The sequence below is a fragment of the Ictalurus furcatus genome, chromosome 15, assembly GCF_023375685.1.
Source record: "Ictalurus furcatus strain D&B chromosome 15, Billie_1.0, whole genome shotgun sequence".
Taxonomy (NCBI): Eukaryota; Metazoa; Chordata; class Actinopteri; order Siluriformes; family Ictaluridae; genus Ictalurus; species Ictalurus furcatus.
Window position 1 is genome coordinate 458,025 of NC_071269.1, and position 72,089 is coordinate 530,113.

Below are 72,089 nucleotides of genomic sequence, written 5' to 3' on the forward strand. Positions count from 1 at the left end.
TGGTTTTTTTTTTACCATCATGTCCATTATTCTCAGAATAGATTTAAAACCTTGCCCATTGATTGCTGTATTTGGGATTCCTGATGTCTCAGTTCCACTGAGCTCGATACAAAAGGATGTTATCGCTTTCACATCCCTTATAGCAAGACGTTCCCTACTGTTGCATTGGAAGTTTGCTAAATATCCATCTATCTCCCAGTGACTAAAGGACGTGATGTTTTTTTTAAAACTCGAGAAAATAAGGTATACGATGAGGGGTTGTACTGACAAGTTTATATATATATATATATATATATATATATATATATATATATATATATATGGCAACCCTGTATTGCATATTTTATGGAGTTACAGACACGTCCCACTTAAATTTTTGTGCCTGTTGTTGGGTTTTACAATTTCTATATAACCAGCGATAGTTATTGGTTAGCCATGATGAGCCGGTGATTTTATCGCTGCATATGGGAAGCCAAACAACTCAAAAGCTGGTCCAAAGGGAGCTACTCAGAAGAACTGCGCAGCGCAGACCAAATACCTGCGTGACTCACCGGGTAGCCTGGCACACACCACTGAAGAACGTAACACGTCCCAATTCACCTAATTGATCCCAGCGTGATCCATGAGACCTGTGCGACCCTCTGATCAGTGTGCCGCAAAATAAACTGGGAGAGACATAGATTTTCATTTGATTACTTAAAGCCAAGCAAATAGGCTTACAGTTATGTGTTCTTGCTCTCTAAAGATAAACATTTATTTTACATTTGTGGCATTTGGCAGACACCCTTATCCAGAGCAACTTACATTTATATATCTGAGCAGTTGAAGGTTAAGGGCCTTACTCAAGGGCCCAAAAGTGACATCTTGGCAGCATTGGGGTTTGAATTCATAACCTTCCACTCAGTAGGCTAACATCTTAACCACTGAGCTACTACTGCCCAAGCTGATGATGAATACACTGCAGTGAGACCTCTGATATCTGAAGAGTTTTCTTATGTTTGCAAACCGTTTTCTGACGTGTGTCTAAATATTTTTTCTTTCAAGGGCTTCATCAATTCCATTAAGAATTTTAGAATTGTAGCTTTTTTAATTAGTTTAAAAGCTACTGCTACTGGTTGCCATAGTAACATGGGTGGTGCAACATGGGTGGCGATGGCATTAGTTAAGGGAAAAGCCAACCCTATAGTTTTCGGAAGAGCTCCGCTAAGAATAAAAGATGTTTAAAGGTTTGAAAAAGGTGTTTTCAAAGTGCTAAGCACCCCCCGGATAGGCATAAGGTCTGTTTATTTAAGTTTACTGGTTGGTCAAATGACTATTGTGTATGGTTAAAGATATGTTAATGTAAGAGAAAAGGGTAATGAAAAAGAGCATAATGCACAATTGTATTTTGTTTTACCATTCAGCTCTCACGGTGATTTGCTGGACGGAGATATTTTAAGGAAGATGTGTTATGCAATAAATCCTAGGGCTGAGCGGTACAGCTAAAAAAAAATGATACAATATAATGTTTCATGTCATTCTGTATCGATAATTATTGATAAATTTATATATTTTTTAAACAAAGACCAGTAGAAAAAAAGGGTTTGAATTTAACCACTGTATTTTTAGTTTACCCACTTTATTAAGGCAAACAACAAATAATTGTAGTTTTAACAGTCAAAAACAAAATAGAATTTAAACAAATATCTCCTTGTCACGATCCGTAGGCGGAGACGGAAGCAGTTGCAGGTATACAGAATCAAAGCAATATAATCCAAAGGGAAAGGCAAAGTTCACTGTCGTGAAACAGGCAGGGGTGTCATGCATCAGGAAACTCTGGAATCCAGTTCCCATCAGCCACTGCACTGCACTACATGTCACATGACCACCTGCACCTGATTCAATTCTGTTAATGAACACACTTGTGTATATATAGTCATTGTCTGCACTGTTTCTCTGTCTTTCGTTGTCTTAGACTTCTGTCTTCTATGTCACGGTGTTTTGTTTCATGCCACGGTGTTATGCCAAGTTGTCTTCGTGTCTTTGTTTTGTTGTTTAATTGTATAATAAACGTTAATATATCTGCGATTGCTTCTGCCTCAACCTCGGTACGTGACAAGGGGTCAGGTGATCAGGCAAACAAACAAAACTGGGCAAGGCAGAAATCGAGGTCGGGGACGGAAACACTGGTCAAAGTCAAGAAGAAAAGAAACCAAAAAAACTGCCACACTGGCCAGCTGACAAGACCTTTTTTATTCACAATCTCCACGGCAGGCACAGCACTCATTTTTGCATGTGTTCTGATGTTACATGGTGATGGCGCAACCGAACCCCACAGATACGCAACTTGTTATTGGCTGTTTGTTTGTCACTCATAGCACACTCTTTTATCAAGGCATATGATTTTATGATCCAGGGACAGTGCACGCTTGAGGGTTGTTCATGCACCCAAACTTCATGTCTGTTTACTGCGGCAACAGACCGGCAGCTGATGCACAAAAAGGAGAGTGCTCCTGCCGCGACTGCTGCTGGGGTGCTGAAGAGACAGCTCCGCTTCAGCACCCCCAATGTTTAAGCAGCGCGTCCACGCTCCACCATCCAGCAGAAGAAGGGATAGTATAAAAGGGCAATCCTGTGCTAGCATAGGGAGAGAGGACTCTCCCGGTGCACTGACTAATGTGTTATGTTTTTTGCACAGAGCGCAAACACGACCGAAGGCTCCGCCCCATGGCTGTATCCGACCGTCTGAAGGACCGTCTGAAGGACCGACCGAAGGACCGTCTGAAGGACCGACCGAAGGACCGTCTGAAGGACCGAACCCAACTCCAGACTCTCGGAAAACCTCCAGCGCGGTACTTACCGTCCCACGGACGACCCCGTACACGAGCACTTTCCCTAGGGACCACTCCTGCACACACACGCTATCACAAACAGTAAATAAATTCACTTGTTTAATACTTAAACAGCCTTGTGTCTGTCTGTGCTCCATCCACTGCTGGCTAAACTCGCTACGTTACATTTTATCAAGTGTTATATGAGCATTTTTTCTCTCGTTACTGATAAAGGTGTACCGTTGATAAATACCGATACTGTTTTATTGCCCAGCCCCAATAAAAACTCTTTAAAATCGTCAGTAAAGTTTTGGCCATCATTCAGATGGGGTCAGATCCCTGCTGCACGCGCTCGCTCAAGGTTTCAGCTCGATGATGATAAACGGACAGCAGGAAGTGAGAGTCAGCCTGATGGTCAGCGGAGATGGGGAGGCATAAAAAGTGAGATGACCATGGAAAGGGACACTGAAACTCAGGGGTATGAAGGCTTGCCTCAAACAGAAACAGAAGGCATAAATTAAAAGGATATTAATGTAGCTGAACTCCTTCGTCGTTCAGAACGTCCACGTAGAAAATGCTTGCTTACCAGAAAGATGAATGCAGTCTATTGTCACACCTCCAGCCCCACAAAGAGGTATGCTGAGTTTTCTGGGACTTACAGACTATTGTCATTAGTTAATTCCTGACTGCTCACAACATGACAAAATTCTCAGACACTGTTGTCTCAAGGACTCTCCACAGAACATTGAATGGACTAAGGAGATGATGAACTCTTTCTGTTATCTAAGAAAGGCATTAAGCTCAGCTCCAGCTCTGGGAATCCTGGACTCATCCCCATTCCACCTTGGTCGCTGGTTAGGCGGCGCTGTCCCTGAGAGATATGGAAACCCAGATACTGGGCCAGTGTCTGACAGAGCTGAAGTTTAGTTAGCGAGGCCTTGAAACCACATTGAGCCAGGTGGGTCAAGAGTTTTAGAGAGCCCTCGGTGCAGAGCTCATGTGCTTCAGCTGATAAAAGAATGTTGTACGTGTACTGAGTAGATAAGGCCTGATGTACCATGGACAAGAACACAGCGGGGGAGCTGTATGGTGCTGTGTGCTGTAGGGAGATACTGTATGAATGACCATGCCCTGCGCGAGTAAAGAATCAATCACCAAATGTATGCCTAAGTCCTTTTCTGCTGATAGCGGATACTGTTTGCAGTAAATGGGCCAAGTAGTTTTGAGCATAAGGGGTTACCTGAATGAGTCCTACTTCATTAGTATGCTTTGCCCATAAAGTTTTAGGCACGGCCGCTAATGCTTCAGGCAGTGGATACTCAGTCAGACTCGTGCTCGTCACGTGTGTGGAGAAGCTCTCCTCATTTACTAATAGATGTGCCATCAGCACAGCGACAGCAGTGCCATCAAAGAGACAATCTCCCAGATGAAAATTGATGGAGAACTTTTGCCAACCCTTTTTTTTGGCAACTTTTGCCAATAGCCAGGAATGTCAGGAATTTGTTAGCCAGTATTTGTTTGACTATAAAGTTTGACTTGTTAAAAGCTATAGCTGCTCAGCTGTATGCATGGAAATGCGTATTCTGATTTGACATTATACTTCAAAAATTAATGTTATAACGTTTTGCTGGTATGTAACATTAAAAAAAACAACTTTGCAACTGTTTGCATTAATATGATTTCTGTTTTTTTCATTACTTTATTAAAACCATTATTGTTCAGTAGTTACATTTACAGATAAACAATTTTAAAGCCATTTATAATGCATAATTAGCACATTTTCATGATTTATTAGCATTTACATTATGGAAACTGCATCTTATGCTTTCACTTTACTATCAACAGCAATATAAAATAATTCACTTATTGGAACTAGAAATAAATCTGCATTACTAATAAGTAATTATAACTATAATATAATAACATTATAAAAATGCAGGCTGCATTTAATAAATGGAACCATAAGACTGCCTAATTAATACTTATAAATTGGTGTATAATGCATTATGAGCATGGGCACTGAAAAAGCAAGTGTATTACTTATAAGTAATTATAACAATAATATAAATGTAGCTGTAACTGTTATTATAATGAAGTATAGGTCTTTATGCACTTTCTTATCCCAATAAAAAAGAGAACTCTCAAACTTGAATTGTTCTGCATGCACATTATACTTACCTAGGTACCCCCTAAAAGAAAATTAAGACTGAGACCTGAACCCTTCCCATTATAAATTGACCCTAAAAATGTAACTGTGACCGATCTTGAGTAAGTCTAAGGAACAAAGATGTGCAAAATGTTTATATATATCCATGTACCTTGTAATGTACTCTAGAGATGAGCCAAGATTTCCGAGGTTTCCGTAAATAGCTGTGTAACCAGAATTTCTTGTGTCAATGCCAATACATAGATGTAATCACAAAAAAAAAAAAAAATAGGGAAATTAAAATTGGTAGAGCACCCTGCATTGGATCACTTGAGATAGAATGACCCAAAATTGTTTTGTACGGTCTTTCACAGTGATGTTTGTTGGTAAATGAAACCTTTTAGCTGTACTCATGTTCGATACAAGTAAATTGAAGGGGGCTTTGGCTAAATGTGCATTGTAATGATGTCACATGGGATGTTGTGATGACATCACATGACATGTCTTGGCCCAAATCAGCAGAAAATCTGAGGTAATTTTGAAAAATTGCAAGCTACTGCAAATATTGCAGCGTTACCTTGAGTTTGCATTCATTTCTGTGGTCATAAAATTGCAAAACCTGATTGGACTGATTGGCTAATAGTGTTTGCCTGATTAGCTTATGATTATTGTAAAGATTTTTTTTAAATATGCAAAAAATTTACAAAATGTCTAAAATCACTATTGTAATCACACACACAAAATTGACCAGTTTTTACTCAGTTCCAATCCAGAGACTGATTAAAGCATAGTTTGTTCTTCACATTGGTCTGGGATAGTGCAAGAACTCAAATCAAACCAAAAGCAAGAAACTTGAGAACTTCTAACAAACAAATTCAGTTTAAATTGACATAATTAACACATCACACGATAATCTTTCATATAATAATGGTTCCAGCTTGGTCATAACAGCTGTTGGTTGCATTGTAGATGGCTTTTGCCATCTGTAGTTGCTTGGCTAATCATGTTAGCACTGCTAACAACAAAAACACTATACTCCCAATCACTTTGACTGATTTCAATGGGTTCTTTGCTCTTAAAGAAGTTGGATATTTGGAACATTTTGTAGAACAGCAACTTCTAACAAGTAATACCTTATTTTTTATGGCTAGATTTTTAGACTGACTGACTACTAGAGTTAATATAAATATACACTGAAGACATTTGTGTTTGAGATCAAAAGATGAATCTGAATATCTACTCTTCGTTTGAGCCCTGGATTTTGCCTCTGAAGATTACATTTGTTGTTAAAAAGGATAAAACACCATGAAGACCAGAGAGCTGTCTATGGCAGAAAAGAAAGCCAATTTGAAGCTGAGAAAAGAGGGAAAATCTATCAGAGCCACTGTGCATTGGGCATAGCCAATACAACAATTTGGAATGTCCTGAAAAAGGATGAAACCACTCAACAAGCAGTCATCACTAACAAGCAGACATCAAAAAGGTCAGCCAAGGGAAACAACAACAGTTGATGACAGAAACATTGTGAGAGTTGTGAAGAAAACCCCAAAAACAACAGTCAGTGACATCACCAACAACCTCCACAGGGCAGGGGTGAAGGTATCACAGTCCACCATTTGAAGAAGACTTTGAGAGCAGAAATATAGAGACCATACCACAAGATGCAAACCACTCATCAGCAGTAAAAATTGGAAGTTGAGAGTGGAATTCACAAAGAAATACAGAGCTGAGCCACAAAAGTTCACTTTCTAACATTTGTTCGGTATCTCACTATGGGAACGCCTCAGGCGTGACCGATTGCGGACGCACCAATGACACCATGTCTGGTGATATGACAGACCAATCGGTGCAGCGATCAGGGAGTCCCACCTCCCTGAATATAAGTCGCCGCTGCCTTCCGCTCTCTTCCCTGTGGAAGATACCGGAAGCTGCTCTCAGCAGTCTCATTGGAAATTATTGCTCAACAGTTTGCAGATGGAGCCTCATGGTAAAGTCCAAATTCAATATATTTCTTCCTTTGGGTCTGTTGGGAGTCTTTGTTTCGAGTGGGATAACTAATGCATTAAGGCAAGTTTTCCTTCTCCAAGTGTTTTTTTCACTAAATTTGGGGGTGATTACCACACAATAAAAAAAGGCACAGCTCCACACTAGTTTTCATGTTGTGGTGGACTTAACGTACAAAGAGGGCGCCGGCTCAATCATATAGCCAGAATAGCCAGAGAGCCCGGGGGAAAAGGCCATACTCCTCACCCATGTACTTATGGCACGTGGATCTCTGCAAAGACTTCGCACAGACTCTACATTTCTGGCTTGGATGCTAAACATGCAAAAGCCTCACTGTCTAACCCTGACAGTTACCCTGTGCTTCTTTCTCAACTAAAAACCAGGAAAGAAGACTCTGAGTGGCAGTCGCAGGAAAGAAGGACCCATGCCTCTCTTCTCAACCCAGAAAGGAACTCATGGAGTGTCCTCAGGCTCCAAACACATGGGGAGAAATGATTGACAATGTGTCACCTATCCTTCCCCCACTGTTTGAAGCAGGAGAGGAAGACAATGAAGATAATGAGGTCCTGTCAACCATCCTTGAGGATGAGGAGGAAGATGACAAGGATGCTATCCTTCCCCCCAAATCAGTCCCAGCCACCGAGTGCGCAGGACATGCAGATGGACATGGACCTGCTCAATAGAAGATTTAGGGATGGTGGTCCCTCCCCCTGTGGAAACATCGGTTGCAAACCATTTGTACCTGAGCCATAGAGCAGCTTTCTCTTCAGCCGGAGCCTCACTGTCAGGGAAAACAAAGCACATTGCATCCTCTGTTTTCCAGAAAATGTATAAATTGTCAGCTTTGGCGGTTTAAGGCAGATTGACAGATTTAAACCTGCCCACCTCTCGTGGAGCAGTTCAGAGTATGGGCTTGACAGTTGTGAGAGGTCACTGTGGCTGAGCTTATCAGGACTCCCTGAAAAGAAGAATGTAGAGTTTTTGGATGCCCCCATTGATCCAAAGGCCATGTTTGGCACAACTGTAACAGCAATGCGTCAGGACTGTGACTTGTGGAAGAAGGAGGGAGAGGCATTCAAGGCTTGGTTCCCCAGAAAGCTGTCTGCTCTGCCATATCATCCAAACCAGCCGTCTGACTTCTCGGCCCCCTCTGACACAGCAGCTGGGAAATACACCCCCACAGCCAAAGCCTGGTTACATGAGGCCGAAACTTTTGCAAAACAAAAAATAATAAAACAAACTGCAATGAATATGACTCCTTGGATGGAGCTGCAGTACACCTCCCCCCACCCCCATTCGCCACTAGAGGGGGCAGCAGCACCACTAGTGAGCTGATCAGACGGAGAATTGGCGTGCATGCGCATTCCATCCCTGGGTTTTAACCACAATAATCAGGGGATACAGGCTTCAGTTCACTGTTAAACCCCATGTTTTCAGTGGAATGATAATGTCAGCAGCCCAAGGGGAATCAGCTCGAGAGGAAGAAATATCCTCCTTGCTTATGAAAGGAGTGATGAGAATAATCCTGGTAGAGGAAAGCTGTCAGGGCTTTTATTTCAGGTATTTTGTGATTTGCAAAAGAGGGGGGTCTCCGTCTCATCCTGGATGTATGGGTCCTCAACAAACACCATAGAAAATACAGGTTCAAAATGTTCATGCTCAGAACATTGTCTCACTCTATTTGTTAAGGAGACTGGTTTACGTCAGTAGATCTCCAAGACGCATACTTTCACATAGATATTTTTTCCTGCTTACAGGAAATATCTCAAATTTGCATATCAGGGTGTGGCCTACAAGCATGTGAAGATTCCCTTCGGCCTTTTGCTAACTTGAAGGGTATTCAGCAAATGTATAGAGGGAGCTCTAACCCTGTTAAGATATCAGAGTCTTATCTTATCTAGATGATCTGCTTGTCTCCACACCATGTCAACAGCAAGCGGAAAGAGATACGAACATGTTGGTGACACATGTGGTAAGATTGGGTTTCAATATAAACCAAAAGAAGAGCTGTCTGATTCCTTTGCAGGAAATCATTTACCTGGGTCTCAGATTAAACTCTGTGGTGTTTCATGATTTTCTATCAGAGGAGTGCATCGGAACGTTTCACAGTTGCATCACCCTCTTTCAACGAGGGAGATCATTCTCTGTCCACATGGGTCTTTGGCTACTAGGCTTAATGGCCTGAACAGTAGCAGTAGTTCCCTAGGATTACTGAGAATGAGGAATTTCAGGACTGGGTGGCATCGCAGGGCCAAAAGCCAAGAACTGTCTCAGCCACAGAGTGCTTGTCTTGCCAGAATGCATGAGGGCTCTCTGTCATTGGAGAACCCCATCTTTTCTCAGAACAGGATGTTCACCATCAATTGAAGCATATCAATTGGTTGAAGCTATTAACAGTGTTTTTTCAGTGTTTGAAACATTTTGTGCACTTTCTCAAAAATCACTATGGATTATCTCATCTCGTTTAGATTGCGTATTGATCATAATATTTGCACCTCGCCTCGCTACCGTGTAAAATGTACATTCACATCAGCTACTGCACCAAGTTTCATCAATAACCTCCTAGAGACATCAATTAGATTTGGATCACCGTCTGATCCCATAGAACTCGATCAGGCGACTGAATGCTTAGAGTCAACATTCTAACTCTAACTCTACACGCTAGATAGAGTGGTTCCACTCAAAAGAAAATTAGAGAGAAAAAACTAGCACCCTGGTATAACGATCAAACACGTACCTTAAAACAGACCACTCGACAATTAGAATGTAAATGGCGTCAAACCAAATTGGTAATATTTCAAACAGCATGGAAGGTTTACTGAAATATAGAAAATCTCTTAGTGATGCTAGAAAAGTCTATCTCTCCACCTTAACAGGAGATGACAAAAACAATTCTAGATTTCTATTCAACACGGTAGCAAAATTAACCGGGAATAAAACCACTACAGAAAGAAACACTCAATCACTACACAGTAGCGAAGATTTCATGGATTTTTTCATTGGTAAAGTTGAAAATATTAGATGTGAAATTCAGGCTATTAAATTAAAACCAGGCAGTTTTAAAACTAACCCTGTAGATGATAATATAGCAATATCAGATCAATGTTTAGAATGTTTTACTCCCCTTAGAGAGACCCAACTAGCTTCATTAATCTGTTATGTTTTACTCCCCTTAGAGAGTTCATTAGCTTCATTAATCTCTTCAGCAAATTCATCAACTTGTATACTAGATCCTGCACCTACATGTTTCTAAACAGATTTGTCCTGGAGTAATTGAACCACTTTTAAATATAATCAATTCTTCCCTTAGCACTGGCTATGTACCTAAATCACTTAAATTAGCAGTTATTAAACCCTTGATTAAAAAACCTGACCTTGACCCCTCTCAACTGTCCAGCTGTAGACCGATATCAAATCTCCCCCTTTATCTCTAAGATATTAGAAAAGGTTGTAGCACAGCAGCTATGCTCGTACTTACATAGGAATAACATTCATGAAATGTATCGGTCAGGATTTAGACCTCATCATAGCACAGAGACAGCGTTAGTTAAAGTAATAAACGACCTTTTACTGACCTCTGATAAGGGTTGTGTCTCGCTGCTTGTGTTACTTGACCTTAGTGCAGCTTTGATACTATAGATCACACTATTCTCCTTGATAGATTAGAAAATGTTGTTGGCATTAAGGGAACAGTAATCTCCTGGCTCAGGTCCTATTTGACCGATTGTTATCAGTTTGTAGATGTAAATGGAGACTTCTCCACGCATACCGAAGTTAAATTTGGTGTTCCACAAGGTTCTGTTTTAGGCCCACTGCTTTTTACTTTATATATGCTACCTCTAGGTCAAATTATTCCTAAACATGGAATTAGCTTCCACTGTTGTGCTGATGATACACAGTTGTATGTTTCAGCGAAGCCAGACGACAGACAGCAGCTTAATAAAGTTGAGGAATGTGTAATGGACATTAGACGCTGGATGCTTATTAACTTCCTCTTACTTAATTCTGATGAGACAGAAATACTTGTACTAGGACCACATGTAGCTAGAAGTAATCTTTCTGATCTCACAGTAACTCTGGATGGACTTTCTGTTTCATCATGTACAGCAGTTAAAGACCTTGGAGTGATTATTGACTCCAGCCTATCATTTGATGCTCATGTAGATAATATTACTAGGATAGCCTTCTTTCATCTCAGAAATATTTCTAAGATAAGAAATATATTGTCACTACATGATGCAGAAATATTAGTTCATGCTTTCGTCACCTCTAGATTAGATTACTGTAATGCCTTACTATCTGGACGTTCCAGTAGGAACATAAACAAACTCCAGTTAGACCAGAATGCAGCTGCTAGAGTCCTAACTAGAACCAAAAGATACAACCACATCACCCCGATCTTATCCACACTGCATTGGCTCCCAGTAAAATTTCACATTGATTATAAAATACTATTATTAACCTATAAAGCACTAAACGGTCTCATGCCACAGTACCTAAGCTAACTTTTGGTCGTCTATGATCCGCCACGCCTACTTAGATCAAAAAGTGCAGTCGATTTGTTGGTACCTCAAATAGTGAAGGCTACAGCATAGGGAAGAGCTTTCTCTTATAAAGCCCCACAGTTATGGAACAGCCTTCCAATTAGTGTTCAGGACTCAGACACAGTCTCAGTGTTTAAGTCTAGGCTGAAAACACATTTGTTTACTCAAGCTTACCATGAATAGACTTTCTGTTATTCTAAGCACAGTCCTAATAATCTCTTCTCTCCCTCTCTCCTTCTGTCGAGCCACACACGATTTTATGGAGATACTAGAGATCCTGATCCTTTCTGCTCTCCGGACCTGCCTGACCCGTTTCGGATGTCCTACCTCTGGATGGAGCTCTATCTACTCCAATTCCAGATTGCTGGGACTACGGCTGCTTCTAAGGCCAAACAGACTTCATATAAAACCATAATGAACTTTTTCACACTATCTGTTGTTACCCAGATGAGGATGGGTTCCCTTCTGAGTCTGGTTCCTCTCAAGGTTTCTTCCTCTTAACATCTTAGGGAGTTTTTCCTTGCCACCATCGCCACTCAGTGGCTTGCTCAGTTGGGATAAATTCGCACCTTTAATATCTATATACCGTGTTGATATTTCTGTAAAGCTGCTTTGAGACAATGTTTATTGTAAAAAGTGCTATACAAATAAAAAAATTGAATGCACATTCTAGGAACAATGAACAGGGGAGCGGACTTGCTGTCCATATGGAATTCTTCTTCCTGGGGAATGAGATATTCACCCTCAGGTGGTTGTCCTGGTGTGGCAGAGATTTGGGCAGGCTGTCATAAATCTCTTCGCATCACACGAAAACGTGCAGTGTCCGCTGTTCTTTCCCTGGCAAGCGACAATGCACCATTGGGTGTGGATGCGCTGGCCCACAAATGACCAGACGCATTACTGTACACATTCCCTCCGCTAAGCCTAATTTGGCCGACACTGCGGAGAGTATGGGATGCGGCCATATGATGATTCCGATTGCCCGGTATTGACAAGGGTTATTATGGGTGCCGGAGTTAGTCTAGTATCGTATGGCCACATTCCCATACTCTCCGCAGTGTCGGACAAATTAGGCTTAGCGGAGGTGTACAGTGTACAGTAATGCGTCCGGCCATTTGTTGGCCAGCGCATCCACACCCAATGGCCATTCAGGAGTGTCAAACTCATTTTCACCGAGGGCCACATCAGCATAATGGTTGCGCTCAATGGGCCACATTAACAGTATGAATGTAACAAAATGCAAAGTAATTTAAAATAAATTAAAATACACCTTATTATATTGTTAAACAACTGTTATTGTATTTATTATGTATTCCACTTACAAATATTACATATGCATTTGCACAGATGTAAAAATAAATGTTCAGTTTGAAACCCACATTACTTGAATCAGTGTTCAAACTATTTAAGCAAAGAAAAATATTGTAAACAAGTTATGATATTAACTCTTAACTTCATTCAGAACTTTTTTCAACACAGTCAAGGCGGGACAGAACTATGGCACAACCAACATGTATTACAGAAGTAGCAGTTTGCAAAAAGAACAACAGTGAGGTGATGCTGCCTGTCCTTGAACATATCAAGTAGATCCGTCCTCACCCTGAGACACCATCTCACACACATCCTCATTCATACATCATGTTCTGGAAATAACAAACACAAAACAAAATGTATGCACAATCATTAAATTGTACACATTCTACTGTTCTTAGTCTTGATTTAAATTCATTCTGTTATTGAAAACATCTGTTCGCACAGATAGGTGCTCCCAAACATGGACAGAATATGAGCAGCATGAAGTCGGAGCTGTGGCATCAAACCAGGGGGCAGTAGACGGTAAAAGTCCTCGATTGCAGCATCCTGGAACTTTGCTCTCAGGCCATAAACGGTTTGAAGCTCAATTAACTCTATCTGAAGGTTATGGGGCGCACTGCAGACGTCGGCGGTGAAAAGATTGGGAAAGATGTCAAAACCAGAGTGCTGCGCTTTAAAGTCAGAGAAGCGCCTATCAAACTCATTTATTAACCGGTTCAGTTTGGTAGTCAACCGAGCACATGAAAAAGCACTGGGAACTGAGGCTGAGATGATCTGACAAACAGGAAAGTGGGTGAGATTGTCCTGCTCCACCTGACCCTGCCAGAGGTTGAGTTTACGCTGGAATGCTGTGATCATGTCGGACATCTGTGTGATGACTTGTTTACATCCCTGCAGTTTCTGATTCAGCTGAGCCAGATGCTCGGTTATGTCACATAACATAGCAAAGTCACACAGCCAGTTTGGATCTGATAGTTCAGACAAGGGTTTTCCTTTGCTCTGCATGAAAAGAGCAATTTCTTCTCTCAGCTCAAAAAAATCATTTGAGGACTTTGCTCCTACTCAGCCACCTTACTTCTGTATGGTATAGCATATCTCCATGCTCTGAGCCCCCCTCCTGCAAGAACAGCTGGAACTGGCGGTGATTCAGGCCACGCGCCCAAATAAAGTTCACTGTTTTCATGACCGTGGTCATAATATCAACCAGCTCCAGAACCTTTCCACACAGAGCTTCTTGATGGATAATGCAGTGATGCGTTATCAGGGGCGTGTGACAGTTACTTTTTTGCAATTTCTCCTTCATTAGTCCAACCAAGCCTGTTTTTCCTCCACACACCGCAGGTGCACCATCTGTAGTTAGTCCCACCAACTTTTCCCACGGCAATTTATTTTTGCTTATGGACTTCACTGCATCAAAAATGTTCCGGCTCGTTGTGGTCCCATGCATGGCAGCTACATCCAAGAGCTTCTCAGTGACAGAGAGGTCCGGCTTCACGCCTCTAATAAAAATGGATAGATGCGCTGTATCCATGTTGTCTGTGCTTTCATCCACAGCTGATGAAAAAGCTAGACAGCTGCGTGTCTCTTTGGCCAGCTGTGTTGCTAAATTTCCTGCAAATTCCTTAACTCGGTCCGTGATGGTGTTTCTTGACAAACTGATATTTTGAAAAGTCTGTATCTGGTCGGGACACACCTGCTCACACACCTTTAGCATGCACTGCTTCAAAAATACACCCTCTGAAAAAGACTTTGAAGCTTGGGTGATTTCTTCAGCCTCAATAAAACTTGCTTTCACTGCTGCATCATTTTTGGCTGTAGCTTTTGTGAGCACATTCTGCTGCGACTGCAGTTTGCCTTTTAATTCTGCTGCAATTCTTTGTGCATCAATTTTTCTCTTCTTGGACATGTTGAGGTTAATTTGTGGAGATTTCTCAATTCCAAATCGCCTTGACGTGACTTTGCTGCAGATGTAGTTTATGTGGCCCTCAGTATGATTTTTTTCTCCTTCGATTCTGAGAAATAAAGTTTTATTCGTATGTTTTGGATAGCGGAAAGGCCTACACTACCCATAATCCTCGACCACCGACGATTTGTCACGCCCCTAGGTGTCTGATACTGACGCAAAAGGGACCTTTCTGCGTCTGTTTGAAACGCTCTGGGTTCTCAATTGACTCCAATGTAAACCCGTCGGCGACAGTAAGAGACTCTTAAAGCAGATGCTACAGCCGTCCATTCACTCCAATAATAACTGAGGACCCTCTGCCAATCAGATTGATTTATTATTATTTATTGATTTGATTGATTGATGCTCACAGCGTCATATATCACCCTGATCGGGTTATTATTGGAGTGAATGGATGGCTGGAGCGTCTACTCTGAGCGTCTCTTACCGTTGCGGACGGGTTTACATTGGAGTCAAGTGAGAAACCAGAGCGTTTCATACAGACGTGGAAGGTCCCTTTTGCGTCAGTATGTGACGCCTAGGGGCGTGACAAATCGTCGGTATTTTACGAGTTGGGAATGAGAACAGCAAAAACATATGTTAAGACAATCATGCACCTATCACGTCATATTGGACTTGACTCAGGTTCTATAGGCCAGCACCCTCTCATCTGCTGATTTATGAGAGGAGCATGGCGGTTACACCCATTATCTAAACCACTGGTCCCACCTTGGGATCTGTCCGTGGTCCTGGAGGAACTCTCAAAGCCACCTTACGAACCCATCATTATCATTTCTTTAAAGACACATTTGTTACATGCTCTCACAGCAGCAAAAATCTGTACACTCCTCGTGTATGCTGTTCACCTTAACTCAAGAACCAAATATACATTTAACTTAGGCAGGAACACTCCTCTAAACTAAGACATGAACACACCTAACTGTGGCCTGAACACATCATTTAACTAGAGCATAAGCTCCAGGTTCCCCGTGACCCTGAAAAGGAGTAAGCGGTAGAAGATGGATGGATGGATGGATGAATGCTTCATTTAACTAGAGCATGAACACATCTTTTAACTAGAGCATGAACACATCTTTTAACTAGAGCATGAACACATCTTTTAACTATGACAGGGCATCAACAGTCTCAACTAGGCATAGCATAAACTCTCTTAACTATGGCATGGCATAAACTCTCTTAACTACAACAGGACACAAACACTCAACTATGACAGGGTATAAACTAAGGAACAGGAAAACAGACAGAGCATGGCAACATCATAACCTGGCACCATTAATCATTCCGTCATCTTCTCTGTTAGTCCTTACACCATTAGTCCTTTCTCCGCTTTACTTTACTTGATGTTACATTAATGCCGCGCGATGTGCGCAGCAACGCGAGGGGTTTAAGTAACCAGTCTCTTGATTGCCGACAGCTGGCAACACTTGACACAGCTTTAGCGTCCATGCTCACTTCAATCACGTGCGTGCTCTCAAGCCGCTCGTGCACGTTGTCGCCACAGCGCCATCTGCCGGCGGTACTGTAACAAAAAGCCTGTAACAAATTTATGGAAAAGCCAAAGTGTGGAGAAATAAATTCTCTGCTCAAGATCCCAAACATACAAGCTCATTGGTTAAGTACAGTGGAGGTAGTGTAATGGCTTTGGCTTGCATGCCTGCTTCTGGAACAGGCCAATTTACAGAGTAATGCATCCAGTCTAATTGAGAGGAACATCATCCATCAAGACAATGACCAAACACACTGCCAACACAACAAAGGAGTTCATCAGGGCAAAAAAATGGAAGGTTTAGGCCAAGTCTAAATTAACACATCTTAACCCAATTGAGCATGCATTTCACCTCCTGAAGAGGAGACAGAAGGGAGAAAACCCCCTAAACAAACAACAACAAAGAAACTGCGGTACAAGCCTGGAAAAGCATCACAAATTAAGAATGCAATGGTTTGATGAGGGCGGTGAGTAGCCAGTTTGATTCAGTTATTGCAAGCAAGGGATATGCAACCAAATATTGTTTATTGTCAGGCGTCATCTATTTTAATTTACTATAAGACTATCTGTTCCAATACTTTGTTCACATAAAAATCTAAATGTTAATATCAAGAAATGAAAGCTGAAATACTGATCCATCATCTGATATTTATCTTTTGATCCCAAACTCGAACGTCTTTACTATATAGCACAAACGAAAGAATTGGCCTTGCCATTCCTATACTTTCAGAGCAGACTGTATAGACAACACACAAGTCTTTTACATTTGTAAAGTTAAATAATTCATACATTTAAAATGTATACACTGTCTAGTGCCAGGTCACCAATATGATAAATCTGGCCATATACACATTGGAGTCCTGGGTTGTGGGTGGTAGTTCCAGCCCTACACAAAAGTGACCATGCCATTTTGCATTGAGATGCAGAACTATTTATTTTCTTAATATTTGGACACCATATATTCTCATTGGGAGCTCAGAGCCCATAAGGGTTTAACTCAAGAGTGGTGATGGGTACTATTATGCACTGTCTATTGCATTTTTCACCAAAGAGCCATTTTTTACATTTTGGTTAATGCATTTTTTCGAAAGAGCCATTGCAAAAACTGATATTTTACTATTATAAAAACACACGGTTTTTCAATAATAAATTTCAATAACAGTTACTTTATTTAGGTCCATAGACAACTCAAAAACAAACAAATATGCAACAAACAATAGCTAACATTGAAATATGGAATTAATTTTACAGGCCTTTCACATTGAGGTCTTTTTTTTTGTCTACAAGTCATAGGATCACAACCACTGGTTTACTGGGTCTTATTTAATATATAAAATGAGAGAGAAGAGATATTTCTGTCTTTTATCTCTATATATTACAATGAAAAAATACACAGTTTGCACTGTAAGCATTGTTTGTAGCCAGGTAACATCAAATAACATCAGGTAACACTGAACACAATCCACCATGTGAGTTTTTAAAATAAAGGGGGTTCGATTCCCACCGTGGCCCTGTGTGTGTGGAGTTTGCATGTTCTCCCCGTGCTGCGGGGGTTTCCTCCAGGTACTCCGGTTTCCTCCCCCAGTCCAAAGACATGCACGGTAGGCTGATTGGCGTGTCTAAAGTGTCCGTAGTGTATGAATGGGTGTGTGAGTGTGTATGTGATTGTGCCCTGCGATGTATTGGCACCCTGTCCAGGGTGTACCCCGCCTTGTGCCCCATGCTCCCTGGGATAGACTCCAGGTTTCCCCATGACCCTGAAAAAGGATAAGCAGTATAGAAGATGGATGGATGGTTAGCACTGATTTGAATTCAACAAACCGTCAGGAATGAACCTTTTTAATGTATGATTTTTTTTTTTTTTTTAGATTACAGTATTGCTCAATTTGAATTGCTCAATTTAAGCTAAAATGTAAACTTTTTTTTTCGAAGAAGTAACTGTGTCGTTTCATAAAAATGAATGTTTTACATTGTAAAGGGACTTCAGTTCCCAGCATGCTCCACGGCAGCGTACACGTGATGTCACTCTAAGTATAAATGGATCTCGTGCAGCGTTTCATCCCCTATTGTTAGGTTGTAAGGAACTGGAGGAGCGCGGATGATCCCCGGTGCTCTGGCAAAGAAGAAATCATTATTGTTCTAAAACAACACCTTCCGCGCTGGCTAACGATATTAACATTTGATTTTACTTGAGGACATCGGTGTTTAAGACCACCATTAAAAAAAAAAAAAAGGAAAAAAAGAAAAGAAAATGGACTCGAACTGGCCTGCTCTCGGTTTGGTCTATTTGAATACAGCTAGCTCTTTGCTAAAGCCAGCTTCTTCATCGTTTGTTGGCTGCATGTTCTCGTGAAAGTGTTACCTTTTTAGTTTAGCTGACCAAGATTATTGTCCTTCGTTCTATTTCCGTTTTTAAAGAACTCCACCGATTGTCAGCACCATTTAAGTCATCGCCTCATATACCCGTATCACAAAATAAGTGAAATACCACCTCAACAGCGCACAGTCATGCATTTTAATCGCTTTGTTATAGCCTAATATGTCTAAATGTTGCTGCTTAGAGAACCGGCGTCTCTTTTCTGACGAGACCGCTTTCTCTGGGCTGAAGTCGCCTTTGTCTCTCATCTGCTAACCTTGTGGACCACCGGTGAATTTTGCTAACAATATTCCAGAAGGAGGAAATAACGACGACCCGAGCAGCTCACTGTCTGAAAGGCTTTCTGTTTGTATCCAAGGTAAGGACTCGGATTAGGTTTGGGTTTCACCCTGTCTTGGCTTCTATAACCCAGGAAAAGAATCACGGATACGATGGCCATCAGCCTGAATGTTCTGCACGCAAATAAATATCTGCCTTGTCATAGCCCGCTGCGCTCATATCCTGCGACTGATGCCACTAGCTACAGTTTGGGGTTAAAGCAGAATTCAGCTGGAGACTCGTTTCTTTTCTCGCATCTTCACTGGCTTTCTCAGCTATTGTGTAGCCCTTGCTGCTTGCCACCATGTTGGACCGCGTTCAGTTCTCAGCTGTAGGGGTTTTAAAAACACATTTCCACAAATGCGCCCTATTGTGAAATGTGGATGAATTCTGCGAAGTTGTTCGGCGTGACGTCATCAGCGTGTCTGGTTGGCTGGAGGAAAGCGTGACGTGTTCATGCAATAAACACACGCACACTAAAGTCATAATTACCAGTCTAATTCTTCTCTTCACTTGGTCTGGGATGTGTTCAAAGAATTTGGATATATTGCAGCATCTCAGGCTAGTTTCCACGTAAACCCAGTTTGGGGTAGATGTATATTTTTCAGGGTGGACATATTTGGCATTTACTGTAACGGTGCTTTTAGTCAGTAGCAGAAATTGGGAATGAAGTCTAGGAAGAAGGTTTAAGACTTTGATGCATCACCTGTTCCTGTGACAGACTGTCATCGTATTTGCCTTGTAAATTATTACACACCTGAATATACACGTATAGAGGGGGATGCTATAAGAGTTTGAACGTTATTTGATTTTGACAATGATCAGATCATTAAAGTTGTCATGTAAACTGTATGGTACCCTAGATTAGACTTGCCACGGTATATGGTCATACTGGTTATTCTGGTTAAGAGGGATGATACCGGTGTGAAATTTTATACTGGGTCAAAGGGGGTAACATTATGAACGAAACTTATTGATATAGGAACTGTTAAGTATCGTAACAAATAGAACTGCCTTAAACAATGTATAGTCACCTGATGAAGTTTGCGACTCAGGCTAAATTAAATGAACACATTTAAAGTTATTTACAACATCGCACGCACACTGCAAGGAGACTTTGTTTAACTGACAGGAATAATTGTGTGAAGTCAGAGGGGCAACACAAATGTGTGTAAAATAAACAGAATTCTGCAAGGCTATCTATCTAGCCATGTTTAGAAGACAAAACATAGACTATTATTGAAATGATAAAAATACTTAATTCCTAAACAAGGAGCCCTACTGTACATGGGCTATATTTGTTGTTTGGTGTGTTCGTTTTATACAAAGGCTATGTTTGCTGTTTGTGAAGTTCCCTGATGTGGGGACAGGCAAACCTAGATTATGTGGGGGCCTCAGGCAAAAATAGGCCTAAATTGTTACGTAAGCGCATATATTTTGCACAGAATGTGTGTGTGTGTGTATGTATATGTGTGTGTGTGTGTATATATATATATATATATATATATATATATATATATATATATATATATATATATATATATATATATATATATAAATATAAAATATAATATAAAATATAAAATTATATATATACTCTTTTGTCAACTCACTTCATTTAAATCTTTCAATGGTGTACTGGCGCTTTAATTCAGCGGGAGCAACGCCTCAAAAAAAAAAACTCACTCGACGCAGAAACTCCTGCTTCACTGCTACAGCGTCCGGTGTAAAATTTTATCAGTGCAGAGATTACAGACTGCAGTTTTGTCATCATTTCACACAAGAAACATCATCTTTACACACAGCATGAAATCCATGTGTTTTCCCGCCCTTTTTTGATTAACAGGATATAATCGCCCTGATCATTGGATGTTTTTAAACTATTGGCCGATAGCGTGATAAATTGCCTTTATCGGCCGATACCGATTATTGGCCGATACATCAGTGGATCATGTGCGTGTGTATGTATGTGTACATGTATTCTTTTCAGTCTTATATAATTGGACAAACAGTTGTGTAAAGTTTTAGTCTGAAGTTTATATTTGTAACACTCAGTCTGTGGATTTTATTTTAAATAAATGAAAAAAATGGTACTGAAAATTTGCCCCTATCCGATTAATCGAAGAAAAAAAAAAAAATCTGCCAGCTAATCGATTATGAAAATAATCATTAGTTGCAGCCCTAATACAAATACAATAAACCTCAATGTTCAGTGTTTGAAGTCTGCTCCTCTTAAATATATTTAAAGCTACAATATAAGACATTTTCCACTGTCATGGTTCTGGGCTGGAGTCAGTTCTCGAACCGCTCTGTGTATTGTGTATATATCTGAATAATCTCATATAGGATGTGATTGGGTGAGTTCATTTACCCGTCAGATGCAAAGCGCTTTAGTTTAATGGTGTTCATTACTGATGCTCCGATCAGGATTTTTACAGCCAACGCTGATCCAGATGCCAATCTTTTTTTATTTAAACTTTAATCAGGAAGACTGTCATAAACAGTTAAATGTAAGCTCTGCTCATGGTCACTGTTAATTGAATTAAAATAATAGCAGTGAGAAATACTGTTGGTTAATTGCTAAATAAACAGCATAAAATATTTATTTTTAAATATCTAAAACAAAGAAAGAGTCCTAATTAAAAGTAGACTAACACAAACATTAACCATCTTAGGAAAAAGGCTAATAGCCTTCTAAAGAAATTGCGAACTAAGCTATGGTATTAAATGCAACCCAAAGTAATGAAACATTATTTCAATTGTCATTGTATTTATATTTTATGAATTTATTGTATCTTTTTTATATTAAGTTAGTTATTTATAAATAAGCACATTTTCTGTCTTTTCTTTTTATTTGCATGATCAAAACATGAAAACTGTAATTGACTTTTCTAGTGATATCTGGCAACCGTGAGTTTAAGTGAAGTGAATGCCCTGTCTATTAGAGTTAGTAAATGGAGAGCAGCAGTGTACTGTATGTTTACAGACTGAACAGTTGCTACTCTTGATTATGATTGGTGAGGAATTTATTTAATAAAGACATTTGCATTAAAACCCACATCGTAGCATTAGCATTATTATTAATTTACTCGCACCCAACACCGCTGTGTCTACATGAGTATGTCCTAGTCGCAGGTTCAGGTCATTTTGCGGTTCTTGGCTTCTCTGCAGTATTTACACACTTGTTTGGTTGACTGACATGATGAAAAGCAGTGTGAAAGTAACTGCTGCGCGGTGTAGCTGTATTTTGGACTTCCTGTAGTTTTTATTCCGATTGTATTATACAACTCCGAACAGGTCACTCGCACCAGTGCGCCTAAATATTTATTCAGTCGCACAAAGTACTTTTCAGTTGCAAATGCGAGTGAAATGGTCGCACTGTAGAGCCCTGATTGATAATGATCGTTTTTCACACGTGGCAATAAGAAAAGATAACTGGGGGTAGGGGCTTGGGGACCAGAGTACAAATTAGCCAGGGGGCCCAGAAACCCTAGCAGCGCCCCTGAGTTGAGCAGTGTAAGTTCTTTTGGCATGTGGTATTCATGTTGCACAATGATGAATAATTCGCTACATATTTCTTTTTAAATGCTGCCTATTTCCATTTATGTATAATTAGCCAGATTTGATGGTAATATTTGCCTACCGGCAGTCCCGCACAAACATGCACTTATTTTCGAACACTTTTGTAATGTCTTTAATTTTTATTACATGTGTCGTGTGTTATTGGGGTCCTTCGCATTAGAATAAGATGGTGAATTGTTAATGTTGAATTTGGATTTGCAAGGATTACATATGCCTGGATCAGGCAGCGTTGTATGTTATGTAATGGTTTCTTGTACTGTTGATATAACATGTTGTACTGATATAAGGTGTCCTTACAGTGACATGTTTGTTAGTTTAGTTCAATTACAGTCTCTTTGCAACAGTGTGGTTTGAGTGAGTTATTTCTTTTCTGAACTGTGGACTGTTGAATAGAATAAATTAGTGTGTCGATATACAAGTGTATATACTATATACTGTGTGCTATGTACAGTATATGCACTATATACCCACACCATCATACTGAGGGTATGGCCTGTTCAAACGGAGGTGGACCAGAAAGCCTGCAACACTACTGACTGGAAAGCAGATGTAGGCACTTTATGAATATAATTCAGCCTAGGATACAGGAAGGCCTTGGCTAATCCAGGAGTAAAGTCAAGGCAGGAATGGGCAACAGAGAGAGCTTGTAGATCTCCTAATCGCTTGAGAGAAGTCATGGTCAGCAGAAGAGCTACCTTTAGAGTCAGAAGCTTCTCAGAGGCTGACTCTAAGGGCTCAATTGGGGCACCTGACAGACTTTCAGGACCACAGAAAGGTCCCAGGAAGGTATGCGTGGTCTGCAGATGGGCCTCGGCCGCCTGACACCACACATGAACCTTGAAGTTAGAGGATGTTGCCCCACAGAGGCTCCATCAATAGGGGTGTGGCTGACCGAAATGGCGGCCATGCAGACCCTGATTGGTGGAGGAGCCAACCCCACTGAGAAACGTCCTTGTAAGAACTCCAGGACTGTAGCTATTGCACAGTTCACTGGATTTAGCTGACATTCCTCACACCACAAGACAAAAATTGCCACTTGAGCACATACAATTTCCAGGTGGATTGTGCTCTAGCGTTCAACATGAATCTATGGTCTGGTGCCCTACAGTTTTCATAGTACCGGCCGCTGGTGATGAATCACCCTTCCAGCTTGAGACAGTAGATCCTTGCTGATGGAAATCTCCCAAGGAGTGACTTCTAGCAGGGATATTATCTCTGAGGACCGTATTCGAGCTGGCCAATAAGGTGCTACTAGCAGCAGACGTAGATGGTCTTGGCAAACTCTTGCTAGAACTTGTGGGAGCAGAGCGATTGAGGGGAAAAGCATATAGATGTGACCTCGGCCACGTGTACCATGGCGTCCGGCCCTAATGGTGCGGGAGGTGTGAGGGCGAACCACAGCGGGCAGTGTGTTGTCTCCTCGGAGGTGAACACATTCGGCCTTGGCCGAACCTCCACCATATGGACTCCACCACTTCTGGATGGAGCCACCAATCCCTGGGCCTCAGCCCCTGCCTCAACAGGATGTCTGCCCCCACATTCCAGTTGCCCAGAATGTGCATTGCACTCTGTGACAAAAACTTTGCCTCTGCCCAGAGAAGAATTGGTTGCGCCTGCCTGAACAGGAGGCGCGAACATAATCCTCCCTGGTGGTTGATGTATGAGACCACTGCTGTGTTCAAGCTCTGGACTGGACCCGGTAACCCTTTCTATGGTAGACAGAACCCATAGAGACACATTTGGCAGTAGTTTCCACGCTGTCAGATGGTCTTTTAGTGACGTTAACTATTCCACATTCTATTGGAGGGAAAGCATGAGATTTTCGTTGCCCTGTGACAGCTCGCTGACCAGAGAACACTGAAAGCTTGGGACAGCCTTGGTTAGGGGAGGCCCTACAGTAGTATTGAGGGCTAACTGCCTTAACAACCTCATGTCCCCTGATGTGTCCCTCCACATCCCCACAGGACTGCTCCTCCTTTGTCTGCTTGGCCATTATGACCATTCTCAGATCAGGTCTAGTAGCAGGCTGCGACTGTGGCTGCCTAGTTTCCCTGGCTGTCTGCGGGGGCTGGTGGGCTGCCACACTCTCCTTCTGTGCCTCCCTCGCACTAGCGCTGGCCCAGGCTCCACTTGTGGATGCCCGGTTGAACTCGACACAACAGGGAAGGAACTGGCTGAATGCCGCTGTATGTTGAGCTCATTCAGCAGTTCTGCTAGGTAGGCCTGCAACACTGCCATTGTCTGCAGTGACCCACAAGCAAGACCCACTACTGCATACGCCTTGCCCACCAATGCCGCGGTGGCCTTACATGGCTTGGTTGGCAAAGTCGGCCCCCCTAAAACACCTGCCTTTGATGGAGACGTGGCTCGCAAGCGCCTCCTCCACCTTCAGCGTAACTAAAGTCATTCCCCAAGATAGCCGAATAATCCGACATCATGGGGTTATAAATATAGCTTATGCATGGTTTTCCCTCAGAAGCCTGATATTTTGTCATGCACTTCTGGGGAAAAATGGGAGTTTTCTGAAGTGTGAGGGAGATTTTTCACTAGGAACAAAAGCTCATCCAGCCTTAGTAATTACTTCAAGCAGCTTTTTATATGCTTGAGAGCTGCTCAGATTTTAGCACACCCTTCTGGCTCCTCGGAGTCAGAGAGGAATTTTTTTTTTCCTTTTCTTTCAACCCCACCCCCCCACTGGAGTAAGGCATAACATCCTTCCTGAATTCTCTCGCACTCATACTTTTCTCCTTTATTTATATATATATATATATATATATATATATATATATATATATATATATATATATATATATATATATATATATACAGTGAGGGAAAAAAGTATTTGATCCCCTGCTGATTTTGTACGTTTGCCCACTGACAAAGAAATGATCAGTCTATAATTTTAATGGTAGTTGTATTTGAACAGTGAGAGACAGAATAACAACAAAAAAATCCAGAAAAACGCATGTCAAAAATTTTATAAATTAATTTGCATTTTAATGAGGGAAAAAAGTATTTGACCCCCTCTCAATCAGAAAGATTTCTGGCTCCCAGGTGTCTTTTATACAGGTAACGAGCTGAGATTAGGAGCACACTCTTAAAGGGAGTGCTCCTAATATCAGTTTGTTACCTGTATAAAAGACACCTGTCCACAGAAGCAATCAATCAGTCATATTCCAAACTCTCCACCATGGCCAAGACCAAAGAGCTCTCCAAGGATGTCAGGGACAAGACTGTAGACCTACACAAGTCTGGAATGGGCTACAAGACCATTGCCAAGCAGCTTGGTGAGAAGGGGACAACAGTTGGTGCGATTATTCGCAAATGGAAGAAGCACAAAAGAACTGTCAATCTCCCTCGGCCTGGGGTTCCATGCAAGATCTCACCTCGTGGAGTTGCATTGATCATGAGAACAGTGAGGAATCAGCCCAGAACTACACGGGAGGATCTTGTCAATGATCTCAAGGCAGCTGGGACCATAGTCACCAAGAAAACAATTGGTAACACACTACGCCGTGAAGGACTGAAATCCTGCAGCGCGCGCAAGGTCCGCTGCTCAAGAAAACACATATACATGCCCGTCTGAAGTTTGCCAATGAACATCTGAATGATTCTGAGGACAACTGGGTGAAAGCGTTGAGGTCAGATGAGACCAAAATGGAGCTCTTTGGCATCAACTCAACTCGCCGTGTTTGGAGGAGGAGGAATGCTGCCTATGACCCCTGGAACACCATCCCCACCGTCAAACATGGAGGTGGAAACATTATGCTTTGGGGTTTTTTTTCTGCTAAGGGGACAGGACAACTTCACCGCATCAAAGGGACGATGGACGGGGCCATGTACCGTCAAATCTTGGGTGAAAACCTCCTTCCCTCAGACAGGGCATTGAAAATGGGTCGTGGATGGATATTCCAGCATGACAATGACCCAAAACACATGGCCAAGGCAACAAAGGAGTGGCTCAAGAAGAAGCACATTAAGGTCCTGGAGTGACCTAGGCAGTCTCCAGACCTTAATCCCATAGAAAATCTGTGGAGGGAGCTGAAGGTTCGAGTTGCCAAACGTCAGCCTCGAAACCTTAATGATTTGGAGAAGATCTGCAAAGAGGAGTGGGACAAAATCCCTCCTGAGATGTGTGCAAACCTGGTGGCCAACTACAAGAAACGTCTGACCTCTGTGATTGCCAACAAGGGTTTTTAAACCAAGTACTAAGTCATGTTTTGCAGAGGGGTCAAATACTTATTTCCCTCATTAAAATGCAAATCAATTTATAACATTTTTGATGTGCGTTTTTCTGGATTTTTTTGTTGTTATTCTGTCTCTCACTGTTCAAATAAATCTACCATTAAAGTTATAGACTGATCATTTCTTTGTCAGTGGGTAAACATACAAAATCAGCAGGGGATCAAATACTTTTTTCCCTCACTGTATATATATATATATATATATATATTAATAGACAACAGTAGAGATTTTTCTTTCTTTTTTTGAAAGTCATTTTGCGAGTGTTACACTCACGACCGACATGCAGTCTGGAATGGAATGAACATGTAAGGTAAGCGGTAATCTACCACGGCCAGTGCCAACTGCTTTTCATCATGGACAGATGGATTTCTATTACTGTGAGAACAAATTAAGACATAAGACTTGTTTTATTTGTGACGTGAAACATGTTCAATTTTCAAAAAGCTCAGGGCCTTAAACCCTCAAAGACCCCCTCGCAACGCCACTGGTTTTGTGTAAGACATGCTGTTAGCCATTTCTGGTTATAGTTTGGTTCTAAACTCGGCAAAAAAAGAAACATCCCTTTTTCAGGAGACTTTTAAAGATATATTTTTCAAATCCAAATAAGCTTTACAGATCTTTATTGGAAAGGGTTTAAACAATGTTTTTCATGCTCATTCAACGAACCATAAACAACTATTGCACATGCACCTGTGGAACAGTCCTTAAGACACTAACAGTTTACATGTGGGAGGCAATTAAGGTCACGGTTACGATAACTTGGGACACGAAAGAGACCTTTCTACTGACTCTAAAAACTGAAGAAACATAAGAAAGATGCCTAGGTTGCCTGCTTACCTGCATGAGTATGCCATAGGCCTGCTACAGGGAGGCATGAGTACTGCAGATGTGGTTAGAGAAATAGACTGCAATGTTTGTAATGTAAGGCCTAAGACAGTTCTACAGGGAGACTGGAGGGACAACTGATTGATCTTGCAGTGGCAAACCACATGTAACCATGCGTCCCCCTAGATGTGATCGAGAACTTGAGAATGCCTTGGTGGAAGAGTGGGGTAACATCTCACAGCAAGAACTGAACAAATCTGGTACAGTTCATTAAGATGAGATGCACTGTAGTATTTACAGCAGCTGGAGGCCACACCAGATACTGACTGTTACTTTTGATATTGATACCCCCCCCCCCCCCCCCAAATAAATAAATAATTCACAGCATCTTTCAACAATGCCATTAACATCTCATATTTAATGTTAATAGTTATGGATTTGCAGAAAACTGGTATTGTGTGTGCAGTTAAGGGCTGCCTTAACTGCCACAAACGAAAAATTTTCTTAGACTATGTACGTTTTAACCATAAACCACACACCAGAGCCAAATGTGGATATGGGATGTCGTACAATCTCCAGCTGTCTCCTAAACATTAAGAAGCGCTTCAGCTTTGGTTAAAAGTTTTGAAAAAGCAACCACTGAAGTGACCGTACATTTGCTCTTTTCACTTTCGTCTACAGAAACCCAACAGAGGAGCTCTGATGCTCCAGTGAAAACTCTGGTGGCCTCTTGTTAGGAGAATACACAAATGTAAGTTAAACTGTGTGTGAACAAAGGTAAATATTATGGAGATTAGATAGTTGTTAATAGCCAAGTGATGTCTAGTGTCCCTAAACAGCAGCTGATTCACACAAGGATAAAGTTATTTCAGGAGTTCTTTGTTTTCTGATATAACCATGTGACTGGCTAACTAACAAACTAGCAAACTAACATTAGCTGTGTTTGTTTGTAACAGTAGCTTATAGATTCAAAGAGCTATGCTCATAGTTCATAATTAGCAGCCAACAAATGTGAATAAAAGTAGATGTTTTCTGTGTATATTTCTGCTTGAGTTAAACTACAAAAATACTTTGAAATCAAAGCAGTTAATGCAGCTAATGAACAATTTCTAATAAAGAAACCCTAGTGACTGCAGACAGGAATTAGCTGCTCATGTCTTTCCCCCACACATGTCTCTTTAACATAAAAAAAACAACTATTATTACAGCTAATGGATAGTCTCAACATTAACAAGAGCAATTTTGGAGTCTCGATCTCAAACCCTCTAGTGCCACCAACTTTTTATAGTTGCACTCACTTTTATGCTAATAACTTTTGAACCGTAAGGGCTGGAAACAAGATTCTTTTTTCTATAATTCCTTGGCTCCAGATGATTTTCTGCCATTTAGAATTTTCCGAAAAACCTACTTTTTCGAACTCCTAGGCGGATCGTTCGATTTTCATAAAAATTTATTCATATCATCTTCAAAAGCTTTTTGAGACTGTTCTCGTATAGCACGTCAACGAATTCCATGAAGAGCATGCCAAAATGGATGTGAGGCTGTATCTCTGAAACAGTTTGGCGTATTAAGACAAAACTTGGTATCTGTCATCACAAGCATGGTCTGAGGGTACCTGCACAGTTTGAGTGCAGTGACACCTAGTGGTCATGAGATATGAAAAATGGATAATTTTGCTTATACCTTCCGAGATTTGACTCATTGCATTCGGTATGGCATACAAAGTCGAACGGTACCGATTTTTCCATGTTGGCCACTTTGAGTGTCAGCCATTTCAAATTTTGTAGTAAAATGTTATATTTTACGAACGCATTGGTCATTACAAAACTCTGTATGTGTAATCGGCACCATGCTCTGAAGGTACTCAAGAAGTTTCAAGACAGCGCCACTTTGTGGTCAAAAAGTATAATGAAATTTTTAAAAAGTCTAATAACTTTTGAATAATTTTGCCTATTGTAATGATTGTGGTCAGTGATACAGTGATACCAATTATGCCATAGTTGGTCAAACTTGGTGTCTGCCATGCATCCGTTTGTTCACACAAAACTTCTGAGGTCATATGCCAGTGGTTGGGAACCTATGGCTTGTGAGCCACACGTGGCTCTTTGACAAAAATCATGTGGCTCACCAGGTGTCTCACCCTTTACCAACAAATGATCATTAAAACACATCACTAGAGATCAGTTTCCTGCAGAAAATGCAAAGTCAATTACAATTCCTTTCTTGTACAGCCTACTGAGGTTAATGAGAAGTCAGTTTACAATAGTATATTTGAAGTTGTTCCAGCCATTGTGTGTATGCAGTGCTGTGCGCGAGTGTCACGACGCCAATCAATGGTAAACCACTTATGTTTCTATGGTAACCTCTCACGCTCAGATTCAAGCAGCTACCTAGCTAGTTTGTGGAGATGGCGAAAAGAAAGTATTCAAAGGAGCATAGAAAATTTAAATGTGACTGGACTTAAACATATGCTTTTATTGAAAGCTCTGGTGCTCTGCTGTGTCTGATTTGCACAGAACGTGTTGCCTCATTTAAAAAATCACATGTTAAGAGACATTTTGAAATCCACAATGCAGGTTTTGTAGCAAAGTACCCAGTGGGCAAAAGCTGAAGGAACGTAAACTGCAAGCGTGGACAGGGGCAACTGGAAGCCTGAATGCTGCCAGCCTTGCTGGCTCATTGGAGATTGTAAGACAAGGAAAACCTTTTACTGACTGAGGATATGTAAAGTCATGCATGTTGAGTATGGTAACTGAACTGTCTGTGGATTTCCCAAACAAGGAGAAAATCATTCAATGTGCCTGTCATCTCGAACAGTGCATGACCTTGCTGTCATGATTGCATGAGATAGAGAGGGAAAAGCTATCGTCATGAAAATAGGTTTGGTAGGGACCTACTACTATCAGATGCAATTTAAAATGTGCTACTGGGGTCATTATTCATGTTTTTGCGTACATAAACAAGCATATATCTTTGAAAATAAAAGGCATAGTGAAAGTTCTTGCTTGTGCTGAGTCCCTGGCTCAAACTGTTTAAATTGGCTATTTTAAACATTTAGTCCCGGCCACTCCAATTTACCATAATTTGCATAATATGCTAAACCTACTTTTCCAAACTACTCCAAGGTTGAGAGTGTGAACCTCAATAATTGTCAAAAACATTGGTTTCTGAACAGTATGACTACTACATGCCAATCAATCCAAGTGGGGTGGATTCTGAGGTGATCTGCAGAGTTTGGGGCATGGCTTTTGAAAAGGGGTAGAGTTGAAATAGCTATTTCTCAGCAACCAAAAGTCAATTTGATCTGAAATTTGGTGTGCTGAGTCAATCTGATATCTGTAACTAAATATTTAATCGCCACTGAAGTACTTCAAAAACTTTTTACACATTTTACACAACTAGCATTGAGGTATTGTTACAAAACTTGATAAGTATGTTCATCTATGGTCTCTTTTTGTTCTATGTCAAGAACTGGCCACTAGGAGACAAATTGGCTAAGACCCCAAAGAGAACGTGTCTGTTTATTATTTGTGGCTATATTTATTATTTGGGGGCCAAGCACCAAAGGTGCGTAGGCACCTTGTTTTTGTTGTTGTTGCTCTTCTTCTAGCCCATAGAACAATCTGGTAAAAAGTTGTGAAATTTGGCACACTGATTGGGGAGGGTCTAAGGAACATTCTGACCAAATTTGGGCCAAGTGCTGCCAGATTTTGTTAAAATCTGTTTTCGCTACTCCTTCTAACAAGCCTCACAGAAGTTATCAAAGAATTTCGATTACTCCAAAGGTTTGCCTGTAATGAGCTAACAAATCTGACCGTGAAGCCGCCAAACAGGAAATGATGTATCTCAGCAGTGACTTTGCTCACTGAAACAAAACTTGGTAGACATTTTCAAGGCCAAGACCTGAGGCTATGTAACAAATTTTGTACCACCATCACCTGTTGGTCAAAAGTAACAAAGTAACAATTACATGCTAAAAAATGCTTACATTTAACTGCCATTTTTGCTACTCCTCCTCCAAACAGTTTAACTTGCCCTGCCACATAGGACATAATGAACCATTTCATTATGAACTGAAAATATTTTGATACTTCTCATAATGACATAAAATCTCTTTTGGGCGATTGCTTCAGCAAAGCATCTCTCAATCCAAGTCAGTCAGATACACCCCCACCCCCCCGGTCAATCAAAACGCTCCTTTCCGCTCCCCTCCCCCCTGCTGTATGCGTGCATACTAACACATACCTGGCTGCGTCAGAGCAGAGACACCCAGGCATTTTGAGGATGCAACATTGTTTGAGGTAAGTAACATTAACCTCAACGGTTGTTGATTGTTTACATTTACTGCACACTATTACCATGACAATCGTATTTAATCTTGACAAAATGTAAGTCATTAGAAGGATTTAGGACTCTAGCATTGATATATGACCACTATTTATGGTTAAAAAAAACAGCTACAGTGACAGTATTTTTAAAATATTTTAAGGAATACACATCAAACATGCAAAATCAAACTGGTAGTTATTGATATTTTTAATTAAGTAATGAGACATACAAATTCAATTGCATCTGTTTATTTGTTTGTGATCATAGGGCTTTGCCAAACAACGTCCAAAAGTGTGTGCATTTGGAGAAATATTGATCGATTGCCACATGCTTACTTCACATTTCTTTAGACAGAATCATCACTTATTTGTTAAATTGTGTGATCTGATTAGAGCTGCAACAACTAATCGATTGAAAATCGCCAATACTATGAAAATCGTTGTCAAAGAAACTCATCGATTAGTTGGTCTGCTCGTGGCACAGGGGAGATTTACTCATTGACGCGATTTCTGTTCGAAAACACGCTTTGGAGAGTAAATACTAAAGTTGTGTCCCAAATGAAGTACTGTACAATTACACTATGCACTGTGTGCTCTACCGTCTAGTGCATGAAAGGTAATATCTCAAAACACACACTAGCGGTTTTTCTACTAAACGGATGTATATGCCGCTTCCTAGTCGACGGCGCATGACGTCATACGCAAGTAATGCGACACAGTTAGACTAATACCTAGAGTCAATGACAATGACTTTCTTCAGTTTACTGTTTGTCAACATTACCTTTTTATAAAAAGTAATGCATACATACTATTATATAATATATAGTTAATATATAGGGTTATATTATATATAAGTAATTATGCATTATTTTTTGTGCATGCATAAAGAGCATTGAATTAAACTATAGTCCTAAATTAATAATATATATTTTGGTGTGTCTGTATGTATCGGGTTCTTTTCAGTCTTCTATAATTAGACAAACATTTGTGTAAATTTTAGTCTGAAGTTTATATTTGTAACACTCCGTTTGTGGACCAAAAAATGGTACTGAAAGGTTGCGCCCCCCCCCCCCCCCATCTGATTAATAAAAAAATAATAATCAGCCTACTAATCAATTATGAAAATAATCGTTAGTTGTAGCCCAAGATCTGATAAGCATGGAGTATCGTATAATGCTCTCCCTCTGTCTCGATACTGGGATAAATTCACAGACAGATGATTTTGCTATAGATCTGTCAGTCATATTGTGTGTTCATAACTCCTACCTTCCGCAAGACGAAGATCCTGTATACAGTTCCATGTTCTGTCTTTGTACATGACTAACAGATAGAAACATTTCTACAGATGAAACATGAAGCCACTAAATGTACGATTACGACAATATATGGTTTGTATGTGTTTCATGCGATTTGTATTTTTATAAGAATAACAGATGCTAATATGAGAAATGCTAAGCAGGTGTAGTGTTTAGCTTAATCTACAAAGCTACAAATAATATATTTCTGCCTCATGATAAACTGCATATTCTACTTAACTAAAATAAGAGTATAGTGTGCTCCAAATGCACCTTTTATTTTCATTTATTTGGCTAATTGTGGTTACCTTCATTTTCAGGTCAAATCAGATCTTCGCAACGGGTTGCAAGGAGAACACCTGGCTGCCTGCCATCAATGGGCTTTTGAATGGGAAATTCAACTACAAAAGGACATTAGAATGTTTTTTCTCAAATCCAAGGAAAATTAAATGTCCAAATTCAGGGTGCAATGTTTCCCAATAGGGATGTAGGGAAAGTCAGTCAGTACCATGTCTTCCTCATCCAGTATATATTTTTTTTATTTTCTGAAAAAATAAACCAGTTCAACACAGGTAACTACTCTTGCTTCAATTATTTTATCTCAAATGTATGCTCTAATCAATTTTGTGTTCTGACCATTTGTGAATCCTGTTAAACTCTCTCATTTGCCATGCTTTTTGGGTGTGACATTATAAACCATGTGAAAAACATTGAAGTAAAGTGGTGGAGCATATTCATCTGGATATGGATAGTGGTAGTTCGACAGTTGTCCAATGAGCTTATCCTAAGACTGGCTTAGAGCAAATAGTGTCCCAGCACAGTGATGAGCTGTTGTACAGTGTTATCGCAGTTGGTATAAACAACCTCCTGTACTGCTCCTTTCTATTTTGTGTGTCCTCTTTTCCACTACCACCTTGAAACTAGCCAGAGAGCACCTCAAGATCGAGCTAGCTTTCTTGATCAGTTTGTTGAGGTTTTTTGCATCTCCAGCTGTAATGCTGCCTCCCCAGCATACTGCTGCAAAGAAGGCTGCACTGGCTACCACAGACTGGTAGAAGATTTCTAAAATCCTGCTGCGAACATTAAAGGACCTGAGCTTCCTCAGAAAGTAGAGTATGTTAATCCCTTTCTTGTATGCAGCCTCTGAGTTGACCTTCCAGCTTGTTGTAAAGATGGACACCAAGGTATCTGTAGGTGTCAACTTGTTCACTGTCCTGATCTATGATGGTAATGGTGTTGGTTGTGGTCCTCTTCCTCCTGTAGTCCACCACCACCTACTTGGTCTTGACCACATTGAGGAGCAGATGATTCCTTCCCACACCTCTCAACAAAGTTGGTGACCAGGTCACTGTACTCCTTCCTGTACATCCCTTATGCACCCGACCACCACCGAGTCATCAGAAAATTTCTGAAGATGGCGGAGATCTGACCTGTACTGAAAGTCTGTGGTGTACAGGGTGAAGAGGAAGGGGGAGAACACAGTTCCCTGTGGTGTTCCAGTGCTGCTCAGCAGGCACTCAGACAGGCAGGCTCCCAACTGCACAAACTGGGGTCTGTCCGATAGGTAGTCAGTGACCAAGGAGATCATGGACATGTCTACCTGCATTCTTCTCATCTTATTTCTCATCAGAAGATGATGGATGGTGTTAAATGTACTCAGGAAATCAAAGACAGTGATTGCCATTGTGGTGGTGTTGTAGACCAAATCGGAGTGGGCCCTTTGAAGTAGATATATGACCACATTATCCACGCGTACCTGTGGCTGGTAAGCAAACTGCAGGGGGTCCAGCAAAGAATGGACTTGTGGTCTTGGATAGAACAGCATCAGTTTCTCCAGGACCTACATGTGATGTGAGGGCTACTGATCTATAATCATTCAGGGTAAAAGTTGTATTCTTCAGAACCGGAACCAGGCAGGATGGTTCATAGCACTGGCATAGCTCTTGTACCTTCTCTAGTAGAAGGCTCATGCTGAAGTTGTGCTGGAGGATCCCACACAGCTGGTTAGTGCAGATCTTCAGTACTCTGGGATTGATTCCATCAGCCCCTGCAGCTTTCCCAGGTTTCCACTTCTCCAACTATCTCTTCATCTGGCCAGTAGTGATAGATAAGTGGTGGGGAGTTAGATTCTATTGAAGATGGATGTCAGATGTGGGGGTGGGGGGGGGGGGGGGAATAGAGGTGTGAGTCCTCTGAAGAAGGACTGTGTGATGAGATGGGGTGAATGGTTCTGAGATGAGCAGGGAAGAATTGGTATGGATGACTAGGTGGGAAAGGATGTTTGATCTTGATTTGGGGGGGAGTTAGGAAAGAGTGGTGGTGAGGGAATGAAGGAGATAATGTGAGAGTGCATCGTGCTGAACTTATTGAACAAATTCAGCTCGGTGGCACTTTCTAGGTTGCCCCCCACAGGTTTTGGTTTTGCCTTGAAGCTTTTGCCCAAACCTCCTTTGCTTTGTTCTGCTGAAGCATACTCTCCAGCTTCCTTCTGTTGGCTTCTTGTTCTCCCTCAGTCTTGCCTTCAACTCTTTCTCCACCCAACCGAGCTGTTCCTTGTCCTTCTTCCTGAAAGCCTGTTTTCTTTTTGTTCAATAGTTCCTTCAGGTCCTTGGTGATCCAGGGTTTGTTATTATTAAAACCCTCCTGACAGGAACTATAGTGTCTGTGCAGAAATTCATATAGTCCGTTATGCAGTCTGTCATGTTGTTAATGTCTTCCCCAGCCAGGTCACATAGCACTTCCCAGTCTGTAGTCTCAAAGCAGAACTTCAGAGCCTCCCCTACCACTTGTGACCATCTTCTTATGGTCTTCTTTGTCACAGACTGCCTTAAGACAACAGGTATATATGTTAGTGTCAGCAGAACCGGGTTGTGGTCAGACCTTCCCAGTGGGGGCAGAGCAGAGGAAGTGTATGCACACTTGCATACAGGAGATCCAGTGTTCTGATTTCTCTGGTACCAGTTGACAAACTGGTGAAACTTTGGTAATGTGGTGGAGAGTAACACATGATTAAAATTCCCAGAAAAGACAACAAAATTGTTCGGATGCCGAGTTTGGAGTCTTGTCATAGCAGAGTGTATGACATCACACGCTGCTTCTGTGTCGGCTCCCAGTGGGATATAAACAGTAAACATAATGGCAACCGTGAATTCCCTCGGCAGATAATACAGATGTAAACCAACAGCCAGTAATTCAACATTAGCGCAACGGTGACGCTCCTTCACAGTAACATGTCCTTGATTAAACCATCTGTTATTTACAAACACTGCGACCACTCCACAGTTCCCAGTCAGCTGTGTCTAAAATTTGGTGCAATTATAAACTAAATGGGAAGGTTCTAAAAGGAAAACATACAGGTATACCAAGGAAGATGGAAAATGTCAGGATGGAAAACTCAAAGCAATATGCCTTGAAAATAGAAAATCCACAACAAAACAAATTGGCCGAAACAGGAGTCAATGTTTGTGACAGGACTGTAAGAGGTTGGCTGAATGAAATAGGATTTATGTATAGAAAAGCCAAAAGAATATCAGCATTAACAGGTAAACAGAACAAAACAAGGTTACAGTGGGCTGAAGAGAAGCAATCATGGAGTGTGGATGGTTGGATGAAAGTGATATTCAGTGAATCACGAATCTGCATTGGCCAAGGAGATGATGCTGGAACTTTTGTCTGGTGCCTTTCTAATGAAACATATAAAGATGAATGCCTGAAGAAATCAATCAAATTTCTCCACTCATTTATGAAATGTGGTTGCACGTCGGGTAGAGGACCAGGGGACACCTTAACAGTCAATGCACAGGTGTACACGTTGAAATTTTGGATACTTTTCTCATTCCATCAATAGAAAATAGGTTTGGTGGTGATTAAGTAATTTTTCAGGATGATAATGCATCTTGCCACAGAGCAAAGAGTGTTGAGAACTTTTCAGAAAGGCATATCAACTCAATGACATGGCCAGCAAACAGTCCAGATCTCAATCTGATTGAAAATTTATGGTGGAAGTTTAAAAAATTGGTCCAATGCAAGGCTTCATCCTGCAAAGCTGATCTGTCAACCACTTCCAGAAAGTTGAACCAACTTGATGGAGAATATTGTTTTTCATTATTGAAGTCCATGCCTCAAAGAACTCGGGTCGTTATAAAAGCCTGAGGAGGGCAACAAAGTACTCATTGTTAATTAATTAATTAATTAATTTTTTAATTTTTTGATGATTCCATATTTTTTCCTCTACTGGAAAAAAACATGCCATTAATTAAAACAATTTAATCTGTTTCATGAAGCCAGAATGTTCGGCTGTTAAATAAAAATTGTTTTGTGTCATACCTGTGATATGTTTATTTTCTACAAAATAAAAAAACCCGGGTAAGCATCCTGTAAGTGTGGTTATTCCATAATTTTTGCCAGGGGTTCTTGACGTGAAATATCAAAACAGTTGGCTCAGTGAGGAGAATTGCGTTATGGGTATTCTAGTGACGTCAACTTTACAAGTACTGGCACCCTATTTACAGTCGTGAAAAACTAAGCACCCTCCATGGAAACTGTTGGCTTTTTTGACAGATTTGGAAAAGCAAACATTTGATCATCTTTGAAACAGTGCCTATTAATTAAGTTCATATTAATTAATATTAGATTTTTCAGTCATTTTTACAACAAATATCAATAGATGGGATACTCTTCTGGAAAAAGTAAGTACACCCTTGGCCTCAGAAGCTAGTATTGCCCTCTTTAGCAGGAATAATGTCTTGTGGGTGTTTTGCATAATTGGCCGCCAGGCTTGCTGGAAATTTGACCACTCTTCCATGCAATATTCTTTCAGTTACAAGATGTTTGAGGGTTTTCTTGCATGTACTGCCTGTTGCAAGTCCCTCCAACATTTCCACGGGATTTTACTAGGACATTCCATAACCCTCTATTTTTTTCTTTTTGAGACATTCTTTGGTGGATTTGCTAGTGCGCTTAGGATCACTATCTTGTTGAAAGGTCCACTTTCGGTTCAACTTCAACTTTCGGAAAAATGACCTCACATTATCTTCAAGCACTCTTTGATATGATGCAGAATTCATAGGTGAATCAATGAATGCAATTTGTCCAGTCCCTGAGGCAGTGAAGCAACCCCAAACCATAACATTTCCACCACCGTGCTTCACAGATTAGTATGAGGCGCTTTTCCTGAAAAGCTGTTTTTGGTCTGCGTATCAAATCAAGCAGTTCCTAAACTTACAGCCAGTCACCATAGAGAGGCGCAGGGATGACGTCATTTTGTATGCCAAAACCATAAACGAGTTAGCATTTTAGCCCTTCCAGTTCCATCCCAAAGTCAGTGGGTTTTTGAATGGGATTTTGGTTAAAAACCTGAAATAAGGTCTGTGGTGAACAGAAGCTCAAAATATTTTTGTTTTATTCTATGACACAAAATACACCAGTAAAACCCCACTCATAATTTTTTCTTAAGCTTTTACGTGTATTGAAAAAGGCAGTTGCTAACTGTCATGTAATGAGGGTTTAGGACGGATGCAAGTGCAGATAAGAGCTTTATTGAAGAGAGGCAGACAAATCCAAAATGTGAGACAATAGCATGGTCCAAAACAAGCAAAAGGGCATAAACTAGCTTAAACAAGAATCAAACAACGAGGTAGAGAACAAGATTGGAACTATGAACAAACACTTGGTACACCAAAAACTCAAGAATGAAACACGAGGGGTTTGAATGACAAACGTAATCAAGGGTGAATACAAAATAGCTGAGACTAACGATGACACATAAGGGAACAACCAATGACGATGCAGGGGCAGAGACAGGACAGAAATCATAACAAATGCACATGTAGAAAGTAAACAAAGTCAATGTCACTAAAAAACCCAGAAGCGTGTGCTCTCGTGCTGCAAGCTTCGCTTAGGGTTTCAGAGCGTGCTGCGTGCTCCAGCGCTTGTGCAAGGGTAAATCATGACACTAAAAAGTTGCTAAATGAGACATTGTCGGGGACAATAAACGTCATCATGCTGAACAGGAAAGACTTTGCAGATAAACTGATTCATCCACAGATTAAATCCGTATTATGGAAAATGTTTTTAAATCAAGTTTGGAGAAGTTGTTGGAAGCTCGGTGATGGTGACGTTGAAGTGGAGCGACCGTGATGTTCGTTTATAGCGTACGATTAGCTGTTTATTTCTGGAGATTGTATTTAAGCTTCAAACTTCATAACAGTTGTGTTCATTTGTGAAAATTATCTTGATAGACAAAACGTGTTATTATTGTAAACTTTTGTTGATCACAGAGATTATCTTTTGCAATAATCCAAAAGTCTATGTGAAAATCCTATTGGGTTTTTGTCGAGGGAACCGGTACAAAACGATGTCAGCCACTCTATTGGGTGATTTTTCTGCGTCTCTCCTCCTGTAAACACCGTTATTGACTTTTCTGCATTCACCTGAACTGTTTTCATTTGGTTGAATATTGTTATATTTGATGCATATTTTCATTTGGGTGATGGTATTTTTATTTTTACATATCCTATATTTTGGGTACAATTTTATTTTGCTTCTACGAGATGATGCACTTTAAGGATCAGTCTAATTTGATGAAAAGATTTGTACATTAGCAGGAATGTAGCACAACATGTAGATGAAAGCAGCGGTCTGTTTATTTAAATGTGAAAGTGCAATAGAAATATGTTGTCCCTAAAATCAATGAATAATCGTGATAAATAATCGGGATTATCATTTTGGCCATAATCGTGCAGCCCAAATAGAAGATTGAATTTTAAATTGAAGATCCATAGGAAGAACACTTTGATCAGAGATACCAAAATTGTACACCTGGAGATTGTTGATAGAAGCTGAGTTACTGATGACTAAATCAAGCATATGCCCTCTTGGTGTGTGTAGGGACAGTAACATGCTGCTTTAGGCCAAGGCATTCGAGTAACTGTACAAGCTGCTCTTTAGAATGACTAGATGGGTTGTACCTTATGTACCTTGAGTTTGAAGAAACTTGAATTTTGTTTTTGTGAACGTTAAATATGGTGTAACGTTAACTGAATAGGGGGTTTGCGTTTAAGTGCAAGACATTCAAATGAGGACAATTTAGGCAGAGCAGACGGATCTTACTCAGCTCTCTGAATGTTGGATAGACCACCACTACAGTCAGTGCAGTGAACCTTCTCAGTGTTCTTATAGCCTGGTGGACAGGATTAATATAATACAGAGTAAACCCCTTGCTGATGCCAAGTTTCAGTTAGGCACATAAACGAAACTCATTTGCTAAATGTGATCTTGGATAAGACATGATTTATTTGTGAGGGACTGTGTGTTAAAGAGTTCCATAATCAGCATAGGGGGGACTGTAATGTGTGCTTCGTCATACAGGTCAAAATAGATGGAAATCCACTCCCTGTTTTCTTTCCTGCTCATTGCGTGGAAGTCTTGCAGTGTTTCTAAGAATGACATGAATGTTTTTTCTTCTGGCATTTAGTACATACTATAGCGTGATTCTCTATGAATGTAGCGGAGCCTATTTCTTTAAATCCTTAGTTTCTTACAGTTCAATAGTTTCTCCTTGAAGAAATCATTCTTTACTTATGGTAGCTGTATGCACTACATCTGAGAGTCTATTTCTGCCTCGTCATTTTAGGTGTGTGAGCTATGCCTTTTATGGAGTTTTGTGGGCATCACTAATTGCAAATCATCTCTGCTGTGAACATGCCCGGTAATTTACGAGTCATTTATCAACTCGTGATTTTCTTCGTGATTGCGAAGAAAATCGAGTTTCCAAATTGTTTTTGTTTGTTTGAGTGTTCTGGTAGATTTTTTTGCTCTCATCATCATACGTGCTATATTCTTTACATCCTCCTGCCCATAGCTAGTTTAAGGTCTTGCTGTGCAGCTGTATGCTGGATTTATTTACATTTAGTCTTTTTTACCTATTTTTTATTTTTGTGTGTGTGTGTGTGTGTCTGCCACTAGATGGTGGAGGTATTATGTTTTGGGGTTATCCATCTGTCTGCCCATCAATGTTGGGTAAGTTACTCAAAAAAAAGAATCAGCTACCGATTACTAATTACTACTATAAAATTGTAATCTGATTACATTACTGATTACTGCATGTAAAAAGTATTACTTTACTTTCAAAACCTAGCAAATCTGCAAAAATACACCATAAAGTGAAACTCATTGTTCTTTCAGTAATTGTAGCATGTGTCAATGTATGACATGATCGGAAAAAGTAGAATAGACTTCATGTTGAGACTGCTGAATCTCCGGATTACACAGCTGCACTTTTGTTTTATCATGTAGCACACAGTTATAGAAGGGATGTATTTATAATTACACTATACGTTGTTACCCAGATTAGGATGAGTTCCCTTCGGAGTCCGGTTCCTCTCAAGGTTTCTTCCTCTTAACATCTCAGGGAGTTTTTCCTTGCCGCCTTTGCCTCTGCTCATTAGGGACAAATTTATCAATTTAAAATTTAGATGGGAAATTTATATATTTCTGTAAAGCTGCTTTGTGACAATGTCAATTGTAAAAAGCGCTATACAAACAAAATTGAATTGAATTACTTTGTAACGTGTTACAACCAACTCTGCTGCCCGTTCATCTTTGTGTCTATCTGTCTGAGATTAGCATGATATCTCAAGATTGAACTAGTTGAATATTTGTAGGATTTATATGGAATTATCATTGTGAACTAGGTGACAGCAAGGGCAGAAGTCTGAAATAGTATTTATTCATTAGATTCGGTCCTTTTTGAAGCATGTGTTAAGGGTATTTCAGGCATAAAAATTAGTAACGCAAAGGACTGTATTTGGTGGTGGTGCAGGGATCCCCAACAATGCTATTGGTATTGAATTCAACTTGGTTTACATAAGACATGTTCAAATTTTTTTGAGGGGGTTTGCAGATGATTATTATTATTTTTTTTTTTTTAAAAAACACTAAGTAGCCAAAAATGCTGCCTCATAAGAATATGGAAAATACTTAATGAAGTGAAATAAATATCTCCAGTTCCAAACTGCTAACTGTAAATGTTTTCTTTTGAGACTTGAGAATGGGTTGTATATTTTAATACTTTTGTTAACTATGTGACAAGTTTACCTGTTTGTTTTGTCTTGTTCCATGTTGTACATTAAAATGATCATTGACAGCAGACACATTATCAATACAGGCAGGCTGTCCTTTTTATTTTAGATATAGTGGCTGTCAATACCAAGGGTGCTGCAGTGTTTGTTACAACAGCGAGTATTAGCATGATATTATGCTGCATGACTGAATGTACATGCGAATTTTGGCCCATGTTGCATGATATACAGTGCAATTATGCCATACTTCCTGTTTGCATTGTGTGTCATGTTAATTGATCTCCTCACTATGACAATGCTGTACCAGATTTCAACATTTCCTTCCCAATTCAATATCATGGACATATTGACATCATTCTGTCTATATGCAGTGTACTGTATATATGAAGCGCAGGGCACTTTTGTGTACTGATAGGGAGCAGTTTGAGGCAGTTCAAACAGGCTTTGTTTCAGGGTCTTGGCAAATGTGCAGACAAATCCTTAACAGAAAAACATGTTTGTGTCTCTGTAAGCAGGTAAACATTCTGTACTAATCTAAATGGCATGACATGACCTTTTTAGGCATGCATCCTTGCACAGGCATAGAACACAACTTACTGCAAGAAATAAGACAATTTCTCTTACAGCACTATGAATGTTCTGCATCCCTCTTTGAAAAGTATTTAAAAGGTTTGTTTATTACACTCAGTAAACAGAGGGGGTGGCCGTGGCTCAGGTGGTAGAGCTGGTTGCCCACTAATCATAGGGTTGGTGATTCGATCCCCGCTCCACATGCCGAAGTGTCCTTAGGGAGGACGCGAAACCCAAGTTGCTCCCGATGTCAGGCTAGCACCGTGTGTGTGTGTGTGTGGGTGTGTGGGTGTGGGTGAAACAGTGTAAAGCACTTTGTAGTGCTTACATTTATATTTATATACGTTGTGTGTGAATCCATACAATCAATCATGAGTTCCAGCTCTCCGAGTAAATTATGCTCCATCTCTTTAGAAGTGATTGATGTGTGGCTGCCATATTGTGTACAATTGTCAACAAGCTTTTGATGATTATTGAGATTTAGGTTCTGTTGAGTGAAACCAATTTTGTGAATTCATAGCAAAAAAAAAACATTTGGACTAGTTGCTTAAAGTAGGTTTTGCCTATTAATGAAATTAGCTCAAAATCTACATGTCAGCCTTAGAGGCTTTTTTTGTTTGGGAGAATGCATAGAGTCATTTTGAGGGGTGGATTTTGCTTGCATGGCTTATGGTTCATGAGATATGGACTCCAATGTAAAACCCTATACCAGGAGGGAGTACTAATGATATGTTACTAATGACAAATTATATATCTAACAATATAAAAGACAGAATGCACCAATTTAAACAAGAATCAGGATTTACACATTGCACACATTTTGGGGGTAATGCAAGAAAATAATCCTCCTTCAGATGATTATTAATCTTATTTTGGTATCATAGTTTAAACAAAGTACTATTGTCATGTACATTTAGTAGGAGCACGGATGTGTTTAATTAATTTCTACTGTCATGCGGAGTTAATTTGACTGCTGCTGCTTTTATTTGTCTGTTGTGGGTTAATTAGTTGAATGTACATCATGTCCTCAGAACATCAAGTTTCCATGGAGACGGTATCAGCTCTTGGCCTAAAGCGCAGATTTGAGGAAGTGGACAGTGGCTCACCATGCTCAACACTCAAAGAATCAGATGATGACGTCTCGAGCAGTGACAGCGTGGATAGCTGTGACAGTCTCAATGCCCCCTGCAGCTCCCTCACACGTAAGAGTGGAATGAGATTATAGGTCAAGTCATCTGAATTATTGGCACCTCTTATGTATATATGGGAAAATAAATGCAATTAGTGATATCTTGAGCTTAAAAATACAGGAGCTGTCATTCTTATTCAGTAACTGCATTATCCCTCCTGGTGGATCTGGAGCCTAGCCTGGAAACACTGGGTGCAAAGATATGTTTATGCAGTCCTTTTTTTTCTTTTTTTTTTTCAAAACATGCCAATGATGTCAACGGTCAAAATGTTTAATTTTAGCTTCAGCTGACCTTAACACATGATTACAACTGTATTTCCACTGAGACTCTTTTTCTGGCTTTTTCTTTCTGGAGCAACCCTTTCAGCTGGGTTAGTATTTTAACTGCATATGTATTTTTTTATTATTATTATTGTTATTTATGCACTTTATACCCTAAGGAACCAGTACAAGGCAACAATAGACCTCCTGGAGAATGAGGGAAATTTTAAACAAATAGATTTTTATTTTGGGAATGATGATTTCTTTGCCTGTATAATGAGATATTATTGATTATATTTTTGCAGTGATTTTTGTTTGAGGAAATATCTTTAGTTTTTGTTTATATTGTCTAGTTTTTGTGTTGGTTCAGTGTGAAATTTGAATCATGCATAATGTTTTATACTTTATAAAGAAAACTATCTTTTTCACCTCATTTTTATGAAGTGCCGTTCTGACTAAAAACAATACAAGATTTGTCGTCTTATCTAAGTGCGTTTACATGGACAACATTACTCCACTCTTAATCCGATTAAGACCATACTCTAATTAAGAAACTAGCATGTAAACAGCAATTTTTACTTACCTTAATCTAATTAAGGTCATAATCGAAGTAAGCAATAATCTAATTAAGACATGTGGAGTACTCCTGTTTTAGTCGCATTATGGACGTGTAGTAGTGACATGTAAACACCTTAATCACATTAAGAGCGTCGTGTGGGAGTTTTCACCGCATTTTGCGACAGGACACGATCACACACGGCAGTTTTACGGCGAACAAGAGAGTTCGGCTGCGTCCCAAGTCGCATACTTTCCTACTATAGGCCTGTAGTGGGGAAAAATACACGTATCTCGGCTACTATATAGACAGTAACTATGCGATTTGGGACACACCCACCGCTTCAAGCAGTTGTCTATTAGCACGTATACCATGACAAATAATTAACTGCACTTAAAACGTTCGTAAAAAAAATTAATAAAAACACCCAAAACTGTATACGGTACCATAACGAAGACCAACTGTATGTTGATACGTGAAATTCTGGAGGGACGGCAGACGGCGTGGCCCGGTGACGTAATGACGCGGGCTGTTAATCTAATTATGTTCTATAACATGTAAAACGGGAACATGACAGGAGTATTCTAAAAGCGACTCATGTAAACCTTAATCACATTATTAACTTACTCAGATTAAGGTCAATAATTAGATTATTGTTGTCCATATAAACGTAGTCACAGTTTTTACATTTTTATAGCTATGCAAAAAAGCACAACAATCTTTTAGAAAAACCTAGCATTAAAATGGTAGGTATGCTAGGATAGCATAAGTATACTATCAACTAAAGGCAAGTAAATTATGTATATATGTATATAGCAATTGCTCGTATGCAATGACCAATGTAATTTGTGATTCTTTTTGTCTTTTAATGCTTTTTATATTTTATTAATAACCAGGTCTAATAACCATATATCACAAATGGTAAATATAGTCTCCTAATTCAGGAAACAGTCACTCTTAATCAATTCTCTCTAATTTCTCCTCTTAGCCACCTCCATTCTTAGGAGGGAAAAAACCTCTCTGGGCCATAAGCGGGTGCGTTTTGACGCAGTGACAGTTTACTATTTCTCCAGAAGGCAAGGCTTCACCAGTGTCCCTAGCCAAGGTGGCAGCTCACTGGGAATGGCAAGACATCACTGTGCTATACGTCAGTACACACTGGGGGAGTTTGCCCGAGAGCAGGAAAGCAGCCACCGCCACATTCTACGCCAGCACCTGCGTCAAGAGAAGCTGAATGCTCGCAAGATGAAGGTTCAGACTTACTACTCTTTAAAACAAATGTGCTGTGATTCATTTTATGTTTTTCCTATGCAGCACTTTAGTGCATTGATTTCTGTTTTTCAGGAAAGTAACAATAAAAATGTTACAAAATTTTGTTGTAAGGCAAGGGTTGATAAATGGAGTGATCTTTTTTAAACAAAAAAGTAAGTTTTGGGGTATTGAGTTTCACTATTTAATCAAACGTGTGTATGGTTCTGCTGCTTCCTGCAGCCAGTTGATTCTAATGTGAATTAGGCAGCAAGGAGATTGTGTTGTAATACATGAGGGTAATGTGGTCATTGTCCCTGGCCACTACTGCTGCGCCCTGTAGCAGCACCAAAAGTGTTGAAACACTGCATCTTTGTCACATTTGGAAGAAGAAGGGGTTGAAAAGGCAAACATGAAAGAGATCTTTGGAAAGTTATAAAAATAAATAGTTAGAATAAAATAGATAAGTGTTTTGAAGTTTAACATTTAATAATTCCTAGTTGACGCGGAACGGCACAGTGCATTGTGCCCAAGCTGACCTGCTGACACTGGATGATGTGTCTGATGAGGATCTGGACGTGGAGGGTGTCGAGGTGGATGATTGTTTCTTCCTACAGCCACTGCCTACCAAGCGGCGACGGGCATTGTTGCGTGCCTCGGGTATCGCCCGCATTGATGCCCGAGAGAAGATGGAGCTGCGTGCCATCCGGCTGTCACGTGAGGAATGTGGCTGTAACTGTCGCTTCTACTGTGACCCCCACCAGTGTGGCTGCAGCAGAGCCGGCATCAAGTGCCAGGTCAGAGATAATGTGTGTGTGTCTGTGTGAGAGCTTGTGTGTAAGAAAGGAATGTACTCTTGCCAAAAATAATTTGATGTACTAGCTCTGCATTAATGAATAAGCAAGACACAGTGGTTACAAATTAGTCAAATAGTTTTATAACAGTCCTTTAACATAATGTTCCTGTCCTGAAATGCTCCTTCCAGGTTATTCCTACATTCTTCTTAAAAATAGCTGCCATATGAGTCTTAATATGGCAACAACAACAACAACAACAAAAAAAAAACAGATTAAATGATGAACTGAAATGTTCTTTAGTGAACCAAAAACAGCTCTTTGGCAAAATTGCATTGCTCACAGTCTGTCTATGGCACCTTTTCACTTATGACATGACATTGTATAAATCAAATCAAATAGACTGTATATTTTGAGCAGACCTGCCAACCTTTATGTATTTTGTGTAGGACTCCCACATTTTAACATTGGAAACCATTCGTATGGGTTATTACCTAAATAAAAAAACAATATTCTTCTGTTTTCGGCAAAAAAAAATTGTGCAAGCTACTGTTATGAGCAGAGTTAGCTAATTTAAGCGTACTAGCTTGCCAGTCTCATGGATATATCAGAGAACAAACAACTCATGAAATTATTGAATCCTTTGTATGCAACAGTTGCTGTTTAGGAACATTGGACACCACTGGGCTATCAAACAACTAGCTAATCTCAGTAACATTTAACTTTGATCACATGCAGTATAACACCTTTATGTGCTGATATCCTCTTGACAAGATGGTTTCACTGGAGCATCAGAGCCCAAAAACTTCATTGGATATGGTACTCCTCCACAAGGCTTCTCTCCACAAAGTGAACAGAGCAAACATATGGTTGTTTCGGTGGTTTCTTTAGATTCCAGCTGAAAGTGTCTTCATTTGTAGGAGGCAGATGGAGATCCTATGGCATCTGAAATCCACATTCAGCTCCAGTAAACAGTTTATGGTCAAAACACACCTGCTCTCAGAAAACGTTTCATTTGTGCCATTTTGACAACCCAAAACTGCACAAACAATACCAGTTTTTCTGCAAATCCATAACTAAATGGCCATGTCAGATGCTGTGATGAATACAAACTAGTCAGCTGAAATAACCGGAAGTGTCTAACCAGAAGTCTTACACAAAAACCGTCAAAAATAGTCCACCGGAACCCTGAAAATAGGGTGGATAAAAAGGAATATATAAAAATGTACTGTTGGGTTTAGTTGTTTTTTTTTTTGTTTTTTTTAAATATAAAGTTTACTATGTTTTTTCCTGATACCACACATTATTTGTCTTTGGGGTTGGCAGGTCTATCTATGACGTTCCTTCACTTTTCTCTTCTCCATGTCTCTATCCCAGGTGAAGTGGATGCTAGTCCTGAGTTTAATCTTATATTTTATATTACATAAGATAGATTCAATGTTGCCAGCATTGGCTGATCTTCCTATGTTAATCCCTTTTCAGGACTTTAATATGAACATGTTTTTGTAGCAGTTAGAGTTATATTATTTAATAAAATAAGGCAGATCAATGCTCTCTCATTTTTCCTCTCTCTTTTCCATCTCTCTATATCCCAGGTGGACCGCATGTCCTTCCCATGTGGCTGTTCTCGAGATGGCTGCCATAATGTAGCAGGACGGATTGAGTTCAACCCCGTCCGTGTTCGCACTCACTTCCTACACACAATTATGAAGCTAGATCGGGAGAAGAGACACGTGCTAGGCTCCAAATCTGGAGAAGATTGTGGGACGGAAACTGAGCTGAACCCCGGTCCTTCAAGTGCCCGCTCTTCCCTGGACTCCGGAGTAGAGATGAAGATGGGGCCCTTGAATGAGCAGGAGCTACTAGAGGAGCACTGCCACAGCCTGGAGCATGAGAACGAGACAGCTGTGCTCCACCTGCAGAGTGCCGAGGAGCAGGAAAGGAGAAGGGAGCAGGAGGAGGAGGCACACAGAGGGGAGGTGCAGAGTCCCCGTCCGGAACTGTGTCTTTTGCATGAGGAGCTGAGCAGCCAGAAGGAGGTTGAGAGTATGGTTGAGGTAGACCAAATGTTCTTTCATGACACTTTTCCAGGAGGAGCAACCCTGCTATGCATCAAGGAGAACCAGGAGGATGCTCACAGTCTGAATGAGACAGCTTCTGTCCTCTATTATCAGATAGACCATGTGGAGACAGCCACATTTAAGACACATGACAAGCAAGAAGAGGAGCCCAGAAAAGGTGAAGAGCCCCAAGGTGAACAAGTAGAAGGAGAGGCAAGGAGCAAATGTCACAAATCCCAAACCTGCAGGCAGGATCAGGCTGAGAGCTCTACTTCTGAGAAACCTCCTCCTTCATTTCCAGAGAGCATTAAAAAGGCTGAAGAGGACCACTCCAGCTCTGAACATGGCCCAAGTGGCACAGATTTTCAAGAGACTTGCCCACTGTTGGAAGAAGAGGCAATAAAGCTTCCTCCAGAAGTTTAGAGTCTGGCAATGCTGCAGATATTTTGCACAAGATTTGTAGTGAAGTTCAAGACAGCCAACTCATAGACTAAGAGATCTTAACAGTTACTGACATTGGTTTGTATTTAGAAATAAGCATGCACTATATTTGATGTAGGATTTTAAAAAAAATTTATTGAAAAAAAAAAATAGAATAACAAATTATTCATATATAATATAACATTAAAAATAAAAACATAAAGCAGAGAGGGAAGACTTGATGGAACTTAAGGGATTGCATATTTTTTTCTGCTGCAGTATCAATTCAGTGTTTGGTACTGGTGGAAATTGTGGCCTTTATGCCTTGGAGCAAACAGGATGGCCCAGGTAAGTCCTTGCAGCTTTGCTGATGCCTTGAATTTTCGGTGGATTAACCCACTGATCCATTCAGACTATTAACCATAAATCAGTAGCTTGAAATGCTCCATGGGTGTTGATGGGATTTCAGTAGTGAAGCTGAACAAGGGCCCCTGATAGCCACCATCTTTATAAATAGACATTACTCTGGAAATACTTGGTTTTTAAGTACTGTAAAAGTGTTTGCTAAGAGCAAGTGACAGGGAAAAGAGAAAATCATGCACATTAAAGACTTAAAGTTAAGCAGCATGGTAAATTATTGTGCAATTTTTTTGCACAGGTATTACATTATATGGTTAAACGTTTTGGTACACCTGACCATCACACCGATATGTGGGCCTTCCCTAAACTGTTTCCACAAAGTTGGAAGCACACAGTTGTTTAGGATGTCCTTGTATGTTGTAGTATTACAATTTCCCTACACTGGAGCTAAGGGGCCTAGCCCCAACATGTTCCAGCATGACCATGCCCTATGACAAATCCAGGTCCATGAAGACATGGTTTGGCAAGGTTGGAGTGGAAGAACTCGAGTGACCTGCACAGGGCTCTGACATCAACCCCACTGAACACATTTGGTATGAATTGCAATGACGACTGCACCCCAGGCCTCCTTGCCTGGCATCAGTGCCTGACCTCATGCAATGCTCTTGTGGCTGAATGGACAAATCTCAACAGCCACACTACAAAGTCAAGTGGAAAGCCTTACCAGAAGAGTGGAGGTTACTAGAATAGCAAAGGGGAGACTAAATCTGGAATGGGATGTTCAAAAAGCACATATGGGTGTGATAAGCACATACTGGTGTCCACAAACCTTTGGCCATATAGTGTATTTGCTTGATAGAAGCTCTTGATGGAACCAATCACAGATCTTAGAGCAAATGTATGAACTGGTGCCAAATTAGCTGTTCAAGAATCTTTATTTTGTGAAACTGTTTATTGGATGCAAAGAATAATGTGAAATTCTTGGAAGTTAAAAGTGAAGGTTCTGAAACTCAGATTACATTTTACCACTATTAAAACTTGTGTATAGAAAACAAATTAAGTATGAAAGATCTGTAATACCACTGTTTTAACATATAACTAAAACATATGTAATGTATTTGTAGTGTATCTTATAGCTAACATGTTTCACAGACTTCATTTATCTTATTATAAAATTAAGTTGGGATACATAGTCCTTCCAGATGAGAGCACTGCCTCTTTCAAGTAGTTACTCTTTCTTTCAATAATTGCTATATCCTGGTAATACAGTGCTATACACTGGGCATGAAGTGGGAACACTCTGGGTGGTGCATCGCAGAACACCATATGTGCAAACATGTTCACACACTCATTCACACCTTGGGACAATTTAGAGTAGCCAATCCAACTGCATGCGTGTTTTTGGGAGAACATGTGACTGTACAGGCAGTAACCCAAGCTCAGGATCGAACCAAGATCCTGGAGCTCAGAGATGGTAATGGGGTGGCTAACAAAGACTTTGTAATTATATTGTGAAAGTCTTTAGGGTGTCTAAAGTCTAAATGCTTCAGATTTGAATCATAGTAAATACTCATAGCGAAGGGCTGTGAATTCACAGTTTGGCTGCTATAAATATATATTTCACAAAACTTTTTTGAACCCAACAAACTTTTTCATAGAAGTTGATGCCTTTGACATCACTTCACATTATCTCTAAGCTCTGTGATGATTGTGTCAAGCATAGTGATTTAGCGTAGAATAACACAAATTTTTAGTCTTTCCAGAGTCATGAGGGCAATGGCAACTGTGATTTCAATCATTGGTAATCATAAACCTTTTTTGGTTAATGAGATTCCATACATTTTATTTGCACACCAAGTCTGTGTGGATTAATGAAGGGTTTTTTTTTTGTTTTTTTTTGTATATGCCACTTGTGTTTACTCCTCTGATCCTAAAAAAACAGAAATGTAGGATGACTAGTCTATGGATGACTAGTGTGTATGGAAACTTGGAAAAACTATGACTTAGACACCATTGGCTGGGAAACAGGCTAAATATGGTGTAGCACTGGATCAAAACGTTTCATCGGTTTAAGATTATAACATGGCTTGAAATTTGTTACTGATGGCCAAGTGCCAATAATATACTGTAAATCTGCAGGTCTCCTCAGTGTTGTGCAGTGCTCTAAGCAGATAAGAGATTTACATTTGAGAAAATAAACTTTCTTACTCTTATCACAAGAATATTAATTCCTTATGCCTTGCCTTGTTGGAATTTGTTGACAACGACAGCGAAAACTCTACAATTTCAGTTAAATTTTATTTGTATTATGCTTTTAAAAGAGACATTCAAAAAAAGATTTTATACGGTATCAAGGTTTTTTTTTGTTGCCCCAATTCACGCTGGTAATATAAAATAAGAAGTATTTCAGATTAGATTATGATGTTAAATTATTTATGTGTAAAAATGTGTCTCTGTGTACCCTATACAGAGAAGAAGAATGGGTGTTACACCAGACAGAAAATGAGTGTGTGTATGTGATAATTTTTGCATATGCATACAGTGGTGCTTGAAAGTTTGTGAACCCTTTAGAATTTTCTGTATTTTTGCATAAATATGCCCTAAAACATCATCAGATTTAAAAGCAGTCCTAAAAGCAGATAAAGAGAACCCAGTTAAACAAATGAGACAAAAATATTATACTTGGTCATTTATTTATTGAGGAAAATGATCCAATATCTGTGAGTGGCAAAAGTATATGAAGTTTTGCTGTCAGTATCTGGTGACCCCCCTTGTGCATCAGTAACTGCAACTAAACATTTCTGATAACTGTTTATCAGTCCTGCACATCGGCTTGGAGGAGTTTTAGCCGTTCCTCAGTACAGAACAGCCTCAACTCTGGGATGTTGGTGGGTTTCCTCACATGAACTGCTTGCTTCAGGTTCTTCCACAACATTTCTATTGGATTAAGGACAGGACTTTGACTTGGACATTCCAGAGTATTACATTTATTCTTCTTTAACCGTTCTTTGCTAGAATGACTCATGTGATTAGGGTCGTTGTCTTGCTGACCCACTTTCTCTTGAGATTCAGTTCATGGACAGATGTCCTGACATTTTGCTTTAGAATTCACTGGTATACTTCAGAACTCATTGTTCCATCAATGACTGTAAGTCGTCCAGGCCCAGATGCAGCAAAACAGGTCCAAACCACGACACTTCCACCACCATGTTTCACAAGTGGGATACAGTTCTTCTGCTAAAATGCAGTGTTTTCCTTTCTCCAAACATAACACTTCGCATTCAATCCAAAAAGCTTTATTTTGGTCTCATCCATTCACAAAACATTTTTCCATTAGACTTCTTGCTTGTCTGTGTGATCTTTAGCAAACTGCAGAAGGGTAGCAGTGTTCTATTTGGAGAGCAGTGACTTTCTCCTTGCATCCCTGCCATTCACACCATTGTTGTTCAGTGTTCTCCTGATGGTGGACTCATGAACAGTAACATTAGCCAATGTGAGAGAGGCCTTTAGTTGCATAGGAGTTACCCTGGGTTCCTTTGTGTCCTCGTGGACTATTACACGTCTTGCTCTTGGAGTGATCTTTCTTGGTCTCCACTCCTCGGGAGGGTATCAGTGGTCTTGAATTTCCTCATTTTGTACACAATCTGTCTGACTGTGGATCGGTGGAATCCAAACTCTTTAGAGATGGTTTTGTAACCTTTTTTCAGCCTGATGAGGATCAACAACCCTTTTTTTGAGGTAAACAGAAATTTCCTTGGTTCATGCCCTGATACATTTCCACAAACGTGTGTTATGAAGATAAGACTTCGATGGATCCCTGTTCTTTATATAAAACAGGGCACTCACTCACACCTGATTGTCATCCCATTGATTGGAAACACCTGACTCTAATTTCACCTTCAAATAACTGCAAGTCCTAGAGGTTCACATACTTTTGCCACTCACAGATATTTAATATTGGATCATTTTCCTCAATAAATAAACGAGCAACTATAATATTTTTGTCTCATTTGTTTAATTGGATTCTCTTTGTTTACTTTCAGGACTTGTGTGAAAATCAGATGTTTTAGGTCATTTATGCAGATATATGGAAAATTCTAAAGGGTTCACAAACTTTCAAGCACCACAGTATGAATGTGTATTGAACCTTATGTTTGTATGATGTGTTGTCATGTTCATAAAGGTGCTTTTGTGTTAGTTTACATATTCGTATGAATGCTGTGTAAAGAATACATTTCCTGGTCACAGACAGAGATAATCATATAGCTCTTAAAGCTATACTACATTTTAAGCATTGCTGCAATCTTTTATCCACAGGAGGTTTAATAGTACAAATTGCTCAGTGTATTTATTCTGCTTCAATTATCCATTGCTATGCATGGATAATAGTGAGTCTTTATTTAATTTTACTACTCAGTACTCACTGTTGAGTAACTTGACTGAATATCATGACTTTTTGTGATCATATAGAAATCTCACAACAGCTTCTCAACACTGTATTGAGCCAAGCATAACATTTTAGGCAAAAACTGCAATAATAATCATTTTGCAAATCATAAGAGAAAGTATATTTGCTAGGTACTGTGTTTTTGTTGTGTTTTGTACTTTACTGTGTATCTTATATTTGTACATGTGACTGATTCAATGTTCAGACTCATTGTGTGTACAGTCTTTATCACATTGAAGTGTCACACAACTATGCGAAAGTGATGCACCTAGGCCTGAAATTGATGAATTACACTGAAGATGTGAAGTGGTATAGGTATATATACCTGCTATAGACCAAACCACAGTGCACTGGGGGATGGGGAAGTGGGGAGTGAGGGAGGTTGGGGGGAGGTGGAGTCAGTTTGGTATGTGTTGTTTTTTTTGTTGTTGTTTTTTCCCCCCACCTTTATCTGTTATCTTGATGTAAAATTAACTACAACAGTGGTCTCAAACCTGGCCTAGAGAAGAGACATCACTTATGTTTGAAGATGTGGAAAGATTTCATTTTATGTTTCCTTGATGTTCACGTCATTCTTGCTTCCTTTCTTTTTGACTTGCTCAGTTTTGGGACCACTGCACTAAATAAAATCCTGTCTGTCTGTGTGTGTGTGTGTGTGTGTGTGTGTGTGAAAGAGAGAGCAACAGCATGTGTGTCTGCTGACATGTTCTAAAGATGCTTGATAAAAAAAAAAAAACTGATTGAGATTGGAGTTAATAGCTGCAAGACACTAATACTAACTGTTGCCTAAGGAACAGGAAAAATGCCCATTTTATATGAAAATGTGACAAATAAAGTAAAATGAATTTAAAAATTGTTGTTCATCCATTATTCTCAGTACAGTCCTTTTCATACATTTTGTTTTTACCAATAATTTTGACTGAGAGGTGGTTTGTATGTTTCATATCACTAATTGGTTTTGACAGAACTAGGTCAGAGGTCATGAATTAAGTGTCTGATAACAGATTTTAACAGGTGTAGGTCAAAGGTTAATGGTGATAGTACTGTTCCCACACCCACACATATATAACTTCCATCTGTTGAAATTAATAAGACCCCAAGAATATTATGTCTGTCAAAGGTTAATGGCGATAGGACTGCTCTCACACACACACACACACACACACACACACACACACTATAGATGTTTTTTTTTAAAAAAAAAAAAACACACACACACAATGTGCAAATGCTAGTAATGTTCCCACACCCACAAATCCACATACAACCACTTAAAATATCAAGTCCAATCGAGTCCAAAATGTCTGTCAAAGGTTTATGGTGATAGGATTCCGATGAAAATGTCATTGTGGTTAGAAATGATGTTAAAAACATATATGTAAAGAATATCCGTGTGATATGATATCCACATGCACACACACAGGACTGTTCCCAAAAAACAATATGGAGTGTTAGCTTATAAAGGCTAACACTCTGAGAAGTTTCATATTCTGGAAATTTGCCAAGAGATTTCACATCTTTCGAAATCCAGCAAAGGTTTAAAGAACTTCCAAGCTCTCCTTCAAAACTTAAAGAGACCATGGACTTTTCAGAAGGTAAGAAGATGTCTTTTTAAAATGTTAAAATCTGTTTGTTTGGTTGGTGTTGTATGTTTAATTTGAAAAAATGCTAATAAAGAAACCTTGATCAAAAAAAAAAAAGTTAAAATCATTCCATTTTAATTGTATTCGAATGTTTGTAAACTTTAAATTTTGATGTTTAACCTATGCAGTATTTTAACATATTTATTTGGTGTCCTCAACTGCTGAATATGAAACAAACAAAATATAAATGCTTACAATGAATGAAAGACTTTACAGTATCTTGGATTCAATTGGCCTTGTGTAGACGTTTCAGGAAACTCGTCATCAGAAATAAAGAACGTTCACCATCTAAAATAATCAGTAAACAAATAAAAATATTCTCTTAGTAACGTGAGTTTGGTGTGCAGCAATTATTGCCAACCCTATGAATTCATATGGGAAAAATATATTTGAAGTATATTCTCATTGATATTTTACATTTTTTAAAACACGAGTGACTAGGAACAGGAAATTGTTTCAACAATGACTTCCGGTTTCACAGGGGTATAAATATGAGGTAGCACATCTTCCGAAGAAGACTCAGAGCCGTTATCTTGGCAAAGGGAGGTAGCACAAAATATTGACTAAAGGGTGCTAATAATTGTTGCACACCTATATTTAACAAATATTTTTTTATAAACCTGTGTTTTGTTTGAATTGTTTGATATCATGAAAGCAGAGTATTTTTGTGAATTTCTTTTAACAAAAGGTGAAACAATTAAGACAATTTTTTACAGCCTCCTTTGCTCATATTTTCCAACAGTGACAATATTAGTGCAGGGCACTGTAGTTGTTATGATTTGCCACTAGAGGGCAGCAATAGCCTGTGTACTTTAAATGCTTCATCTAATTTTCGGTTTGAGTATGAATTCAAGTGCACAAAAACCTTGGTCAATTAGACTATATTATATTACATCCATGGATAGATATTTATCACACTTCTACTGTATTATTATTTGGTTCATTTCTAGTATCAATTCTATGCATACTCCTGAATATTTTTGTGCAAATAAGCACTTGATCTTGCAGACCAATGCCTCAGGAGTTATCTTGGGCTTTTAACTCTCTAAAACACAGAGCGAGTACACCATTAACCAACATCTCCCTGTGTGCTCACATTTAGTCATTAACCAAATATCACCATCAATCCTTGCAGCATGTCTTTGGGCTCAAACACTGAATAATGGAGCTGTTGATATAATCACAGACAATCTGTAAATCAACATACCTAACGCTTTAAATAAACAATTTCACTAGATCTCAGTAGGGACATAAAAATGGAAGCAAGGGATATAATGAATACGTTTATAATTGGAGACACACTGATAAAATATTTGTTGGCAAAGACCAGAATATTTCTGATGCCTCTTGTAGGGTAGTTTCCTGAGCTAAAACATTTTAGTCAAATCCCTGCCCAATGTCCATATAACACACAATTTATCACATATTTTTCAACTTCTAATAATTTAACAGAATATTAGACAATTTCACGTAAATTGCTAATTCCATGTATTTGTTTCCAAAATTATACCAAAATTTGGGTGTACATGTTTTCAAACCCATTACACAACCACCTACTGTAATATTCTTGACTCAGTCATTAACATACCAGTGGAAGTGAATGCCATGCAACTAAATGTCGAGGGGGGGGGAGTTGGCCGTAGGACGTTTATGTTTGTGTGCATAGTGAAGTCATGATTAACATTTACAAACTGATAAAGGTCAGTCAGATAACCAGGAAAGAGCCAGTTAATTACAGCAAAAAACGTTGGTCTATATATGGTCATGTATATGACTTTTTTTTTTTCTTTTTTAAGGATTTTAGATTTTAGAGGGTAGGTTTAATATTGCCTTTAGTCTTCCCAAGCAAGAAGTTTATTTTTAACACAAGTTAGACTGCTTCTGTTATTATTTGTTTAAAAGCCATATGTATCTAGCACAACTTGTTCAAACAAAACAAAGCATTAAAAAAACTGATTTTGAGGAGGAACTCTGCTAAATAATATTTGTATTTTGGATTGGAGTAAAGGTCTCTAATCGTGTCACTTCTGGTTGTATTGGTACATAACTAACATTTCAAAAATCTATCTGTCATGTTGACACTAATTCCAAGAATCATGAATGTACAAGACAAGAAAGAGTCTTGTGATTGACTGTGTTGAAGGCTGAGAGGTCTAGAAGGTTCTGCACCAATGATAGACTAGTGGTTCTCAGTTACAGACACAGGAGCAGCTGCCATGGAGTCGTTTACAATACACGTGATGAAGGATAGGAAGTCTTGAGAAATAGTGTGGAGCACTGTGGAAGGGGTGGGGTCCTGGAGACAGGAGGTAGGATTGCTGAATGAAAAAAGCTGCAGAATGTATTTTGGAGAAAGAGGAAAAATGTATCTTAAGGAGATGGGAATGATGGATAGTGTAGTGTATGTGTAAACTATTGTGGAAAACTTGGATCAGATCCACTGCAGTTTCACATGAATTGTGTGAGATCTCCTTCTCCACTCAAAAGTATTGACTCATGATAGGAAGAAGCATTTTGTAAAATTGGCTCATGGAAAAAAAAACTGTTACAAATGCATGGATGTATTTGTCATTGAATTAAAACAACAACAAAAAGTTCATGCAAGGAGTAGGGTGTGTAGAAAAGAACCATTACTATAAGTCCTCTCTCTCTCTCTCTCTCTCTCTCACTCTTTCTCTCTCTCTCTCTCTCTCTCCCTTTCTCTCTCCCTCTCTCTCTCTCTCTCTCTCCCCATCTCTCTCTCTCTCTCCCTTTCTCTCTCTCTCTCTCCCTCTCTCCCTCTCTCTCTCAGTCTCTCTCTCTTGCTCTCTCTCTCCCTCTCTCTCTGTCTCTCACTCACTCACTCACACACACACTAGTAGCCTGTATGCTTTAAATCATGTGTATTCTTCATGTACCCTTATCTTACTCCTATGAACTACTAAGAACTACTAGTTAATTACAGTACGGATGTTAGTAGGAGTTCACTATTAACCAAGTTTCCCAATACCTAATCCTTAACGTCCTCCTGGAGATCTCCTTCCTAATATACCTCAACAAATTCCAGTACCTCAGTGTCTAAAATGTTAATGCCTAAATGAGTTATTATAGGCCTCTTCTGAGGACCACAGGGTCGGTGTGTTGTTTTTATTTAGCCAGTCAAGGTCTAAAGGGAGCGATGGACAACAATAACCTATAAAAGGCTGTAATTTAACAATTAGTTCTCCATTAGCATACTTTGTGTGCTAACACATGTTAATAATACAAGTATTTAAATCATTAGTAATTAATTACCATGTGTAATACTGTTCCACATAATCATTTAACTACTGAAAAACACAATACACAGTAATACACAATACTTCAGTCAGTCGCTTTCACGTTATTGTTTAAACTCATTCATTAATGTATGCAAACATTCTTATTTAGAGCTCTTATAATGGTACAAAGCAGGGTTGACGAATTTTATTTACATTCCAATTACTGAAACCAATTAAATAATAATTAATGATAATAAACCGAACAAGCTTTAACATTAGGACACCTTGTATTACATTTGTTTGTATTACGTAAAACATGGAAAGTAAAAAAAAAAAAGCTGCCTTTTTTAAACGAAGAAAATAATGACTTAGTTTGTTAAAATACATTTCTTATATTACCTACAGTAATAGTTTAGCCCAGTTTGCGTTTCCTAGCCTACTTGAATCTGTGTACTGTAACTCCACGAAAGTGTTTTTTTTTTTTTTTTAAACACAAGCTGTTTGAGCCGGACCAGAAAAAATTAGACCCAACTTGCATTATTTGAGTCATGTATAGTAGTATACACACTGTAGATTTTCAGCTGAATGATGTACACTCTGAACCCCTTCTGAATGTATTTACTGCTGTTTTGATCACTTCAGTTACTCAGGAATACCTCTCAACATGTAGTAAATGTACCATCACTCCAATTTCACTTCTTTGTCTTTATAATGCCATGGCATTTCCTTTGAGTTCTTCGTATTACTAAATGCACCGATTCGAATGTTATCAGTGTTCCTTTGGATTTTCCGGCCTTTGGGAGTTCAGCACAATGGTAAGACAGAGACAGGAAGAGTGAATAGCTGAACAATAATGCTCACAGTTAATGCAGCTACACTACAATTGTTCTCTGTATTCTGACTCATGCAAACAATGTGTAACATCCACTCATAATACCAGACCTTCAGACTCAGTGTAGTTTTAGCATTATTGAAGGGAAAATAAGTGACTAAGAAAGCCTACGGATGTTCCAGCATGTTCTGGTTATTTGAAAAGTTTTGCTGGTGTGTTTTCTTAATGTGAAGTAAATAATAATTTAGATTGTGTAAGTGACATAAACAAGGGCAAGAGAATACCACAAATTAACATTTTCTGTGACATATGGCACAGGACACATGGGTCATTCCACAGAATGGGTGTCATTTGCTTGCTGTAACTCTTCACAGTGAAACTTTTTTTTAATTTTATTTAATCTTTTTTCAACACTGACTCTCAGGTAACTTTATTTAATTTTTTACAAGGTATCTAAGATGTCATTTAAATGTTGACAAGCATGTAAACTAATTATTCTGTTCTCCCCTCAAGAAGGTGTTTATTTTACAGAAATGGTTGGTTACATGTTCAAATAATTGATATTTGTTATGAAAAAAATCACTATATGTACACTCAATAATTTTTCTAAAAAAACCCAAAATGCAAAACATTTTTTTCCTTTTAGAAAGGCTATCCAAACCTCAATTTTAAATATATATATAAAAAAAGTATCATGTAATTTATTAAACAATTGGATAAATGATGGACCAAACATAATTGAAAAAATAATGGTTTCATTTTATTTATTTATTTATTTATTTATTTATTTATTTATTTATTTATTATTTTATTTAAAAAATCTAAACAATTTAGTAACAGGAATGAACATTGGGTAACAGGAATGTGTTTGGATGTGTGTGTGTGTGTGTGTGTGTGTATACGCCTGGCTGTGCATGTGTGTGTGTGTGTGTGTGTGAGAGAGAGAGAGAGAGAGAGAGAGAGAGAGAGAGAGAGAGAGAGAGAGAGAGAGAGAGAGATATTTCTGTGTTGAAGGGATTTGCTATGTGCTTGCAGTTCTTCGCAGCGAAGGAGGTGGAAAGACAAAGTAGGAGAGAGGGGGAGGGACAGAGAGATAGAAAGAGGGAGAGAGAGGGAAGGAAAGAGCGAGGGAGGGAGAGACAGAGAGAGGGGAGATGTAGAGGGTGGTGGATGTGTCTCGCTCCTTCCCGTGCAGCATGCCATGGGTGGGTGTTTCTGGTTCCTGCATAGTATGGGTTCTCTCCATCTTCTTCTACAAAAGATAAGAAAGACAAAAACTTGAAGGTATTAAGTAAGTTCTCAGATTTCTAGATTGACTCCCAATACCTAAGATCAATTTGAAAATATTCTTGCTTGTCTACAAAACACTAAATGGTTCAGTTGCAAAAACTATATCCAATAGTGGTTTGCAGTAGCTAGAATTGAATTAAAGTCATGAAAACAACTTGCCTGACCTTTAAATAGAAACCTTCTCTGGTTTGTCACAGACATCTTTCTCAATCTCCATGTGATGACTTGTGACTGGCCTTGGGGGTGGGATGATGTACAGAATGTCCTCAAACAGGTACCGAAGAATGTCTTTGCGGGCTGGCTAGAAAAACCTGTTGACCCCAATCTTTTGCATACAACGCACCTCAACATGTGTTTCAATTGTATCTGTGATGATGCCATGGTACAGGTCAACATCGTACTTTAGCACATACTGTAACTTCAGGCTGTGTAGAGGGGTGATGAGGTGTTGTAGAGCCTCTTTCCTGACTTTGATCCTATGGTAAGTCCCTCTCCACTTACTGTGATGTCTGTGCTTTTCTCTCACACTGGGGTCATTAATTGTTTTCTTCCTGCCTGACTCTAGGTCCTTCCTGTATTTATCACATTCCTTCCCTAAAATTTTTTCTCTACTATCTGGGTCAGCACTGCATCCAGCATGATAGTGCCGCTGCTTTTCTGCAGCACTTAGTGGTGGATTGGCTCCCTGTGAGTATGGTATTCACATTGTAAAACTGATCATAAATGTCAACAACTTTAGTAATTTCAACTGTAAAACTTAAAAATAAGGTGAATAGTATTATACCGACTAATATTCACACTTATAAATCAATAAACCAGAGGACGCTACTCACTCCTGTTACTGCTACTGTTAGTTTTTAGCATAGAATTTGCAAATGCATAAAATATAACCACATGGCATAATAGCATGAGGACACGGATCACATTCTATTTTTATATATTTTTTAAATAAACAAATAAGAAATAATTTAGGTAACAGGTAACATTTCAGTCATAGTTAAAATATCAAATATACAGAAAAGAAAATGAGAGAACTTACTTTTCCCAAAAGTAATTGGAATTTTATTTATAGCATTTTCTCTCTCCCATTAAAAAAGAGAGAAGTCTCAAACTTCTGCATGCACACTATACTTACCAAGGTACCTAAAATAAAGAGGGACTGAGACTCGACCCTTCCCATTATATAGTAAATTGACCTTGATTGGACTGTGAGCAATCTTGAGCATTATATTTGGACTTAAGGTTTAAGTCTAAGCAACAGGAATGTGCTAAATGTTTATATATGTTCATTTACCTTGTAGTGTGCTCTAGAGCTCAGTTTTTGTTCCAAGGAACTTTGACCATCCTGAGTCGAGATATTGAGGTTTCTGTGAACAGCTGTATAACTTTGTTTTGTGCCATGACACAAAGATGGCCGTCGTGGTTAAACCAAGGAGAAAAAAAAGGTGGTTCTGCAAAGCTAATACATAGATGTAATCACTCAAAAAATATTTTGAAAAATTAAAAATGGTCAAGCAACCAACTTTACAATTTTTTTGGACCACTGGAGGTGGACTCACCCAAATATTTTTTTTGTGTGTGTGTTCTACAGTGGTGCTTGAAAGTTTGTGAACCCTTTAGAATTTTCTATATATCTGCATAAATATGAACTAAAACAACATCACATTTTCACACAAGTCCTAAAAGTTGACATGGAGAACCCAGTTAAACAAAGGAGACAAAAATATTATACTTGCTTATTTATTTATTGAGGGAAATAATCCAATATTACATATCTGTGAGTGGCAAAAGTATGTGAACCTCTGGGTTTAGCAGTAAATTTGAAGGTGAAATTAGAGTCAGGTTGTCATATCACAGCAAACAGCAACTCCCATTTCCCAGGATGCACCACCAACTACAAACCTGGCCAAAGAGGACTACACTTCCCACACACAAACACGTTCACCTTCTCCAGAATTCTAATTACACACACCTGTTGCCAATCTCATACTCACTCACTCCACGCTATATAAGACACTGTTCAAACACTTAGTCTTAGCGAAGTATTACATGTGTCATCCGTATACCAAGCCATTGATCATCATGATTTCTGTCCTAGTTTTGATCTTGTTCTAGTCCTCGTTTTCGATTCTTGTTTTGCCTCATTTATGCCCGTTTTCCGATCGCCTGACCTATTGCCTGTTTATGACCATGGCTATGTTTAAAAATTTGGATTTGTCTGCCTCTCACATAATAAAGCTCTTATCTGCATTTGCATCCGTCCTCAACTCCATTAGGTGACACAGGTGTTTTCAATCAATGGGATGACAATCAGGTGTGAGTGAGTGCCGTTTTATTTAAAGAACAGGGATCTATTCAAGTCTTATCTTCATAAAACATGTTTGTGGAGGTGTTTCATGGCATGAACAAATGAGATTTATGTGTATCTCAAAAAAAGAGTTGCGAATGTCAGCTGGAGAATCCGCCGGCCACCCCAAAAGCACCACTGCACAACCATCAATTACAAGTATCCACTGGTGCCAGTTGCTCTGTGGTGAACTGTCTTCCCCTGACAGCAAAGGGGAGGAGGTGTAGGGCTCATTCTTCCTCTGGCCATCCCCATGCAGCTGCTGTACACTAGAAGGGCTACATAACAGCAATAGCTCCATTCATCCATCCATCCATCCATTTTCTTCCACTTATCCGGGTCACAGGGGCAGCAGTGTAGTGATTTTTATCCCGGTACTGATGACGTAGTTAGTTTCGGCCACACGTCACTTAAGGTGGTTGTATGAGCAGCACCGGCTAAGGCATTTCACCTTAACAGTATGAGAACAATCCAAAAGGGCTGTTCAAAAAATTATAATTATTGAAAATTAGAGAGTTTGCCAACTGACTTATCTGAAGGATTTGTGAGATTCTGGATCTAGAATCCAGATCTGGAACTAGAGCCTCTGACATGCAAGAGTAAATATCACAAATACTAAAAGATACAAATAAATGAATATGCACTACTAATGAATAATAAACTAATGACTAAACAAAAGATGCCAAATTAACACATGAAAAACAATATGAGGTGAACACTGAATGAATAAATGCAATGCTTTTGAGTTGAATGTAGCATTGGAAGAGAATAATATGGTAGCAAACATCTTATGGGGAAACCACTTAAAGGCTCTGGCAAATGATGATAAATGAATGCTTATTTATCATTAAACAAATAATCTAACTATTATTTGTTATGAGCTGACTCCAGATAAATATTATCTAATTAATTAATTAAAGGCTGTGCTGGAGAATGCTGATCTCCTATTGTGCCAGGAAGGTCCTTAGAGTCTGGACCATGCAATTGGGTCAGATGAAGGCGTCATCACAGGGTCCTTTGCAGGCTGGGCTGCGTCACTGAGGAGCCATGTGGGTCAGGTAATATCTGCTGCTGTGGGGGATCCTTACAGTCTGGAACACACAGCTGAAGGAGCCTTCTCTTGCAAAAGCTTAACCTTAATCATATCGTTGCCTCTCTCCTTGTCAGATAAGAGATTCAGGATGATTGTTTCTAGATTCAGGTAGAATGTCTTCTACCTCACAGGCCGAAGACTTGGAACGTGGCATTTCTGTTAACATCTCTTTCCTGGTCAGGTTAGAAACTCACAACCAGGAAGTGCCAGTCGGGGAGATATATTGATCCTTTTCCACTAAGGAGGAGATTGTAATCTGGTGCCTCTCCATTACAGCAATGTGATTGGCTATTGATGCCAGAAGTGGCCACAGTGTAGCCCACCCTAGTGTGGAACTCATTTGCATAGTGAAAAGTACACAGTTGGAGAAGGTAAAGTTTTGCCTTTGCATTATTTCTTTTCCAAACCTCTTTGGAAAAATATTATAGGCATTGTACTGAACACAGAGAGTCCAAACATGATAAGAAATGGTTGATCTATCATCCATGCATTCATTTATGTGTTAATATGTGTTTATGTGTCAACAATCATTTCCCATTAACATAAACTGTTCTTTACATGACTGTGAAGTGGATGTCTCACAGTTTGTCAACTTTAAGGATTCAAAACATATGTATGAATGGATTTGGATGGTTCTTTGTGGCCTATCTTTGTTTCTTTCTTTGTTTATGGCAGTGCTGGCCTAAACCTTAGGAATGAGTTTAGTGGTTGGATTCGATCTGTGGTCCAATGAGAAGTCCTTCCTCATGCTGATGTGGGTGAAGGGGGTCTCGTTCCCTGTCCTGTAAGAGGTGTCTGGCAGTTGTCTTAGCAGCTTATCTTATGATACCAGGCATTTTTGGTCACTAAGATCCAATCGCAATGTGGCAAACCTTAGTCTACCCCAGTAGTTAGAGAGGGGGCTTAGTGGTTAGCACATTCGCCTCACACCTACAGGTTTGGGGGTTCAATTCCCACCATGGCCCTGTGTGTGCGGAGTTTGAATATGCTCCAGTATTCTGGTTTCCTCCCCCCTAACAAAGACATGCATGGTAGGCTGATTAGCATGTCCAAAGTGTCCGTAGTGTATGAATGGATGTGTGAATGTGTTTGTGATTGTGGATGATGTGTGAATGTATATGTGATTGTGGATGGATTGGCACCCCATCCAGGGTGTACCCCGCCTGTGCCCCATGAGTAAAAACAAAAAAGGAGTAATAACAAAATAGTTTTTCTTTTTATTCTTTGATGTCTCAGAAAAACTGTAATTTAAGAAAATTTGCATGATGAAACTTGAAAGTCATATACAGGATAAGATTCTGAGGTCATAAAGTTGGGGGCATGGTCAAACATAGTGGGTGGAGCTAAGGTAAGATAACTGTTCCTCAGGAACCGTAAGTCTGATCAAGCTGAAATTTAGTATAAACAAAACAACGTTCCTCAAAGATCATGGTGCTGCATAAAACAATACAGAATGGCAAGAGACTACACAGAACTAAATAAAGACCTACAGATTTCTATGTAAATTTCACATGCCAACATGTGCAGTGAATACAAGACAGTAGAATAACTACTAAAACAGACAATAGGCACAGTAAGAGACATTGTAGTGCCAGCCAGTTCACAGTTCTAGTGTGGAAGTGTCAGATACAGTGCTGTGAAAAGGTATTTACATATCATCCTAAATAGTTATGGATCTTCAAATGAAATATAACATAAACCAAAGGCAACCAGAGTAAAGACACAATACAGTTTTTTATTTATTTATTGTTTTTATTGAAGCAAAAAAGTTATCCAACACCTATCACCAATGTGAAAAAACTAATTGCTCCCTTAAACATAAAATCTGGGTGTGCCACCTTTAGCAGCAATAACTGCAACCAAAGGCTTCTGATAACTGGAGGTCAGTCTTTCACTTACTTCTAGGACTAGGCCTTAATCCTATGCTTTGGATCATTGTCTTTCTGCATAATCCAGTTTCAATTTACAGACTGAAGACCGGACATTCTCTTTTAGGATTTTCTAGGGAGCAGAATTCATGTTTCCCTCAATTACTGCAAGTTGCCCAGACCCTGAAGCAGCAAAGCATCCCCACACCATCACACTACCTCCACCATGCTTGACCACATGTAAGATGTTCTTTTTGTGAAATTCTATGGTTGGTTTACACCAGATGTAAGGGGACCCCTATCTTCCAAACAGTTCCACTTTCTACTCATCAATCCACAGAACATTCTCCCAAAAGGTTTGAGGATTTTTTGGCAAAATTCAGATTGAAAGAGCCTAAGAGCCTTAATGTTGTTCTGGGTTAGCAGTGGTTTTTGCCTCGACACACTTCCATGGATGCCATTTTTGCCCAGTGTCTTTCTGATAGTGGATTCATGAACAGTGATCATTACTGATGAAAGAGAGGCCTGTAATTCCTTTGATGTTGTCCTTGGCTCGTTTGTGACTTCCTTGATGCGTAGTTGCTGTGCTCTTGGAGGGATTTTGGAAGGGCGGCCACATCTGGGAAGGTTCACGACTGAGCCATGTTTTTTCATTTGTAGATAATGGCTACTCTGGAGTCCTAGAGCCTTTAAAATAGCTTTGTAACCCTTCCCAGACTGATGTATTTCAATCACCTTCTTCCTCATCATTTCTGGAATTTCTTTAAATTTTGGTATAGTGTGTTACTGGGACTGGGTAAGATCTTTAACCAACTTCACACTGTTGAAAAAGTTCTGTTTAAGTGTTGATTTGATTGAACAGGGTTTTCAGGCCTGTGTTAGCATTCAGGCCTGGTTGTTGAACCCCATTATGAATGCAGTTTCATAGAGTTGGGAAATTAGGGGCAGATACATTTTCACACAGGCCCAGATGGTATTGGATAACTGTTTTGCTTCAATAAATAACAATTTAAAAACTGTATTTTCTGTTTACTGAGGTTGCCTTTGTGTTATTTTAGATATGGTTTTAATTTCTCAAACAGTTTAGTATAAGATATACATAAAACCAGAATAAATAAATAAATAAATACTTTTTCACAGCACTGTATAACAGGTAGTGCAAAAGAATAATGTCACGTATCAAGGATGGGTTCGGAAGCAATCGCAGATTACAACGTTTATTAAACAAACAAACAAACAACAAAACAAAGACACTAAGACAACTAGGCAAAATACTGTGGCGTGAAACAAAACACGGGAACATGGAACACGGAAGTCTAAGACAACGAAAGACAGAGAAACAGTGCAAACCATGGCTATATATGTGCTCATTACCAAAACGTGAATCAGGTGCAGGTGGTCATGTGACATGTAGTGCAGTGGCTGATGGGAACTGGAGTCCAGAGTTTCCTGATATATGACAGAACCCCCCCACCCCCAGGGCGCTTCTCCCGGAGCGCTCAAAAATACACGCCCTCCATCTGGTGGTCCCGGCCCCCTGGGCAAAATGTCCCCAGCAAAACTAGGAGGCTGAGTGGCATCCACAACGGAGCAGGGAGGCAGAAGGACGAACTCAGCAGTGCAGGAAAGCAGAGGGACGTACTCGGCAGTGCAGGAATGCAGAGTGACGTCCACATTGGAACAAAACACAGAGCAACGTTCTCAGTAGAGCCTGATGGCTGAACTTGATAGGCTGTGTCAGCGGATTCAGGCGTGAGCATAACTTGGTTGATCATGTCAGCAGACTTGGACATGAGCAAAGCTTGATTGTCCGTTTCAGCAAACTTGGGTATGAGCAGAACTTGGTCAAATGTATTTACTGACTCTGGAGTGAGCATAACTTGGCTGGTCAGACCAGCAGACTTGGACGTGAGCAGAGCTTGGCTGTCCATGTCAACAGACACCTGGGACAATAACTGGGCATTACAGTGGACCTCTGGAGCTGAGACCCCCTCGTGGGTCTCAGGTTGGAGCTCGGAGGTCGCCACGTGGACCTCTAGCTGGAGCTCGGTGGGTGAGCCAACCTCATGGGTCTCAGGTTCGAGCTTGGGTTCCGAGGTTGACATCTGGCTGGAGCTCCGAAGCTGAGACCTCCTCATAGGTCGCAGGCTGGGGCTCTGAGGTCGCCAGGTTAACCTCAGGCTGGAGCTCTGGCGCTGAGACCTCCTCGTAGGTCTCAGGCTGGGGCTCTGAAGCTGAGACCTCCTCGTAGGTCTCAGGCTGGGGCTCTGAAGCTGAGACCTCCTCATAGGTCTCAGGCTGGGTCTCTGAGGTCGCCAGGTTAACCTCAGGCTGAGGCTCCGGAGCTGAGACCTCCCTGTAGGTCTCGTGCTGGAGCTCTGAGGCTGCCAAGTTGTCCTCTGGCTGAAGCTCGGCAGGTGAGACCACCTCATAGGTCTCAGGTTCGAGCTTGGGTTCTGAGATCGCTACGTTGAGTTCTGTCTGTAGTTCCATAGGGGCTTTTCTGTGTAGACGCTTGTGCTGATGCCAGCTGCTCTTGAAGCATTCTTTAGAGCAGAAAAATGCTTCCTGGAGACCCAGCTTCTTGCATGTGGGACATTGGAGCTGAGTCTCTTTCCTGCAGCCCTCAGTCATGCATCTTGGAAACACCTTCCCCATGTTGGCCGGAACCTGAAGCGAATCGGTGGAGGCTGCCCTGTTAACCCCCTCATAATAGAGGTTGAATGGCAGGTCAGCCTGGGGCTGTCCCTTGACTGTCCACCCCAGTAAATCCAGACTGTGTAGCTGCCCTGGCTGTGTGAACTCCTCCATGCAAACTGAGTGACATCCTGGAGGGCAGAGGACCCAGCATTTACCAGCTACTCCACCCAGTCACGGGCCAGACCGCAAAACCTGGACACCAAGAACCTGATCCACTGTCTCTTAGTAGGTTTGGGATACGCCAGGCTGCAGAAATATTCCTGGCAGCTGAAGAGGAACTCCAGCAGGTAGCTCCCCAATCCCGCTGTCTCCGGCGGAAGTTCGACAGCGTACTTTTGAGGGAGCTGCATGGACAAAAAATGTGGTTCATAATCCAAGCGTTTCGGGATGAGGTACTGTCCTGCTACTTACATGGTTTCTGTAGCGTGATGTCTCCCCTGTCTTCCTGCTGCATCCATGATAGGCGGAATATTCTGTCACGTCTCGAGACGTAACGCAGATAAGGACGGATGCAAGTGCAGTAGAAACATTAAAGAGAGACACAGGTAGATAAATCCAAATCGTAATCCATGAACATAATCCAAAACATGCAAAAGGTCAGGTGATCGGCAAACAGGCATAAACGGAGCAAGGCAGGAATCAAGGTCGCGGTCACGGAAAACAGGGTCGAGAAACAAAACAAGAAACATAAACAATGACTAGAAACTTGGAGCGGAGAAACCAGCGTGAACTAAACTAACATGGAACATAGCATGGACAAAGACTATGACTATGACTGAGGTAAACTATCGTAAGGAATCTAAACTAAGTATCTTAACTATTCTAATCGATTCTAATATTCCGCGCCACGTGCTGGGAGGCGCGCGGTATATATACAAACATAATCAGCGCGTTTAATTGCTGATGGCTGACACCAATCTAGACACACGCTAAATAACAGCCAATGACAGAACAGGGAGGAGACATAACAGAAACATAACAAACGCACGTGTCCAATGTACACCATGTCACGATTGTCAATAAACAAAAAGCAGGTGCTCGCGCACCTTGCTCGTGCACGCGCGCCCACATGCTCTCCAGCGCACTGCTTAAAGGGGAAACCGTGACAAATAATAACAATAAAAAGGCTGTGAATGTAAACATAACATACTATCACATAGTATTTAGCAGATAAGCTTATACCATATATAGTATACCATATTTTGCTTGTATTTCCTCATTTGTAAGTCGCTTTGGATAAAAGCGTCTGCTAAATGAATAAATGTAAATGTAACTATATTGATATAGCATTTATTGGGGTAGAAATTAAATACAATGTTTCTATAAATACAGTAGCAGCAAAAATGAAGGTAGTCAATAAAGAATTGTGCAAAAATGTATGAAGTTCAGTTGAGTCTGTGTGTGTGTGTGTGTGTGTTTTGTCAGTCCAGTCTCTGAGTATTGAGGAGTCTGTTGGCTTGGGGGAAGAAGCTGTTACACAGTCTGGTTGTGAGGGCCCGAATGCTTCAGTACATTTTTCCAGACGGCAGGAGGGTGAAGAGTGTGTGTGAGGGGTGTGTGGGGTCATCCACAATGCTGGTGGCTTTGCTAATGCAGCATGTGGTGTAAATGTCTGTGATGGGGGAAGAGAGACCCCGATGATCTTCTCAGCTGTCTTCACTATCTGCTGCAGGGTCTTGCGATCCGATGAGATGCAATTTCTGAACCAGACAGTGATGCAGCTACTCAAGATGCTCTCAATAGTTCCTCTGTAGAATGGGGTGAGGATGGGAGGTTCAGCTTTCCAATCAAGTGCTGAGGAATGATTGTGTTGAATACTGAACTGAAGTCTATGAACAGCATTCGAACGTAGGTATCCTTTTTGTCCAGGTGGGTGAGGGCCAGATGTAGGGTGGTGGCGATGACATCATCTACTGAGCGGTTGGTGCGATATGCGAACTGCAGCGGGTCCAGTGAGTGGGGCAGCAGGGTCTTGATGTGCCTCATGACGAGCCTCTCAAAGCACTTCATGGTGATGGATATGAGTGCAACAAGACAGTAGTCATTGAGGCAGGACACTGGAGACTTCTTCGGCACGGGGACGATGGTGGTAGCCTTGAAGCACGTTGGAACGATGGTGCTGCTCAGGGAGATGTTGAAGATGTCAGTGAAAACATCTGCTAGCTGATCTGCACATCCTCTGAGCACTCTGCCAGGAATATTGTCTGGTCCAGCAGCCTTCCGTGGGTTGACTCTGCATAGAGTTTTCCGCACGTCAGCCGTGGTTAGACACAGCACCTGGTCTTTGGGAGGAGGGGTGGTCTTCCTCGCTGCCACATCATTCTGTGCCTCGAACCGAGTGTAGAAGTTGTTCAGCGCATCTGGAAGGGAGGCATCACTGTCACAGGCAGGTGATATTGTCCTGTAGTCGCTGATTGCCTAAATGCCCTGCCACATGCGCCGTGTGTCACTGCTATCCGTGAAGTGACTGTGGATTTTCTGAGCATGTGCGCGCTTTGCCTCTCTGATGGCCAGGGACAGTTTGGCCCTCGCTATTCTTAGGGCCGCTTTGTCACCTGCCCTGAATTCGGAGTCTCGGGTCCTCAGTAGTGCTCACACCTCCGCAGTCATCCACGGCTTCTGGTTGGAGCGTGTGGTGATGGTCTTGGATACGGTGACATCATCAGTGCACTTGCTGATGTAGCTGGTTACTTACGCCGTGTATTCCTCCAAGTTGGTGGAGTTGCTGTCAGTTGCAGCCTCTCTGAACATGTCCCAGTCAGTGTGCTCAAAAGAGTCCTGAAGAGCAGAGATGGCCAAGTTATCACCTGCTTCAAAACCAGTTTGGAGCGTCTGATGAACGGTCTGTATGC

At 40.2% G+C, this 72,089-nt stretch overlaps 1 protein-coding gene, 2 long non-coding RNA genes and 1 pseudogene across 6 annotated transcripts in view; 2 read left to right on the top strand and 2 right to left on the bottom strand.

Moving 5' to 3' along the window:
- Positions 1-928, bottom strand: part of LOC128618981 (uncharacterized) — a 24,786-nt gene extending 23,858 nt beyond the window's left edge. Inside the window, exons 1-2 of the long non-coding RNA XR_008387854.1 lie at positions 805-928; positions 552-665 (exon numbers count right to left, since the gene is read on the bottom strand). This is a non-coding gene — a long non-coding RNA (uncharacterized LOC128618981). The remainder of the gene's footprint in view (positions 1-551; positions 666-804) is intronic.
- Positions 929-1,137: 209 nt separating this feature from the next.
- LOC128618980 (uncharacterized) lies at positions 1,138-4,389 on the top strand. 2 transcript variants are annotated; one of them, XR_008387853.1, is made up of 4 exons: positions 1,138-1,277; positions 2,678-3,288; positions 3,369-3,768; positions 3,852-4,389. It is a non-coding gene; the product is annotated as an uncharacterized LOC128618980 (long non-coding RNA). The 2 variants fall into 2 exon arrangements; XR_008387852.1 differs by having other exon boundaries at positions 2,678-3,768.
- An 8,840-nt stretch (positions 4,390-13,229) lies between these two features.
- LOC128619380 (general transcription factor II-I repeat domain-containing protein 2-like) lies at positions 13,230-15,061 on the bottom strand (annotated as a pseudogene).
- A 2,395-nt stretch (positions 15,062-17,456) lies between these two features.
- On the top strand, positions 17,457-50,012 carry csrnp2 (cysteine-serine-rich nuclear protein 2). 3 transcript variants are annotated; one of them, XM_053642736.1, is made up of 5 exons: positions 17,457-19,002; positions 43,922-44,092; positions 45,885-46,147; positions 46,645-46,941; positions 48,534-50,012. In XM_053642736.1, the coding sequence occupies exons 2-5, from the start codon at positions 43,936-43,938 to the stop codon at positions 49,419-49,421; spliced, it is 1,605 nt and encodes a 534-aa protein (XP_053498711.1). In that variant the 5' UTR covers positions 17,457-19,002; positions 43,922-43,935; the 3' UTR covers positions 49,422-50,012. The 3 variants fall into 3 exon arrangements, with proteins under 3 accessions (XP_053498711.1, XP_053498712.1, XP_053498710.1); XM_053642737.1 differs by lacking the exon at positions 17,457-19,002 and adding an exon at positions 28,014-28,368; XM_053642735.1 differs by lacking the exon at positions 17,457-19,002 and having other exon boundaries at positions 43,506-44,092.
- The last annotated feature ends 22,077 nt before the right edge of the window (positions 50,013-72,089 follow it).

Coding starts and splice junctions, on each gene's coding strand:
- csrnp2 (XM_053642735.1), top strand. CDS start 43,903: ATGTACATCATGTCCTCAGAACATCAAGTTTCCATGGAGACGGTATCA. Junction 46,148..46,644: donor TGAATGCTCGCAAGATGAAG/GTTCAGACTTAC, acceptor AATAATTCCTAG/TTGACGCGGAACGGCACAGT. Junction 46,942..48,533: donor GAGCCGGCATCAAGTGCCAG/GTCAGAGATAAT, acceptor TCTATATCCCAG/GTGGACCGCATGTCCTTCCC.